The sequence below is a fragment of the Ursus arctos genome, unplaced genomic scaffold, assembly GCF_023065955.2.
Source record: "Ursus arctos isolate Adak ecotype North America unplaced genomic scaffold, UrsArc2.0 scaffold_28, whole genome shotgun sequence".
Lineage (NCBI taxonomy): Eukaryota > Metazoa > Chordata > Mammalia > Carnivora > Ursidae > Ursus > Ursus arctos.
This window is the reverse complement of record NW_026622963.1, coordinates 7,808,701-7,879,168: the sequence shown is the minus strand read 5'-3', so window position 1 is coordinate 7,879,168 and position 70,468 is coordinate 7,808,701. Positions and strand designations below refer to the sequence as shown.

Sequence of the window (70,468 nt, the reverse complement as noted above, 5' to 3'; positions counted from 1 at the left end):
CCGCAGTCCCAACCTTAGCTCTACCTAGAGTCAGTCCAACACCAGTCCAATACCAGTCCCACTTCAGTCCGGTCTCCTCCCCAGATCACAGAACCCCCAACCCAGAATTTTCTTTCTGACATCCTCCCACTGATCATCACTCTGATCCCCTGACGTGTTCTCCACTCTAACCTCTAACTCCCTACCCTTCACCTCTCACATCCCAACAGTCCCGACATTTCAGTTGGACCTCCCTCCATCCGTCTCATCAGACATCCCAAATCCTGGAATTCGGAAACTTATTTGACCTTTGGGGTCTCTAATACCCTCAATCTCCCAAACCCTGGACCCAATCATTTCTGACCTCCTCCCCCAATCCAGTGCCACCCCACTCAGGCCTAACCACCCGTACACACGTCTTGGACTTGTACCCCTCATTCTGGCCTCCAAGCTCAGCCAACCCCCACAGAGCCTTCCTTTGATGCTAACTGTTAACCTGCCACCCCCCACCCCCCAAAAAACAACCACCCCAAAGTCCTCCCTTCTTCAGAATCCAGGCCTGGCTAACTCACAAAATCCAATTCCCCTCAAGGAGGCTCTCGGCTCCAAATTCTACCCTTATGTTTGACAATAACCCAATCTCTCCAACCCCCTGCCAGAATGCCAACACTCTGCCTCTTCTGAGTTGAGTCCAGAACCCTGACCTCAGCTGGGAAAATCTGCCACCTAGTGCCCCCTCATTTCAGGTTTCCTGTCAGCTGAACCCACACTTCTTTTATCCTCTAATCTCCCCCACTCTGGTGCATCTTTACCCCTCCCCAGTCCTCTTTATGGCCTCCCGCTTTCCCTCCTTCACAGGCTGGTCCTAGAGCAGAACCTGTGGACCAGAGCCTCAGGGTGGGTCAGGTTGAAGAGGCAGAAGGGATTTTCTCCCTGCCCTTGCTAGAGAGACAGGCACCACAGTCCTGTCCAGCCACACCCCTTTCTTCCTGTAGAGAGAGGGAGGAGGCTTGTTTACATGCAGAAAAGTCTGTCCAGGCTGGGCTGGAGTAAGAGAGCCAGAGTCACATGTCATACATGGGCAGGGGAAGGAAATTATTTGAGGAGAAATACCTCTACCTCTCCCCACCTTCATGATGCTTCAGTTTCAGGATTTGAGGGGGAAGGGTCACCAGCTATCCTCCAAGATTTTCCTGGGAGAAAAGTGGTGGGCCCTGGGTAACAGCTAACGATACTTTCCTAAGGGCTGAGAGCTGGAATCAGGCTGCCACCTCTTTTCAACTGGGAGGCCTTGGAAAGTTCCTAGGCACACTTACACATGGGCTTCACAAAAATGCCCAGAGACGATCTGGGACCAGCAAGGTAGCAATGTGTCTTTGACACTTTGGGGTGGGGCTACTTAAAAAGGGGCATGAAAGAATAAGACTATACCATCCAGATTCCTTCTAATGCAGTCCAACTGCCTGGCTGTCCATCCATCCATAGCAACTCGCTTTCTTATTTTCTAAACATTTATTTCAGTATGTAAGCACAAGCTAATCTTTCTGGGTCATCTGTACAATAAGGGAAGTGCATAAGATACCTTTAATTCTCACTCTTCTCATTCAAATACCATCAGAGTCTCTGAATTATTCCCTCATCCTTTTTCTTCCTCTCCATTTAGTTCTAATTCTTCCTGCTTTTTATTTTCATGTGTCTCTCCCTCAAGCCATGCTTCTTTGTTTATCCATCCCTCCTTCTTCTACCTCCTATCCCAGGTAGTCCACATGGGGCTCCTTTGGGCAGCAGTTGGCCCCCTGAGCCTTTCAGACAGGGCCCCGGCCCTGCCCAGTTCTGACGTCAGCTGATATGGCTGAGTGGCTGAAGATGGAGCAGAGATGTAAGCAAAATAAGGTGTTTGGTGATTTATCGCCAAACCAACCCGAAGTTCTCCAAGGCAGGGTTGCCTTGCAAGATGATTGGGGAGGGTCTCCAAGTCAACATCTTCCCCACTTTCTCCCCAGCAACAGCGATATCCAAAAGCCAGAGTGACTCATTTTCCTTTTGATGACTGGGTACTGAGGGAGGCAGCCACAGTGCTTTGAAAACAACGTCAGCGTAGGAGTTAGGAGATTCCAAACCCTATTCTGCCACTGACACACTCTCTGGGTTCAGTTTCCCTATTGATACAATAACAGTTTGTCTCAGGTGTTCTTAGATCTAAGGTCCCTTTAATTTAATGAACAGTAGATAGCCACCAACTTAAGGGGGCAGCCACATAGAAGGCATCAGAGAAAATGTTCCCATTTGCCTTCCTGGTCTGCTGAGGTGTAAGTGGAAAACTTCACGAAGCTCTTAATGGCTTCTTACATCCACTTTCTCTTCATTCAGTCTTTCTCCTTCCTATACTCAGAAGGCTCTTTTTGAAATCATAGATCTTATCATGTCAGATCCCCTTTTAAAATCCTTTAGTGGCTCTTCGTTGCTCTTAGGGAAAAGTTCAAAATCCAGACTGAGGCATACGAGGTTATAGATGACCTGATCCCTGCCACCTCACTGTCCACTCTGCCTCCTTTCACCAATCTCCAACCATACTAGTCTTCCATCCATTTCCCCAAGACACCAAATTCTTGCCTCAGTCTTCAGACACGCTATTTCCTCAGCCTGAAATAATCAACACCCTTCTTGTCACCTGGTTAAGCTCTATTTGTTATTGAGGATTCAATGTGTTCTTTGAAGCATTCCTCAACCCTTTAGACTCAGATTACATTCCCCTCATGATTCTTTACATAATCCCCATGAGAGTAGGGAATGTGTCTGTCTTGTTACCACTTCATCCCCAAGCCCGTTATAATGCCCTACCGTAATAAGTAAGTATTCAACAAATATTTTCTGAATGAGTGAGTGCTCAATGACTGTTGGAAAGGAGGAGATCCCTGCCTCAGTGCTTCCTAGCAGACTACAGTTTCTGAGGCTGAACCTAAAGAGGAATAGGATTGATCCTTTGGCTCAACCCAGTCTCCTTCTCTGTCCCATAACTACTGGCTATTTTAGAAAAGTAAGATTTGGGGCACACTAACCATTTAACAGGCCCTATCTTGAAGTACTGGGAGAGCTGACAGATCAAGCTTCTTGGATAAGCTTGGAGGTCCCTGAAAGCTCCTCTCTACAGAAAGTCCTTAAATTAGCCCCATCTTGCAAGCCTCGAATTAACCCATTCCTCAGCTTCAAATTTGGAGGAGGGAGGCATTAAGAAGAAGTTGTGGAGTCCTGGGTTTGGCTCCCAACCTTCCTCCTCCTTTTTGCCTCCTCCCATCTGAAACTGAGTTGGAAAGGAATTGAGGCTGATTCTGGGAGACTCATGAGTACGAATCCAAAAAGGAAGGGAGAGGCTGGGGTTAAAGCTGAAGGCAAAGCCGCTTAGGGAGGTTTAACCCCAACCGGACTTATGGCTGGAGTGGGGAGGGGAGATGTGGGATTGTATGACCATGTGGCTGGATGTGGGTACACATGTTCCCTAGGCAAGAAGCCAGGAGCAAATGAGAGGGAGCCAGAGTCTGGGACTCAGACACATGAAGCCCCTCCCTTCAGAGAAGGTGGGAGGCAGAGAAGGCTTCTCAGAGCAGTGCCCTTGTTAAAGGAGAGTGGCCTTGAGTTTGTCACTTAATGGGGTCTTTCCAGGAAGAGTATTTGGGGGTTTCAGGAAATCCCCTGAGCCAGCCTCTTCCTCCCCAGGCTGTGCCTTCCTCACCTACTGCGCCCGGGACTCTGCTCTCAAGGCCCAGAGTGCACTGCACGAGCAGAAGACCCTGCCAGGGGTAAGTCCACCAGGGCTGGGGGGTGGGGATCACCTCAGGCTGGGGACATGCCCTATGTGCATGCCAAAGTAGCATGTAGGGGCTGGGTTGGGACCAGGAACTAGAAGCAGAGTCACCTTCCTAGGAGTTGGCTTACCTGTGCCCTGAACAGGTATAGGTTCTTTGTTATATTTAGTCTTCTGGCTCAAGGAAATGGGCTTAATACTTGGGCCAAGTATTCCACCCTATCTTCTCAGAGAGGCGTCAGTGTTGTGGGCTATGCTAGAATTTGTCAGCCTTGGCTAAAATCATGGCTTAATGTGTCATTTGTCCCTGGTGTGAGAATAAATGCAGATACATGGGGTAAAGACTCTGCTGGGCTGGTATTCTGTTTTTTCCAGTTCTAGGGTCCTTTATAGCACTTCCCTCTGTCCTCTTCCTGCAATGCTTTTTTGGGTGCCTTGACTCACCAAGATTGCTTTCCCTCCTTTCCCCCAAACAGTTGGTTAAAGCTAAGAGGACCTGATTATATGTGTGCAGTTAGGCCATTATATATCAATGGCATCTGGTATGGCCTTAGCCAATGGCCAATCACTGGACAAAAAGCAAAGTGGGACCTACAGACCATGTGGCAGGAAGAGAATGGTGATTGTTAGGAACTAATGTGGGTTCACCAAGAGCAATCGTACAACAGAGCCTCATTTTCTCTTGTCAAAGGAGTGATGTGTCTACAACAAAAGCACTATTCAAATGCCCTGGGCAGGCCAAGCCTGGGACTATATCCATTTTTAAGCTTCAGACTGTAGAGGATCGTTAGCCTATCAGAAAGAGACTGGGATGGGATGGGGACATAAAATATGTCAGGGATGATAGTTTGAAGAAATTGGAGATATTTGGCTGGAGAAGATAGGGTTTAATGGGGGCTTTAATAGGGAGGCATCACAACATAATGATTAAAAATACTACTTTTTGAGCCTCATATCCTAGATTTGAATCCCAGCTTTGTCATTTAAATTCTATGTCTCCAGATACATTATTTAGACTCCCGAGCTTCAATTTCCTCATCTATAAGAAGTGGGTTATACTAACACTTAGCTCACTGGGTTATCATGAGGATTAACTGAGCCTTGTACCTGGCACAGAGTAAGATCTCAATAAATACCACTGTTTGGTTGGTGGCAACCACCTTCAGATTCTGAAGAGGGATTTGGTTTTCTACTGGTGGCTTTAGAGGGCAGGATCAGGATCAGTGGGTATAAAGAACAGACACTCTAATTTCAGCTCAATATAAAGAAATCACTTCTCTGAATTGGAGCTGTCCAGCAATGGGATAAGCTTTGCTTATAGCTGATCAAGCTGTTAGTGGACCATCAGCTCACAGGACCAATCCCAGTAATTGAAGCAACTTGACCCTCACTCTTGAAGACTCAGTGTCAAGTAACACAACGTATTACCCTCACCATGTCTCTGTGTGTACGCTCTGGAGTCAGACAGACCTGGGTGTGGATCCAGGCCCTACCACTCACTAACTCTGTGTGTGACCTTGGGCAAGTCTTTACTTCTAAGCCTAAGCATCCTTATATGTAAAACCGAATTCATAGAACTGTTATAATAATTAAGTGAACTAACTCATGTAAAGTACTTAGCACAGTTCTTGGTAGTCAATAAGCACTCAGTATAGGTTAGTTGGTGGTGGTAGTAGTAGTAATAGTAACAGCAGCGTTCGTAGGGGTAGTAGTAGAAGTTATTACTCATCCAACCATGGGAGTAAATGACTTCTGCTGCTAAAATTGAAAGTCACTGAGACAAACTGTAACATTCCATGTGGGAAACAGTATGGTAAAGGTGCAGAGACAGAAGGAACAAGATGGGTGTGAAATGGGATTGGGAGTGTGGAGGAGGGCCTGTGTGAGCATGGGCCAGGCCAGGGAGAAGATCCACCAGAGGGCAGTGGTGGAAGAGGAAGCTTTGGATGTCAGGATGAGGGATTTGGACTTTATCCTGAAAACAAATGGGAGCTCTGAAAAAATTAAGATGAACTTTGGAATTAAAAAACAACAACAACAGCAAATCCTCTTCAACCAGCCACAGGGCTCCACAAAGGGAGTATGAGGCTGAGGGCACCTGAGATAAGAGCTGTGAAGCTCTAGACTAGTGGAATAATTTCTGAAGGAGAAAAGAGGAACAATAGCATTTGTTGATTCCAGACAGCGTTCCTAGCATGTTGCATGTTCAAAGTCATTGAATTCTCTATGAAGAAGGTATTATTGGCCTTCCCATTTTACAGATGAGGAGACTCAGTAAATGGAAACAAATGACTTGCCCAAGGTTATGGGGCTACTAGTAGGAAGATCTGGGAAGATCCAGGTACTCTGGCTCCAGAACTCATTCACTTAACCACTACATTATTACCTGTGCCAAGCTGGTGGCACACAGGGGTCTAAGGTTCTGGAAGGGATGATGGCTGGGTACATCTTCCCTCTCCCACCCTTTCATCCGTGGGCTTCCAACACGGTCTGGCTCCGTACTGCCAGGATTGGCTTTATTCACCCTCTCCAGCTTAACAAAGTGAAAATTAATATTTAATTATTCTCCTAAATGAAAATCGATGGCTCTGTTGGCCAGCCCAAGCAATGTCCGTGCCATCAATCTTTCCTCTGGGCCTGCCAGGGGCAGCAGCAGCTTTAGTCACCTGGCCTCAGGCCCACCAGCATGAAGGGAGGAGGGTGGCCAGCTCTCTGTAGGCACTGGGTCCTGGGCACAGCTGCCATCTGCTGGAGAAGCAGGGAAAGACTTTAATCTGGGCTCCTGCTAGAGACAGGCAGGACTGTCACTCTGGGAGCAGGAAAGGTTGGGTCTCCCCAAAGAGAAAACCTGAACCCCTAGTGAAAATTGCACAGTATCTACTGGACTGTGACCTCCCTTTGGCTTCCCTCCACATGCCCCTGCTAATTTCTGTTACCTATCAAAACTTGGCTCCCTACTCAGGACTTCCTTTAAACCTCAATGGTCTGTTCCATCTTCTGTAGCTTCTTCTCCATAAAGCTGAAGCTACTTCTTGCAGCCTCATTTTAGGCTCCAGAATCTACCTAAAGAAGGTGGGCCCAATCTTAGCCCAGAAGGTGCCCCCCTATTTGTCTCTCTCCCTGCTCATGACCTCCTTTCCCTTGGGCATTCATCCCTCCAAACACTGTGAACGAGACAGACAACTGAGTGCATTTGCTTTTGCAGGTTGTGCCCTGCACAAAACAGCTTGTGTGGAAAAGGCAAGTGGGGGCTAAAATTCAGCCATGCTCTATTGACCAAGCCATGCACATTATCACAGGGCTGTGTCAGCCCAAAGGAAGAGGCACATTTTTTTCTAATTCATCCACAGAGTTGGGGGAGTGCCTCTTTGTAACTCACACAAAGGCACTGTATGTGCTAGCAGCTGCCTAGTGAGTAAATCAGCACCTTTGCCCTCAAGGAGCTTTTTCCAGCCCAGAAATAACTCACCGCATCTCAGCGCAGTTTACACCTGGGCACATAAAAGAAGCATCAGGAGTGGAGAGGGAGGAGATTCTTCACAGAGGAAAATCTACCTGAGCCCAATTATGACCATATTTTATCACATTTGAAGGTCTAGGAAGCTAAAAGACAAGGCAACTTCTGGAATTCTGGGTACAGTGTGAGAACTGGCAGGAAAGGTGTCCAATGAAGACAGCCAAGGCTCTATGTGAATGGAGAATATTGTGTATTTGGGGCAGCAAGGGAGGCAGGACTCACAAGTTTGGACTACCAGTCTTAGGATCTTGGGCTTTATTGGGAGGCTTGCAATGGGGAACCACGGGTGGATTTTAATCAGGGAAAAGTGAGGGACTGGTTTTAAAAGCTTACTCCAGCTATAGTATGATGGTTGGGGTAGAGAGGAAGGAAGACTGGAGGCAGATGATCTTTTAGGACACCGCTGCTTGGGTGCAACTGAATGATGATGCTGGCCTAGCGCTGGGGATAGGGCAGGAATGGGGAGGAGAGGATAGACATGAGAGCTATTTAGGATAACCATATAGATTCTAGAACTAGTGGGACTTGACAGTGGATTGGATTAGAAGAGGGGGTGAGGTAGAACAAAGAGCTGAAAATGGTGAAGTTTGCTTTTTCTCTGCCTCTCTCTTCCCTGAATCCATGACACCTCTTAGACCCACCAGTAATCCTGATAAATATTCTTCCCATGGTGGGGTAAGAGGTTGAGGGCACAAGTGCTCAGTGTAAGGAATAGTTGGCATCAAGACAGACGTGTCTGAAGGGGGGAAAGCTGAGCCCAAAGCACAAATTTTAAGCAAGTCAAGCAGGGAGAAGGGGTAGGGCCTTGCCTTCCCTTCTGCTCACTGGGGCCAAAGTACCAGGGCCTCATATATGTCTGTGCTGCCTCCAAATTTCTCCACTCCACTGCTTGGAATAGGTTCTTCTCTCCTCTTTCTGACGTTCTCTCCCTTGATTTCCCCGCCAGGGCTGGGCCCTGAAGCAGACGTGGGCCTGGATTCTACCTGGGAAACTCTCAAGGGAATAGGTACTCAGCCAAGGGCAGGAGCTCACCTGAGGTCCCATGACAAATTCTTGGCCAAGGATGCAATGCCCTCTTTTCCTCAAAGGGGAACTGGGATTACCTCACCCTACTTCCACATCCCTCCCCTGGCTGTGGCGAGAACCAGGCACGGTAAGATTGCTTAGGCAGCTCATGCAGACAGCTCTTTCTCCTCCAGTCACACAGAGCGTACCTAAATCCCAGGTGTCCTCCCTAACCACTTCCCAGTGGGGACCGAAGAAGAACCACTCTCCCCAACCGTGTCCTCATCCTCTTGGGCTCCTCCCCTGGGACTTCCCCTGCATTTCCAAACTCCCAAACTGCCAACTTCCTCAACACCTGAGCCATAAACCTAAAAGTCAGCCAATATTTCCTTCTCTCCCTCAGTTCCCACACCCAACAGAACTTTAATCCAGTTAATTCATCCTAAACATCCCTTGACTCTGTCCATTTTCTTCTGTCCTGGTCCAGGTCACCCTCACCCTTCACCTGTATCATTGATCTTCCCACCTCTAATCTTTCCCTTTCCAATCTTTTTTTCTGCATAGTGACAGCTCAGGGGATCTTTCCCCACTTAGTATCCTTCCCTGGATCCCTATTGTCTTTGAAATACAACAAAGCCAAAATTCCTTGTTGTGATTTTCACAGTCTGCCCCAATCTGGTCATTGGCTACCTTTTAGTTTCACACCCTTCCATTAAAAACAAACAAACATAACATAAAACATAACATAACATAACAACATAACATAACATAACATAACATAACATAACATAACATAACATAACATAACACTGCAAGGTAGGATCATGATTCCCCCTTCTACTAATGTGGACCCTGAGGCTCAAAGAACTTAGAGAAGTTGCCAGTGATGGAGCCACAATTTAAATCCACATCTATATGACTCAGAAGCAATTTGCTCTACCCTGACTACATCCGTGCCAGGTGCCTACCAGAATCCTTGCTCCTTCAGACTTGCAGCTCCCTTTCCATCCCCCCAGCCATCTGGAGTGCTCAGCCTCCAGCTCTATCTCTCCCATTATCTCCACATGGCCCAATGGCCCCAGTCCTGGAAGGCCCAGGTCAAACTTTGCCTCCTCTGTGAAGCTTTCCCTGTATCCAGCTGGAGTCAGCTTCTCCTACAGCACTCTACCTTGCACCGCTCCTAAGGCCCAGGTCACTCAGTGCCTCATTACTTGTGTTCACGTCTTAAGAATGGACATGAGCAGCACAATGCAAAAACATGGACTTCAGCGTCAGACAGACCTGGGGACAAATCTCAGCTCAGCCACTTACTCATTCTGTGATCTTGGACAAGTGATTTAACCTCCCTCAGCCTCAGCTTTCCCATCTATACTATGGGGACAATGGTATTACCTTGCATAGCAGTTGGAAGGAATTTAGAGACAATGTATGTGTAGTGTCCCAGAAAGGGCCTGGTGCATAGTGGGCTCTTAGGAAATGGTGGCATTATCTTCCCTCTATAAGTCATCAAGGACAGGGTCCCAAGGGTTATTGCTGTCTCCCATGAAGGGCCCAGACTGGGGCTTTTCATAGGGTTCAGGAAATGCTGGCAGCATGCCCGAGTGATGGAAAGCCTGAGTGCCCAGACTCTGAGGCTTGGACTCTGCCAGGTCTATGGAACAGGTATATACCACCTAATGCCCACTCTCCATTCAAGAGTGGGGGAGTGGAGGAGGGGGCAAGGGGCGTCCCCCAGAGCACTGATGAGCTCCATCTCTCCAGAAACCCAGACGGGGAGGCAGCTGCCATGGAAACCACTGCTGTCACATGTGCTTGTCACTCTAGGTTCCAGAGAGAAATTCTCAGGATCTATTTAAGAACTAATAAAATAATGATGGTCTTGCTCACCCTCACTGCACCCCACCCCAGGCTTCTACCCCTCTCTCCTTCTCCGCTGCCATAGTCCTCCCTGCCTTTCCTGTGTTCCCTTCCTGACCCCTTATCCCTTCATTTCCCTCCCATATCCACCAGCATTTCTCTCTTTCCTTGCCCCTTTCTGGGTCTGTCTCTTTCTCTCATCATTTCTGTCTTCTTGTGTCTCTTCATCTGTCCTTGTTTCTCTGCTCTCCATGGCTCTGTCTCTTGGTCTCTCCTCCACAATCACAGGTGGCCATGCCCAGGGACGGTTCCCGTTCCTCCTGGTCCCTGGTCCCGGCCAATCCAGACCTGTCCAGCTCGCCCTGATCTGCTTGGATTGATCTGTCATCCCCTCTAGACTGCAGCCTGAGTCCTGTCGGTGTCTCGGCCCCCACCCACAACCTGGTACACTGCAGGGGCTCCACCACCAGCGGGTGGGTGTGTCAGAGCGTAAAAGTACCTGAGTCCTGGGTGGGAGGGGGATTGTGCTGGTTCAGGCTTGGCCTGTTTTTCTTTCCTTTCCTTTCCTTTTTTTTTTTTTAAATAAGCCCTCCCCACTCCCCCACCCCCAAATTTGATCCAAAGGAAATTGCTCAACTGTGACTGCCAGGGCGTTACCATGGTTACTGGGTAGCACTTGTGGCTATGGTAACAGGAAGCTGCCTGTTGTCTCGGCAACGAGCACATTGGTAGAGGATGGAGTGGCCCTGATTGGTGCAGAAACAGTGCATTTCCTGAAGGGAGGGGGTCAGATCATCACCTTCTCAGGCCAGATGGGCATCAGTACCCCTTCCTCCATGAACGGGAAGGCCGCTGTTCTTTCCTCCCGGCACTCAGCTGTCTGCCCCCAACAATAATTCCTCACATCCTACGCACCCAGCTCTTGGCAGTTTACAAAGACCTTTTGCGTCCCCATTATCTCATGTGATCCCCACAACACCCATGAGAGGAAGGTGAGATGGGGATTCAATCATGAATTCTCTCAGGGTGGTTGGGGGATGGGAGTGTGTGGGGGTGTATGTTGAAGTCACCTAGGAGCTTTTGCAAATTATACAATCCCCAGCTTGAGAGTCTGGTATGGTTCCCAGGTGATTCTTATCCACCCCTGATCAGGGAAACCCTGAATTAGAAGGTGAAATCAGTTGGTGGGGGAGGGGAAGAGTCAAGCTGCTTTCCAGGTTTCTAGCTTGGATGACTGGAAGGATCAGGTCCGGGCAAAAAGATAAGTTCTGGTGTGGGTGTGTTGAGTGGAAGATGCCAGTGGGACTTTCTAGTCACGATGTCCAGCAAGTAGCTGGGTACATGGGTCTGAAGCCCAGGAGGGAGACTGGGCTGGGGATGCAGAGCTCTGAATCAGCCCTGTGGGGATGGTAGCTGAGGCTGTGGGTGTGGACGAGACTATCCAGGAAGAATGGGAACAGCGGCATGAGGAGGGCCGAAGACGGTGCGCTGGAGAATGCCAGCATCCTCAAGGGAAGGGGGGCCCAGGGAGGGAACTGAGGGGGTGAGTGTAGAAACTGTGGCAACACAGAAGCTGGGGAAGGTTTTCCCGCATTTAACAAGCTGACTCTCAGAGAGGGTGGCTTACCCGACGTCATAGAACCGTGAAAAGGCAGAGTTGGGGTAGACAGCACTAAATCTGATTCCCAGATTGTAAATCATATAGAATTAAATTCTCAGTTTTAGAACAAAACACAGATCTTCAGTATCAATTCAACCTTCCTACCCAAATCATCACCCTAAGCCTTTAAGGAGGTCCAGGAGCCAGATGGACAGGCCTCAGGTGGTCCCAGCCCAGAGCCCAAAGCAGAATCTCTTTAGCCACCACGGTCCATCCTGGCTTGCCACCAAGCTTCCTATCACCCCACCCTTCACGTTTCAGCACCTTCTGAATTCCCCAGTTTAAGGAAAAATCTTGGAGAAAATCTATATCCCATCGTGAGAGTGGTGGAGTACAAAGTTCAAAGGGGCCAGGGCTTAGATCCTGAGGCATCCAGGGGAGAGGAGAAGTTGGGTGCCAGGACCAGGCAGTCATGCTGACTGAGTGTGTTGGTCCAATGTCTTTCAGATGAATCGTCCGATCCAAGTGAAGCCGGCTGCCAGTGAGGGCCGAGGAGGTAACTTCCCTATGTGATAACCCTCAGGGTATCACCCATGTAGGGCATGGTGGGCCTACTCCTCGAGTCAGTCCTACCCACGGTTTATTACTAGAGCTTCCTTGGGTTGGGGAAAGGGGGTCCCAGAGTTGCTCAGCACCAGAAACAGCTCAGTCTTCCCAGCCCAGACTGAGGAGGGATAGGGTCCCAGGGTCCCTAGACTCAAAAAAGGCAGGAAGAGCCTAAGAAGATGCTGGAGTTAAAGGAAGGGGGCTCTCATCACCTTGCCCTGGAGAGAGTTCATTCCCATTTTTTCAGGTGGAGCTTCTAGATGTTTGAAAAACCAGGCTGGAATTATTCTCTTTTTTCATATTCTTCTGATCAGAGAGGACTCAGTCCACTCTGGGTTGGGGTCACTCATTTCTTCACTGAAATTGCCTGGTTACTTATGGTTAAAGATGAGTCTGGTAAGACAGACTTTGCAGGCCATATGAAAGAATTTGACTTCGTACTGAGGACAATGGCAAGTCTTCAAAGGTTTGTTTTTTTTTTAGCAGCGCTGTTTCCTGGTGCAGAAAGACCAATGCTCCTTCAGAACAGGAGGGGCAGAAAGCCTGTGCTTTTTGACAACCAGCGACATTCCAGCCAGCTTCCATACTGGAAAAGTGATGCTAGCTTCTGGTGTCAGTTCTTTGCTGTCTCTGTCACCCTTGGGTCTTATATCATTCCAGGATATCTGCCTATAGCCCTGGTGTCTGCTGACTCTCTCCCTTGGATAAGACTCTCTCCCTGCCTTACCCAGGATCAGTCATGGTGTTGTTAGGTGGAAGAAGCTGCCCACGATCAGGGAGAGAATGGAACCCAATTGACAGGCCTTTATTAACTCCTACTAATTCTGCACATCCTCTCAGACTTCATGCTCACTGTCTATACCCTCAAGGGGTTCTGGTAGCTTCATGGGTCCATCATGGAGTTCTTTCCTCCATGAAATCCTTCCTTTATCTTTTTAGATTATCTGACCTCTGGTTTCTGATTCTCAATTTGAGGTCAAGATGTTATCACTTCTACTTTGCCTTGAAGAGATATTTCCAAGTTTCCTCCTCCCCTTCACACAGGTATCCTCCTTTTCCACCTCATTCTTTCCAGACAGGTTTTTGAGAAGTTCCAGCCTTCATACAGAACCTCTGGTTCACTCATCCCAAGAATATCTGCTTTTTTGGGAAGCTCTGTTAGGCATCAGGTCCGTTACTGGCCATTGTTGGCCATCTTCTAAGCCTTGTCCACAAACATTAACTACTCCCACAGCTCAGAGGCCAGTTTAGAGTACCTGAATGAGCTAAGAAGCAGACAGGTTGAGCTGTAGTTTATTCAACCATCCAACCAACATCTTCTGGGTAACTTACTCCACATTAGGAATAGAGATGTGAGCAAAGCCGACCTGGCATCTGGCCTCATTGAACTCTGGAGCTGTGAGGTGATAGTAAACAAGGGGTTACTATTCAGTGTGATCAATGCTTTTCAAGTCCTGGAGGGATCGTGGGCACAATACCAAGGGAGCACCTATCTTATTCTGGGAGGTCAAAATGGACTCCCCGAGGTAGTAATACTCAAGCTGAGATCTCAAAGATGAACAAGGAGTCAAAGAGAAAGGAGGGGAGGGGGAGCATGAGCTTAGGCAAAGGAAAATGCATGCACAGAGTTCAGAACATGATGCAACTTGGATCTGGTTCAGGAACTAAGTCCACTGTGCTGGGGGCACTCTTGCTGTTTGGAGTCCAGCATATCTTGTTGGGGTGAGGGCAGCTGTACAAAGGAGGCCTCCGATGATGCTTCTGCTTGGCATAGTTCATATGTCCTCATCATCTGGGTCCCATGCAGTGGCATCAGCCACTGATGCCACATTATGAGTTTTATCATTCCCCCCCCTTTTTTGCACAGAGTTTTCAGGTGTCAGGTCATTGACAAATTCTGTACCTGCGGCAGCTCACTTATAGACACCTGTTCACATTCAGAGCAGCTCAAGAGAGCAGGAAAAGGAAATCTAGTTGAAAAGAGGTCTGCCTGGCAGTACGATTCATAATTTGAGTATTTATGTGTTGCACAGATATTTCTTGACAAGTGATGGCTCTTAATGAGTATATACTGCAAAGGCATCCATGAATAATCCTTCTTGCAGGTTTCGATGACCAGATCTCTCAATTCTTTCCTGCTCCCACTCAGAGTCACCAAATGTTCCCTGCCACATTTTCAGGAGAGAGGAGGCATATGTAATAAGTCTTGCAAAAACAGTTGGCCTTTACAATTTATAAGTATTTAACTACCAACCGATCTGTGTTAGATAATCTTGTTACTAATCAAAATGTGCTCCTTTTCTTCAATGTTATATATTTCTTCTAAAGTGAGTTCAGCTTTCTGCTGAATTTTATTTTATTTTATTTTTTAAAAAGATTTTATTTATTTATTTGACAGAGAGAGACAGCCAGCGAGAGAGGGAACACAAGCAGGGGGAGTGGGAGAGGAAGAAGCAGGCTCCCAGCGGAAGAGCCTGACATGGGGCTCGATTCCAGAACTCCAGGATCATGCCCTGAGCTGAAGGCAGACGCTTAACGACTGAGCCACCCAGGCGCCCCTCTGCTGAATTTTAACACAAACTAATGCTTTAGAAACTCAGCTTTTAAAATGGTATTGAATTTTGCTTTTTGAAATGTAACATTTGACACCAGTATGGAACAGCTTGCCCTAGTCAAGTCTTATCTCTATGATCCCAAACATTCAACAAACCTTCAGATTCAATGGTCACACCTGTCCTAGTATATTTAAGCCTATAAGCTTGCATGTGTTTTTATTATTCCTGAAATTAAATCCCTTAGTTTACAGTTGATTAATACTGATTCCTCTATCTTTTAAGAATACTGGTATCAATGCAGACATAATCTAAAGGGTATCAAGGCAAACAGTAGAATCTTCCAAGATTCCACCATTTTCTTCTGGAAGGGATTATTAGATTCCCCTTGCCCCCCATAAAACAGGGATCTCCAACTCAAATACTACAGGAGCCAACGAGGTAACTTTAAATGGATGAGACTGTCATGATTTAATTACAATTTATAATTTAATTAAATTAAATGTTGGCAACTGATTACACTTTTAAAAGCTGACCAGCGCCGCAAGAACTTAACCAAACTTATCAGTTATGCTTCTTTGGCCCAAGGACTTCCATTTCTTCCCATCTGCACAGAGGAGGAATCTATTGTGCACACGTGAGCTTTTTAATGACAATAGTTACTGTACATTCTCTCTCTTGAATTTTGATGCCAGTGCAACAGAGTAGTTTTTCTCTTATTTTTAATCAGTAGACATGAGGTTTAGGGTTGGAATAACCTATGTTTTAAACACGCTGTATGTTGTATTACTTTGAGAAGTTGTTGGTAACACTCGTACATTCAACGCTTACAATGCAATAATAGTAGCAACCCAACAGGATCTGCCTGATAGAAGGTGCTGGGTCCTCCTCTCCCGTGGCATCCTCTGCAACCTTAATGATACTCAGAGTGTTAGATGTGCATCCGCGTCTTCATGGACTATGTTATAGCAGCCTTTTCATGATCTCACTTATGTTCCCATAAATTCTGCAGCTAAGTTTCATGCTGTTCATGTCCTCTACACGCCATGCCTATATTTTACATTCCATGGGATTGAGCAGTATTCTTAAAGGAAAATGCACCTCGTTTTCCAAAAGAAAATAATATCCCAATTATAGTAAAGGCACCCATTTCTACGTCAAACCAACATAGTGCCAGAAACTTTTCTCCTCAGCATTTGGATTTATTTGCATGTAAACATTAAACTGTTTGCCTGGATAAAAATTCAAGGGTCGTGTAATTCAAAATGTTAACATCAAATTATATGAGGTCAGAGCTAGGGATCCCCAAATCCTTCAGACAGTGGTCACTAAATAAGTCCATTTTACTTGCTGTTCAGCATGGAGGCTGTGGTTGATTTTTCCTAACTTGCATGATCTCTACTATGGAAGCACAAAAAATAAGTTTAGTTGTAGGTACCAGGAAAAGTATTTTTTAGTCCTGAGGCAAAATTTTCAAAATCACTGAAACTCCTGTATATTTTTCCTCTCTTTCAAATTTCATAACATAAAATTAATAAATTCATAAATCACAATAGCCATTGCTCCCCTTGTTCTATTCTCCAACTTTGCTGGTATTTTTTTACCGAGCACATATTTATGTTTCCAGGGTGCCTGAGGTACAGATATTGGTTAAGTAATCAACCCATGCACTCTTTCCACTTTAGTTTTATTAAACTTAAAAAATATTCTGTGAAGTGAGGCATCTCTTTTTTAATCTTGAAGTTGGGCTTAACTGAAGAGACCAATTATCTGTTATCACATCAACCCTCCCTCCTATCACCATCCTATAATTAATTGTTCAGGTAATTTCTAACTGAATTTACATGGTTTCGTTTAAATATCAGCCCGGATTTTGAATAATAATAAATATATCTAATTATCGAACTAGGTGAGCCATGTTTTCCAAATTCCGGGATTCTACTTCATTCAGTGTTGAACAACTAAACTTTGAGTTAAAGTTAAATTTTGAGCTAGAATTGTCAGAATTTCATAATAGTGGGGCATATTCGCTGACCTAAATCAGACATGGATCTTAGCTACAACTGTTCTGCTGGTCCGTCGACACTCATATCTGTCTTCGATCCTTATATTTACTTAATTCTAAAAAGTATTCTTCCAGTGAAGAACTGACTGGGTAAGTTTCACAGTACTGCTTAGGACTACTCAAGTTAAGGTTTCACTTCCTGAAATTAATTCTACCTCCGAAGGTAAAGGGAGGTGCTTTCCTTCAGCTTGACTCAGAGCAGATTACCCAAAGATGATTGTTAACGCTTTTAGGTCATGGCAATGGATAATCCTCTAACAAGCCCTTCAGGTACAGGTCTACAGCCTGCAAACGGAAAATGAAATCTAGAGGCTGAGATTCTTTTCTCTCAGGGGAACCTGGAATCTCAGACTTGGTCTACCTTTCTTCCGTACTTCCTGGTTCTTCTGGATCAGGATGAAGGGACAATAGAGTCTCTGTTCTTCCTTGGTCTATGTACTTATTTTTCAGCCCTCCTTAAAGCCTCCTTCATTTTTAAAAATTATAGTAAAATAGGCATAACATAAACTTTATCACCTTTACCATTTTTAAGTGTACAGTTCAGTAGCGTTAAGTATATTTAGTGTTGTGCAACCTATCTCCAGAATTTCATCCTCTTACAAAGCTCAAAATCTGTACCCATTAAATAAACCCTTTTCCCCCACCAGCCCCTGGTAACCATCATTCTACTTTATTTTCTATGAATTTGACTTCTCTAGATACCGCATGTAAGTGAAATCATACATCTTTTTGTCACTGGCTGATTTCACTTAGCATGATGTCCTCAAGGTTCATCCATGTTGTAGCATGTGTCAGATTTTCCTGCCTTTTAAAGGCTGAATAATATCCCATTGATTGTATGTACCACATTTTGTTTATCCATTCATTGGTTGAAAGACATTAGAGTTGCAACCACGTTTTAACTATTGTGAATAATGCTACTGCGACATGAGTGTACAAATATCTCTTTGAGGCTCTGCTCTCAATTCTTTTGATTATAATACCCAGAACTGGTATTGCTAGATCATATGATAATCCTGTTTTTAATTTTGGAGGGAGCTGTCATACTGTTTTCCATAGTGGCTGGACATTCCCACCAGCAGTGCACAAAGGTTTCAATTTCTCCACATTCTTTCCAACACTTGCTATTTTCTTCTTCTTTTCCTTCAACTTCTCCTCCTCCTTCTACTCCTTCTTTTTCTTCCCCTTCTCTTCCATCATCTCCTTGTCCTCCTTCTTCCCTCCTCCTTCTACTTTTTCTTCTCCTTCTTCTTCTCTTTCTCCTCCTTCTCCTCCTCCTTCTTCTTCTTCCCCTCCTCCTCCGCCTCCATCTCCTCCTCCTCCTTTTCCTTCCTCTCGTCTTCTTTTTCTCCTTCTTCAACAGTCATCCTGATAGGTATAAAGTGATATTACATGGTGGTTTTAATTTATACTTCCTTAATGATTAGTAATGTTGAGCATCTTTGCATATGCTTCCTGGTCATTTGTATACCTTTCTTGGAGAAATGCTTATTTAAGCCCTTTGCTCACTTTTTAATGGGATTATTTGGGGTTTTTTTTTTTGTTTGTTTGAGTTGTAGGAGCTCTTTATTCTGGATATTACTCCCTTATCAGATACATGATTGGCAAATATTTTCTCCCATTCTGTAGGTTGTCTTTTCATTCTGAGTGTGTCCTTTGATGCAAGGAAGTTTTACATTTTGATGTAGTTCAATTTATCTATTTTTACTTTTGTTGCCTGTGAGTTTGGTGTCACATCTAAGAAATCACTGCCAAATGCAAGGTCATGAAGTTTTTCTCCTGTTTTCTTCTAAGAGTTTTATAGTTTCAGCACTCATGTTTAGGTCTTTGATTCATTTTGTTAATTTTTTTTTAAAGATTTTATTTATTTATTTGACAGAGATAGAGACAGCCAGCGAGAGAGGGAACACAAGCAGGGGGAGTGGGAGAGGAAGAAGCAGGCTCCTAGCGGAGGAGCCTGATGTGGGGCTCGATCCCAGAACGCCGGGATCACGCCCTGAGCCGAAGGCAGACACTTAACCGCTGTGCCACCCAGGCGCCCCCATTTTGTTAATTTTTGTATATTGTGCAAAGTAAGGGTCCAATTTCATTCTTCTGCATCCACTTTTCTCAGCACCATTTGTTGAAAAGACTGGCACTCTTGTCAAAAATCATTTGACCATATATGTAAGGGCTTATTTCTGGCCTCTCTATTCTATTCCATTGGTCTGCGTGTCTTTCTGCCAGGGTCACACTGCTTGATTACTGTAGCTTTGTAGTAAGTATTGAAATCAGAAAGTGTGAGATCTTCAATTTTCTTCTTTTTCAAGATTGTCTTGACAATGGTTTCTTGAGATTCCATATGAATTTTAGGATGGATTTCTCTATTTCTGAAAAAATGCCATTGGGATTTTAATAGAAATTGCATTAAATCTGTAGATTTCTTTGGGTAGTAGTGATACCTAACAATGTTAAGTCTTTCAATCCATGAACACAAGATGTCTTCCATTTGTGTCTTTAATTTCTTTCATCAGTGTTTTATAGTTTTCAGGATATCCGTCTTTTGCCCCCTTGTTTAAGCTTATTCCTAAGTATTTTATTCTTTTTGATGCTATTATAAGTGGAACTGCTTTCTTTTCTTTTTTTCCTTAAAGATTTATTTATTTATTCATGAGAGGCAGAGAGAGAGAGAGGCAAAGGAGGGAGAAGCAGGCTCCCTGCAGAGCAGGGAGCCTGATGCGGCACTCGATCCCAGGACCCTGGGATCATGACCTGAGCCGAAGGCAGACACTTAACTGAGTGAGCCACCCAGGCCCCCTGGAACTGCTTTCTTAATTTCCTTTTCGGATTGTTCCTTGCTAGTGTATAGAAACACAAGCAATTTTGTTTGTTGGTTTTGTATTCTGCAGCTTTGCTGGATTTATTATTTCTAACAGGTTTTGGGTTTTTTTGTTTGTTTTTGTTTGTTTGTTTGTTTGTTTTTTGGAATTAAAGCTCTTCTTGCTGCTTACCAGATCAGGCCAGAAGACTGTTTGCCCTGGATATTTCCTCACTGACTTTCCCAGGCTTCCTTGGCTCCTTATGTCGGAGTCATTACTAAGAACATCAGGGGAAAGATGCTTTGCTCCATATGCTGCCACCAGCAGGATCCCCTGGGTTGGTATTTGGACTGAAAGGTGGATGAGTATTTTTAGGATGTATTTGAAGGTTGGTACCCCAATGCAGAAACCTCATTCCTACACTGTCCCTACAATCATGACATCCCACCAACTGGAAGGTGAATGAGTGTGAAAGGCCTAGAAGCTAGAAACTCGGGCCCTTCAGGAATTCCTTTGGGCCGACTTGAGGCAGAGCCTCCTTCCTCAAGCAGCATCTTGGTGCCTTTCCTGAGGAAGAAGGAATGGACTGACTCTGACTCTGGGCTCTCAATGCCATCATTTGCTGCATTAGAATCCCTAACCTATATGACCAGCTAGCTGCACAAGGCAGCTTTATGGAGCTGGGCCTCTGGGGCTCAAACGACTTGGTTTGGGTTCAAAAAGCGTTTGGTAGAAGGGCAACGCATACACATTAGTTGACTAAAGGAGAGTGCAGTTATACCATTCACATGTGCTTCTATCCAACTATGTCCAATTCCTTCCAGTCCGGGAAGGCTGAGCCTCCTTATTTGATATTCCCGTCTTTCCAGGGGATGACTGTATTCAGACATTTCTGACCCACCTCTTATAGAATCCTCTCTTTACCGAACTGGTAGAGTTTGAACTAGAGGAAACTGAATTACGTGGGCTTAAATCCCATCATCATGTCTCTCTGGGGGAATTGATCAGCTCTTAGCACCTTCAGGGCTGTATATTTAGGGACTACCCTTAGGAGGTCTAGCCTGTACTTATCTTAGACAGGTCTCCTGAGAAACTTATCCCACCATTTCAGGATCACCTGAAACTCATGGTCATTGTGACCTTGATCATCCTGCTGTCAAACATCATCAAGCTCCTGCAAAGTAGCAAAGAGAATACCAGCATTCAAGGCAATACCTGTGAAACAGGCAGTACGGAGCCCAGCCTATAACCTAGCCTCATTTCAGTTTCAAATTCTGTATAACCCAGTAGTCCAGGACCATAGGGTCAGTAACTTCTCATGGAGATTAAAATTCTTGACTTGGCACTGGAAAAGAAGGATCAGGGAATTTCATGGTCTGTGGCATGAGCTTGACCTAACCACCATCAGTGGGAAAGAGCAACAAGAGGAAGGGCAGATAAAGGATCAGACCACTGTCCACACAATCCTATTTCCTGTCTTGGGGGCTCCACCTCAGTCTTGACATTTCTCTTCCTACCTAGGGCTACCTGGATGCTGGTCCCTGTGGCGTGATATCTTCCCTAGGTGCCATCATCATCTTGCTGCACTATTAATTAGGGCATTATGAAGCCCTCTTTAAGCCTTGGGACTCTGGAGGCCACAGGATCTTCTCTAGCCCCTCTTGGGCCTCTGACAGACACATTTAGTGTCATAGCTCAGAACAATGACACAGTCTTCTGACGTTTGATTCCCTGACCAAATGCAGCCTGTCTTTCAATGTCAAGGCAAAGCCACTAGCAGACTGATCAAGCAATTTTTTCTTTATCTTCTTGGTTTCCTGAAGAGGGTGATCTCTGATCCCTCTTCCTATTCCATGTGGAACCCTATTCACTATCTTTTAGGTCAGTGGTTTTTAAAGGACTTTCCTTGCAACCCGTTTTAGGGGGTACTAGGAGAAGATGAAGCAAAAGGAATTTCAGCCCCACCCCCACTTCCCACCTTTCTGGTTTCAGTCAGAGCGGTTCTCTTTGTCTCTCATTTTTTAGCTTCATCCTAATATTTTTGTTAGAACAACAGATTCCACAGCCTTTTTAAAAGCTTGGGAAACCAGTGATCTGTCCAAAAGCACTCTTCTGTGGCTAACACTCCCAGAAATGAAGCACATCCACCCATTATACTGTCACCACATCAGGTCGGCACTTCCTCTAGGATTCCAGCCACAAGTACATTACCCATCCCTTCCCCCTTGGGATCACTGGGCAGTAATCCTCTGGAGAGGGGGCAGGATTCTGCTGAAACATATTCTGCCTGTCCCATTTAACCACAGCCCCCACCCTCCACAGACGTAGCATTGATAGATGCTTTGGGGTCCCTAGGCAGCCTAGACTGAACCCGACACCATCCGGGTAAAATACGGACACACACATAACCCTACTGGAACATCCCTCCTCTGCTAACTCCAGGCAGTCTGTTCTTCCGTTTCTTTGCCGCCCAGGCTTCAGTCTATGACCCTCACCAGCCTTGTCTCCCTTGCACTCAAGATCCAAGGATCCCCACTAGCCTAGCCAAACTTGTCAAGGAGTAAAGGAGTCGGGGATGGGTTTTCTTGGGCTCCAGGATCTGAAGGTGAAGCCTGAAGCCAGATTCTCACCCGCTCCTTCTCTCCCCACTTATGTTACCTACATGAAGCCACACCCTATTTCCGAGATGTATGTAGGTGCAGAAAGGAGGGCTTTGACAGCCAGCCATGTGACCTGGGCCCCTCTACCTGGGTTCCTGGACAGTGCTCCTGAGGCCTGACTTCCTAGATGTGCAGCTAAGCCCTGGTTTCTAGCCCCAGCTCTCCAGCTTTCTCCAAGGAACATACTTCCAGAGGAAGATGGAAAACAGGGAGGGATCAAACTTGTTCTCAGGTGGCCATCCAACTCTACAGGTAGAACTTGTCCTTCTGGAGTGTGAACACCCGGGGGAACAGAGCGGGAACACAAGGGAAGGCAGAAAGGAGGCAGTAGGGCTCAGTGAGGGCCCTGGAAGCTCAGTGAGGGAATGAGGTGGTGAAGGTGGGGGTTAAGGAAAGGAGTCAAGGGCTTAGCAAATGTGTGTGGGGGGGAATGCTAATGTTGGAGGCTCAGGAACCCAAGCTTCCTGCCCTCTTTAGGCCTTTGGGAGGGACACCAAAGTTGAGTTTGTTGCTAGGCTTAGAGATTCATCACTCCAGTACTCAACATCTGGAAATGAAGCAGTATGATGAGACAACTGTTTTCTGTGGTGTTTTTTGGCCCAGAGCCCTCCTTGATTTGGGCAGGAAGGGGCATTGATGGCACTGCCATCAGCCTGACTAGCAAAGGTGTGCTTCTTTTCTCCTAATCCAGTCTGAATACAAAGGACCCTCTCCCTGAATCGGGCTAAAATGGTCCAAAATTGCCTTTGCCAAACTTTCAGAACAGAAAGCTCAAACATATAAAAGATGCATATAGGGCTGTACCCAACCAAAGATATCAACTGAATCACTTTCCACAAGAGCAGCAATCAGTCTTTCTTGTTTTTTCCCGGGACCCAGGTTTTCATGGTGGATCTGGGTATGAGTTCTTTTCCTCCAGATCTGTCTGTAGATTATCGTGCTCCTCAAAGAAACCCAACCTTGTAGCCCCAGGGCCTTCTCACTCCCTATACCTCTTCCCAGAGCTGGACTGTGGTCAGCTACCTTCTTAAGCTCCTCTGGCTACTCTGGGTAGTCCAAGAGGACTTAGGGTCTCCAGGTCACTCCTGGATTTGTCCCCAGAGGACCGAAAGCTGTTTGTGGGGATGCTGGGGAAGCAGCAGGGTGAGGAGGACGTCAGGCGCCTGTTCCAGCCATTTGGCCATATCGAGGAGTGCACCGTCTTGCGGAGCCCTGATGGCACCAGTAAAGGTGACTTGAGCTGACCCTGGGATTTCCTGCCTCATTCTGGGCCGCATGACCCTTTGACCCCTATGGCCTGAGCCACCCAATCCTTCTATTCTGCCCCAGGCTGTGCCTTTGTGAAGTTCGGGAGTCAGGGGGAAGCTCAGGCAGCTATCCAGAGTCTGCATGGCAGCCGGACCATGGCGGTGAGGGCGGGCACCCGGGGCCCAGGGTGAGGCCAGTGGGGTGGGGACGGGCTTCTCCCCACGTGCGATCGGTGCCCCAGCAAAGGGCCTGATGGGCAAAGCGCTTGGCCTAGGGCCAGGGCTGGGGTCTGGACTGGTCACGGCGGCCTCCCCTGCCCTACCCAGGGCGCCTCGTCCAGCCTCGTGGTCAAACTGGCGGACACCGACCGGGAGCGCGCGCTGCGGCGGATGCAGCAGATGGCCGGCCAGCTGGGCGCCTTCCACCCGGCCCCGCTGCCGCTGGGGGCGTGCGGAGCCTACACCACCGCGGTAGGTGCCTGGACGCAGGGGACAGGGGCGCACACGGGCCTGTGGGCCCCGCCCGAGGTCGGGAGCCGGGGCAGCTGCCCGCTGCTGGGTCCTACACACCCGCCCTTCTTCCCTCCCAAAGATCCTGCAGCACCAGGCGGCCCTGCTGGCGGCGGCACAGGGCCCAGGCCTAGGCCCGGTGGCCGCAGTGGCGGCCCAGATGCAGCACGTGGCGGCCTTCAGCCTGGTAGCCGCGCCTCTGTTGCCCGCCACAGGTACTGCGCTCAGGGGCGGGGCTGGCGGCTGGGACCCCGCCGCGCAGGGCTGCGGCCTGACTCTCCGACTTCCTCCGCCTCCAGCAGCCAGCTCCCCGCCGGGCGGGGGCCCCGGCTCGCTTCCGGGTCTACCAGCGCCCATCGGGGTCAATGGATTCGGCCCCCTGACTCCCCAGACCAACGGACAGCCGGGCTCTGACACTCTCTACAATAACGGGCTCTCCCCTTACCCAGGTGGGCCCTCCGCTCCGCCCCGATCTCCCCGAAATGGAGTGGGGAGCGGGGGGATGGGGGGGAGGCGGCAACCGCCTTGGGAAGGGATTCCTCTTTCCCTGCCGCGTCTCACAACGTCGCTCCACCTCCCTGCCCGCCCGCCTTCACCGTGGGCCTCGCGCCCCTCTCTCCCCAGCCCAGAGCCCCGGCGTGGCTGACCCCCTGCAACAGGCCTACGCTGGGATGCACCACTACGCAGGTCTCACTTGGCGCTACGCGGCCTGGGGGGTTTGAAGGGCCCCAGAAAGGAATAGGGAGATTTGGGGGGGCGAGGGTGTTTAGGCTCTCTTCTGAGGAGTCGACCCTCCCATCCCCCCACCCCTGGGCCCAGAATGACCTAAGGGGTGAGGGTTACTTGGACTGGGCCGAATTGGTCAAAGGTGGCCAGGCAGATGGGGCCGTGCTTGGGGGATGGCTTTTGGGGGGTCACTGCCCACTCCCACCTCTGTCTCCAGCAGCCTACCCGTCGGCCTATGCCCCAGTGAGCACAGCTTTTCCCCAGCAGTCTTCAGCCCTGCCCCAGCAGCAAAGAGAAGGTGAGAGACAGGGGGCTGGAGATCAGGGCCTGGTGGGGCTCAACTCAGGGTCCCTCCCCTGAACCAGCCTGCTGCTGTTCCTGCAGGCCCGGAAGGCTGTAACCTCTTCATCTATCACCTGCCTCAGGAGTTTGGTGATGCAGAACTCATACAGACATTCCTGCCCTTTGGAGCTGTTGTCTCTGCCAAAGTCTTTGTGGACCGAGCCACCAACCAGAGCAAATGTTTCGGTGAGCTGAGTCCCATCCATGGGCCTCTCCCACTCCTAACTTTGAGATTTACGGCAGACCCTAAGCTTGTCCGTCCATAAGTCAATGGCTCTCAGAGACTGAGGGTATGGTGCAATGCAGGCTCACAGGCCCAGCCCTAGAACAAGTCTATTTCAGGTTCACCTGGGAAAGTCAGGTGTCTGGAAGATGTTCAGCCAGGTCAGGCTTAAGATCCTAGCAGGGCAGGAAGAATATAGATCTGAGGCCAGAGATCCCCTCTAACCCCAGCTGCAGTTTAGAGGACCAGAATGACAGCTGTAGAGGGAGGGAATCAACCCCTGCCAGGGAAAGACAGGGAAACACCCCAACTAGCACACTCCCCACCCCCAACACACTCTCAGAATTGCCTCTGTCCTTCCAAGAATGACACTTTAGGACACTTAGGCTGTCTGCCTATGTAAGTATGAGTGTGTGTTTGTGTGTGCGTGTGCACGTACAAACAATGGAGGTTGGAGGGGTATATGTTTGTAACTGGCCTGAGAAGACAGGGACGGAAGAGGCTGGTCAGAGAGAAGGGAGGCCCTGCCAGGCAGAGTTCCCAGCTGACCTCTCTGCCCGCACCCCCTAGGGTTTGTTAGCTTTGACAATCCAACCAGTGCCCAGACAGCTATCCAAGCCATGAATGGCTTTCAAATTGGCATGAAGAGGCTCAAGGTCCAGCTAAAGAGGCCCAAGGATGCCAATCGGCCTTACTGATCTTCTCTCACTGACCAGCCACAGAAAGGTAAGTCCATGGGGGACCCCAGGCAGATGGGGCTGGAGGGATGGAGGCCCCATCAGCTTCGATGTTCCTTTTGAGATGTTAGGAGCACCCACCTCTGAAAAAGTCTGGGAGAGAAGAGCCAGAAGTTAAGGAGGAATCCTCAGTTGGAGACTTCGTGTTTCTCCTTCGGTCCTAGAATGGAGAGAAATTAGACTACGTCCTGCCCCCACAGTCTGGGAGAGACAGTCACGGCAAGATCTAACCAGTTAGTTCTCCTCCAGAGATAGCCACAGCGGACCGTGGGAGTAGAAGAGCTGTGGGCACGGGGGGACAAGGGGGTGGAGGATGAGGCTAGAAAAGTTGTGAAGTCTCATGAGTTTGGGCTTTATCCTGAAGATGGTAGGGAACCATCGGGGAGTGTAAGCAAAGAGGGGAGAAGATTGCAGGGGCTGGGCCGATGGCAGGGAACCTGGAGATGAGACAAGCAAATAAACTAAAGAAGCAGGATCTGCAGGGCCTGGTGGGTGATTGGGAGAGAGACGACGAGCTCCCTTAGGTTTCTGGCAGGGCCAGCTGCCTGCACCTTCTAGAGATCTGCTGTCTCTGGAGGTCCATGTGGCCCGGCTTCACTGGCACTACCCCAAGGAGCCTTTGGAGGAGGGTGTGGGGCTGGAGTCATCTTCCCAAGAGACCCCGAGGTCACTTCAGTGGACCAGGCTGCTGCCTTGCCCCTGCGGCGGCTCTGCTCCTCAGGAAGAGGGGTCCAGCCACTCACCTGAGAGGTCACTGCTGGGGCAAGCCGCTCTTCCTGTCTTGCCCTCCAGAGTGACTTTTGCTTTTTTACATTTTCTCTTTCCTCTCTCCTTATCAACAAATACCCAACACCAGAAACTGAAGAGTGAGAAGAAAGGAAAAGAAAAGCACAGAAATGCTTGAGCAGCCCTTCCCGAAGGAGACGAGCCACAGACTGAGGTGGATCGGACCCCAGGCCGGCGTCTGGGGCTCAGGCCACATTATGGATTGTTTTCATCAAGTGGGTTGTCCTGTGCCTGTGGCATAGAGCGCAGGCTGGCAAGGCAGCTGGGGCTGGCTGAGGACTGACTGTCTAGGGGAACCAGCAGAGGGCCTTGGGGGTGCCAAGGGCTTCTCCACAAGGGAAGCCCAGATTTCCTTCTTTCAAAATCCTATCATTCCTTAGAGTTTAGGGACCAAAGGACTATTGCTTTTTTAAGAATATAAATATATCTATATAAATTAAAAGAAAGAAACAGAAAACAAAAACAAAAGAAAAGGGAAAAAAACCCACAAGAGAAACAGAAAGACAGTATAGAGTCTCATACAAGCTGCCTTTAATAACCCTAGGAGACAGGGTGAGGGAGACCCGTAAAAGCCCCAGACTAGGCAGAGGGAGGCTGTGGAAAGTGTTCTGTGTCTCATTCCCTCTTAAATTGTCCCCCCTTCCTGCCTTTTTTAAATAATTAAGGACTTAAGGTCTAGGCTCCCATGCAGGCCACAAAGAGAGGTATGGAAGCAGGGAACCCACAATCCCCAAACTCAGAGAACATCCCTGAAGCCAGGAGGAGCTCCGGCCTGCCCTGGCCTTTGCCATCCTGAGGGGCCCACTAGCCAGCAGGAGTGTCCTTCGTGACAGCCTTTCCCGTGGAACCACTGCTTCCCCAGACAGGAAGAAAGAGGGAGTTTTAACCACCCCAGCCTTTCCCCTCCCCATCCGGATAGACAGAGGCCCTGCCTTTGGCTGAGCCGAGACATCTCCTGTTTCCCCTCACCTTGAGCCAGCCCCAGTGTCCCCTTGCTCCAGGCCACCTTCTGTCTCCAAGTCTATGTTTGCCCACCTGTAAAGTAGATTCAGGATATACGTAGAGGGCTGTGACAACAGACTCGGAAGGTTTGCTACTGTATATACTGCCATTGAGAAGGGGATCATTTTCAATATGTAGAAGCTTCAGAATTTAGAGGTCCCTCTTTACCCAGGACCCGGGAGGGAAGTAGATGTTTTGCCAAAATACTTCTTCATTCCTTTAAAAAGTACATCTTTCCTATGCAAGAGTGTCTCACATGTGCTTATCCAAGGTGCTTCTAGATGGTGAGCAGTGTTCAGCTTAGAAGTGGTGTGTGCTCTGTCTGTCTGTCTTTGTCTATCTGTTGTATTCAGTGGGTGCCATATAAAGCTGATCAATGGTGGTGCTTCCTGCCTGCTTCTGTGAGATGGGCAAAAGATTCAGCTTAGAACACCATGACTCACCTTGCCTTGGTCAGCCTGTCCTGGGCCTGCAGGGCCTTGCACATATTTTTCCTAGGAGGCGAATTTCCCCTCCACCTCATAGACATGGATCAAAGTAGTATGGGACCCCAGCTGCGTGGAGGGCACTCTGATCCCCAGATGTCACTGAGGCTGGAGGCCTCTGATCTGCTATCACATCAGACAGTAAATGAAAGGATGGGGGTGGGGTTGGAGGGCTCCTCCTTCATAACAGTTTCTAAGAAAACTTGTTCCCACCTGTTCCTTTGTCTTTGACTCATTTTTGGAGGGAATGGGATGAAAAATAGATATGGTAATGACATTACCAGGTAAGGTGTAATGTATATCAACAAAATATTTCCAATCGAGAGAGGAAACAGGGTTGAGGGCATCATCGCACCAGCAGAACACTGACATGTAGACTGATCACTCTGGACACAGGTGGACGTGTGGAGCACACCTTCAAACAGATATTCACATGGTGGCAGAGAGGCCCTTCACCGCTAGGTGCTAAGCACTGTGCTAGGAGCTAGGGCTCAGGCACGTTATACGTGCTCAAAGTTAGTGGGAAAGACAGACCAATTAGGTAGTCATGATGGAAGGCCACATGGGGTCTATGATCACAAGCAGAAGAGTATCTAATTCAGACTTGATTGGGAAGGGAGGTCGGAGAAAGATTTCGTAAAGGAGTTGAAAGAAGGGTCTTGAAGGGTGCACTGGGACTTTGAACAAAGCCGTTTGGACAGCTGCACCATATTGATAAGTTATCTTTATCACCAAGAAATAATAATGATTACTGTGTATTCAGTGCCAGTTATGTGGGAGACAGTGGGCACGAGACAAGACCCTTTTCCCATTCCTATCTCTACCCTGAACCTTAACTCATTACCAAGTCATATCAAGACATTTGAACCAAAATAGCACTTCAAGTATTTTGCTTCATGCTTAGGGACTGACAGACTGTGTGTCAATGCTGCAGAGGGTAGCAGGGTCTAGAACAAGGGTTGGCAAACTGTGGCCTGTGGGCAAATCTGGCCTGCAACCTGTTTTTGTATGGCCTACAAACTAAGAATGGTTTTACATTTTTTAAAGGGTTGTAAAAATAAAGAAACAATGAGTATGAGACAAAGACCATATGTGCTCCCCCAAAACTAAAATATTTATCTGGTCCTTTAGACAAAAAGTTTGCTGACCCCTATAAGATCATGCAAGACTTGTATAATATCCAATGAGTTTGAACAACATGGTGTTTGTGTCTCTATTGTGTGTGTATGTATTAGTCTGGACTCTCTCAGTTGCAAGTATCTAAACCCCAACTCAAACATGTAATCCGGTAGGAAATTAACTGGCTTACACAACTGATAAACCAAAGGATGGGTAAAAACAAAAACAACAAAGGATGGGTCTGCCCTCATGCATGGCTGGATCTAGGGGTTCAGTTGATGATGTCTCCCTTCTCGGCTCGGATTCTTTCTATATGTTGGCATCACTAGCTCTAATGTCCTAGAGAGGACTTTGGCCACAATGGACGTGTGTCTACCTCTAGGGTGGAAGAGTAGGCCACCATAATTGACAACCTCACCAGCACTGTGTGAAGGGGAGAATGGGTCCCCAAAGGAAGGGATGATGGGTAGATAAACAATACACATCTACTGTATCCCACCCCTTTATTGCTCAGCAGCTACCTGTATTTTTCTTGCCCAACATACAATTTCAAAAATGTGCCTGCCCAACAATGAAATGATCCTAAACCCAACAAAAATGGGAGACAAAACAGAATCGTGTCCAATTGCTTTATGGAACTCTCAGTGCAGGGTCCGTTTGTGATGTGCAATTCTTGAGCAGGCCTAGATGTAACTTATGATTTTACAGTCTATGCCTAAAAGATCGATTTAGCTATCCCTGCATAGCCAATATGAAATGGGAGAGGAAAATTAGATAAGTTTTTTTTTGTTTTTTTTTTTTAAAGAAAGAAACCTTCCATTTGGAATAGGGAAGAAGAAAGAACAATGGTCACTAATCTACAGCATATAGTACATCTTTCTGGGCAGTGGAACAAGTTTCTTGGTTAACAAAACTAATTGCTCTTAGTCCTTTCCACTGGGAAGTATCTTCTTTGATCCATAGTCCTTTAAGGAAATTCCCCGGAGGATGCTTCCTCTGGAACTGAAGCATTCCTCTTCCCTTTGGACATGGTTTCAGACCTAAATATTGCCTTACAGATTATGCATTCCCAGATACCTATATGCCAGGGATGAGGATTCTCTGGTGATACAACTCCTTTCAAACCAGTCGATTTGATTCCTGTGCCCTCTGTGACCTAGTAACCATCATCAAGAATCTTGCTGAGTCCTTGTCCTTGAACCTGGATCAGGCCCTTATGGTTTCTGTTTCTTAGCAAGGGGTCACACTTTGCCTATTTCCCTCCCCTTCAGCTTCATGGCTTCCACAGTGGTCTGTCTACAGTGATAAGTCAATCTTAATCTGCTCAGTGCCCCCCTCCCAAAACATTATCTATTCAACACTGGGCTGGCTCATGCTCCAGTGGCCCTGACCAGATAGTCAAAATTCCTGAGTGGTACTGGCGCTTACACCTCAGCCCCAAGGAGATGCTTAGGACAGGAGGGAGGCAGCCAGACAAGCACTCATTTTGGCCAACCTGCAGCTTGCTCTATTCCCCACCCCCTGGCCATGGTCCATTATTACACTGAGGCCACATCACCAGAGCATCCCAAAGAGGAGTCTGTCCATGGACACTGAATTTACTGGCCCTCTAAGAACTGTTATCAGTTGGGGACTGTGGGCAGGCTTGAGCCTTCAGCAGGGCCTCTGGAATTTCCTTCTCCCTGGGTGTCTTAGACATAGGAAGAAAAGACCTCTAGTCTCAGATGGGATGAATGACCTCGACACTGGAAGCAGCTCTGGAACTGCTATGTCCTCTGACCAGAACTGGAGTCTCACCTCTGCCTCAGGGGAGCATAACACGCATAGAATACCCCTCCCCCGCCCCGCCAAAGAAGGTGCTAAGGACAAGGAGATCACAGGATCTCTCTTGATCATTTCCAGCTTCAGTTGCGATCTTTGGGTGTCCACTGTTCTGACCACACCTGTCTGCACTGTGACACAGCCGAATCCAGCAGGGACTCAGTGGCTGTTTTTGGCCTCTGGGCATCCCCTTACGGCCAGTACACGTATACAATGATGCCACACAACCTTATGTTTTTGGGAGAACCAGTGAAGGAAGAAACCTCCTAGGCTCAGGGAGTTCAGAGCCAACGCAGTCTAAGTAGCTGCCCTTCTAGGCTCAGCCATGTAGGGTCCACAAAGAGGGGACCAGATCTGTGCCAAGTGCAAACTTGGAAAGGGTGGAGAGCCACCCTTTCTCTCCCTAGCCCCAGTTTTACACACTGCTATCCGTGTTCACCCTCCAGCAGCCTGGGCTGATCGGAGCCTTTGACTGCCCGGCCATCTGTAGAGGAGACTTTGAACTTCCAGGTTCTGGCCTCCTGCCTTCGAGATGCTTAAGAGCAGAGACCCAGAAGGCAGAGCAGTCTGCAAGCCTTGGGTCTGACTTTTCCCAAGAGAAGTATTAGATGCCCAGGAGAAAATGCAGTGAAGCATGAAGACAGACTGTGAAATGAGCCTTAGCGTCCCCTATGGAGTAGGCTAGAAATGGCCCGACCTCCCTTTCCCCATCCCCCCCACCTTGGCCCTGGGCTCCTGGTAAGAAGCCAGCAGTCTGGGCTAGATTCTCTGCATCTGAGCAGGAAATCTGCTGTGTCCACAGGACCTTCTTGCTATCTCATTAATGTTGGGATGGGGGCTTTGATTGTGACTGACTCCACGTCTTAACCAAAGTACTCTAGAAACAGGCTCTGAGGCAAGGGTTATGGTGCTCGCACTGTTTGGGGAGACAGAAGCCCAGGATGATGAGAGGGGAGGAGGGACACGAGTCAGGAAAGAGGGGGAGCAATGCAAGACAATGCATTACTGTGTTGGTGATGTCCTCACATGAGCCACAAGGACAGAATAGGTCACGTGACAGTGTTGTTTGCTAAGCACATGGTGTTTGCAAGGAGAAACCACCTTGGAACAGTTCACCAAGAGGAGAATTGAGAGGAAGTTTATCCATCTGTTCCCCCCTCATTTCCAAGGGGCATCCCCTAGAGAGCTACCTCCACTTCTGAGTTGCATCATTTATCCCAAGGTGGCTGCTTGGGAAGTCAGATCCCATGGCCTGCCATGTGGCATTTCTACCACGGATGCAGAAGTGGAGGGGCTATTTGGCATAGGTGGGGATTTGAGTTCAAGAAGGCACACGAGGTTTGTGACCAATATATCCTACATTTTCCGTAGGCACCAGAATCCCCAGAACTGTCTGAATTCTAAATGAAATAAATATATATATATTTTTTGGGGGGGCGCCTGGGTGGCTCAGTCATTAAGCATCTGCCTTCGGCTCAGGGCTTGATCCCAGAGTCCTAGGATCGAGCCCCGCATCAGGCTCCCTGCTCCGCTGGGAGCCTGTGTCTTCCTCTCCCACTCCCCTTGCTTGTGTTCCTTTCTCGCTGACGGTCTCTCTCTCTGTCAAATAAATAAACAAAATCTAAAAAAAAAAAAAAAAAGTAAAAGCAGCAGCAGCTAGGAGAATCCAGCTTTAATATACATACATATATATATATATATATATATATATATACACATTAATATATATATATTAATTTGGGAGAAAAAAAAAGATGCATTCAGGTGTGGCGTGGAGGATCAGACTTTTTCTCTGGAATTTCTCAGGCCGTAAACTCCAGTATCTCCTGTTGGATGTCCCATGTCTATGCTTTTGTTTTCACTCACTTAAGCTTGAGGCAGAAGGTCTGGCTTTTATAATCGCTAAGACACGTGATAACCTTGGCAGCCTGGCTTGCTGGCCACAGGCAGAAAAGCCAACTCTGAACCAAACTGGGTATAATTCTGGTTCTGCCAGCATGGACGCGAGTGGAACTGCAGACCTTAATGAAAATCTGAAGAGGCCAGCACAATTCAACATTCAGACATTTTTCCAGTGTGTCCCCAAGATCTCCATCTAGGATGGATGCATGGCCCAAATCTCAAGATACAATAGGGGACCATTTAGCCAGCTGATTTGATATCACATAACAGGGATTTCCAACTCCCCAGCCAAGGACTGTCAGATCCCCACTGCCCCCATTTCACTTTGGTTCCACCATTCTAGAGTCTGCACACCCCATTCCATTTTTGTATTAGAACGGATTGGGTGACAGGTGATAGAAACCAACACAAACCAGCTTAAGCAAGAAGGAATTGAGAGGTGTAGTGGTATTATTGACTTTAGGCAGGGCTGAATTCAAGGGTTCAAATAAATGTCACTCCATCTCTCAGAGCTCTGCTTCTCTTTGTGCCTTGGTCCCATTCTCTTTCCTGCCACAGACACACTTTCTCCCTGTGGCAGAGACAGCCGGATACCAGCAGCTTCAATCTCATATGCTCCTAGCACCATGGCCTCAAAAGCAAGAGAGCTTTGAGGAGAAAACTGATTGGCTCTACTAAGGTCACGAACTCATGCCTGAACTAATCACTTTGGGCAGGGTGATGGAGTCCCCTGCCTGGCCCAAAGGGTCATGTATCCATCTCTGTGGGGTGAAAGGGGGAGGTGGCATCGTGACTCTCAGCCCCATCGAGGACTTATGGAGTGTAAAGACATGTCCTGCAGGGTCTGTAAGAATGTGTCATTTGACTTGGCTGGAGTTTAGGATGCAGATGAAGGAGTAGTGAGAGTCAGATGGGAGCCAGGTCCATAGAAAGGGTATCAGTTTCATCATGGGGGCAGGAAGGAGCCATTTTAGGGCTTTAATAGAGGAGTGACCTGATCAGATTTGTGTTTTAAAAAGATTCTGCTGGACAGCTAAGTGGAGAATAGACCAGAGGAGTAGATACTGGGATAGAGGGTCTAGTTAGGAGAACAGTGCAATGGTTCTGGTGAGGAAGAGTAGGAATATAAAGGAGAGACTGATTTAAGATGTATTCAGAGGTAAAATGTAAGATGTTTACAAGATACAATTGGTTTTGTTTAGATGAGGGTGGGAGAAGTCCAAGCTGCTTCTCTCGCAGACTGAACAAGTCATAGATGCTATTTACGAAGTAGGAACACGGAAGAGATGCAGACGAGAAGATGTGTTTGCCTACGAGACGTACAAATGGAGTTGTCTAAAAGGCAGCGTATCCAAAAGACAACTTGAAGTTCGAGAAGGAAAGGAGGGAGATATACATTTAAGAGTCCTAGTCACCTGCAGTCAGGGTGCCACACAGGATGATTTAAACAGAAAAGCCATTTGCTGAAGGGCACTGGGTGGGTCACAGTATTGCCAAGCAGGACATGCAAATTTGGGAAATGAGTGGGAACAATGGGAGGGCAGTCCACCAGAGCACAAGCCAAAGTCAGATGTCAGAACCAGACAGTGAGGATACTGTGGATTTCATCATCAGTGGGTGCCTGATGTCCCCGCCACCAGTACCCTAGCACTACAGCCCCCCAAGCACGGGGGAGAGCTGACCCTGCTCTGACCGCTGCCAGGATGAATTCTCCACGGTTCTATTTCTCTGAATCAGTTACTCCAGAATCTACATTTCTGGAGGCTACTTGGCCAGGCCTAGGTCACATGCCTCTGTCTTAGCTGCCGACCTTTTCAATGTCTGTCATGGAATGTAGGCTCTGCTTATCTCCAAGACTTGTAAGAAGGAAGGGGAATCAGATTCTGAGAGGCCCCAAATTACCAAGGTCTGCTTTGGGTCGGTGCTGTGGAGGTCACTGGGAAGGGTGAGAAGATGAGGAATAGTGTGGACTAAACTGTTTTCTCATTTTGGGGGAAGATTTTTATTTATTTTTATTTTTTTAAAGATTTTATTTATTCGACAGAGATAGAGACAGCCAGCGAGAGAGGTAACACAAGCAGGGGGAGTGGGAGAGGAAGAAGCAGGCTCATAGTGGAGGAGCCTGATGTGGAGCTCGACCCCATAACGCCGGGATCACGCCCTGAGCCGAAGGCAGACGCTTAACCGCTGTGCCACCCAGGCGCCCTGGAAGATTTTTATTTTTAAGTAATCTCTACACCCAATGTGGGGCTCGAACTCATAACCCCGAGATCAAGAGTCACATGCTCTACTGCCTGAGCCAGTCAGGTGCCCTGTTTTCTCATTTAAATAGTGAATGACACAAAAGGAGTCCATGAAGGATACTGTGGAGTGTAGTGAGTGTAGGAAGAAACCGGAATTGTGTAGCCCATAAGAGCTAAGAGAAAAAAGGGGTACAGGGTCAGGGTGATCAACAGGCTAAATGACATCAAGTGGTCAAATAAGTTAAGCCTGAACATTTCCAGTGGATTAAGTCATTTGCAACTTCAGTGAAAGTATTTTCAGTAGAGATTTTGGGAAGAGGTCACTAGATCTAAGCACTAGATTTGGAGCACCTGGGTGGCTCAGTCGTTCAAGAGTCTGCCTTCGGTTCAGGTCATGATCCCAGGGTCCTGGGACCCAGCCCTGGGCTCCCTGTTCAGCGGGAAGCCTGCTTCTCCCTCTCCCGCTCCCCCTGCTTGGGTTCCCTCTCTTGCTGTCTCTCTCTCTGTCAAATAAATAAATAAAATCTTTTAAAAAGATAGATTTAAGCAACTGATTGAAAGAGTACATTGGAGGTGAGGAAGTGGAGACGGAGAGTCACACTACTCCCTAGAAGCTTGTTGAGGGCAAGAAAAAATGTGCAACAGTCAATAGCATGCGGGATTAAAATTGGATTTTTTTTTTTTAGGTTGGGTCAGTTGATCAAGTTTATGTGCTGAGATAAAAAGGTAGGGGAGAGGGAAAAGTTGAATATCCGTGAAGGAGAGGCATAAGTGAAAGAGCAAAGTTCCTGAAGAGATAGAAGGGAATGAAATCCACATCACAGTGAAAGAACTAACCATGGATTTGAAGGGAGACCTCTCTTCTGAGAAAGAAAGGGTGGGAGAGATTCAGATGCTTGGAGGGGACTGGAAACTAAGGCAGTTTCTTCCCTCTTGCCTTCATTTTTTCTGGGAAGCAGAATAGGGGATGGTGGCAGAAGCTGCCATGTGTAAGGATTGCTGAGTACACTATGGACCCAACTGAAGAGACTGAATTTGTAGTAGCTCTGCCCTGGATCCATGCTAAGTTAGCTTAAAAGATTTATTCTAGATAAATGTGACTCACAGACCCCAAGGTCAGAGGGCCTCACAAAGGGCCGGGGAAGCTTTCAGGAACCAGGGACCAAACCCGCCATTCCTGGTCTCTGCCTCTAGATGGATCATTTTCTCCCTGCAGGCAGTCTTTCTCCATCTCTCATTCCTCATAGTAGCTGGGAGGGAGATGACCATAGCTCCTGAGTTTTTATCTCTTCTCTTCAGGAAACCAGTTCAGTCAGAATCATAATCTCTAGTCCCTAATCCAAAAGTCCCAGGAGAGAACATTTGCTCAGCACAGCTTGGATTAGGAATCCACTCACAGTTCAAAAAAGCTCAGCCACAGTGCCAGGGGTCACAAAACAAACATGGCCCTGGGGCCTACAGATCTGGAGGGCGAGTATAGAAAATATAATTTCCGGGGTGCCTGGGTGGCTTAGATGGTTAAGCGTCTGCCTTCAGCTCAGGTCATGACACCAGGGTCCTGGGGTCGAGCCCCATATCAGGCTCTCAACTCAGTAGGGATCCTGCTTCTTCTTCTCCCTCTGCTGCTCCCCTGCTTGTGCTCGCTCCCAAATGAATAAATAAAATCTTTAAAAAAAAAGAAAATATAATTTCTGAAGAATAGGGTTCATGGGCTGGACTAACTCAAAACAGTGTCCATTCACAAGCTCAGCTCTGCAGGATTGGGTGATTTCCCTTATCTTGGTTTAGGATGGGAGAGGAGAGGAGGTAAATGGCTGGAATGACCCAAGATTTTGATTTTAAGGGCAAACATATTAACAAAAATGTGATAAAAGTAACTGACCATAGGATCTGGACTGGTTAGGAAAAGAAGTGAAGTCAGGAAGATACTGATAAACCATGAGGTAGTCAAGACTCACGTGATTCATGAGTAGAAGAGCCGGTGGCGTGAGATGGGCGGGGGTGAAGAGGGGAAATCCTGGAAGGTTGTATAATACTGGATTTTAACATTTTACTCATGGGGACAGACCCCCTCTGCTTACCCAAAGTGCTTGTGTTCAAACACTGCCAGGCATGTACGGCTTTTAAATGCTGTTATGAGGCCCTTGCTGGGGAGCTGTTTTAGGGAACAGAGTCAACTCCTTCCCCAACTACTCTGAACTTCTACATTCTGAGACTAAGGCCATAAGCCCTGTTATTTATATTGCTCTGGCTTTTTTCAGTTATTTTGAGCAATGGGCGTAACAAACTGATGCTAAGACAGTGTTGTGGTACAGGCTGAGAGCAAGGTGAAAAGATGGGTGGTGGGGAGAGGCATCAAAAGGAGGGAATCTGAAATGAGATGCTGAGGATATCCAAATGTAAAAACCACCACCAGGAAAATCCTGACTGCAAGGCTGCTCACGAGGGATAGATATGACATGCCTATATTACTCAGGGCAAAGAGGGAGCGAGGAAGGACAGTAGATCTAAGATAAACCTTTCCCCGTTAGTGCTGATGGAAAAGAGGGGCATATGGGAGTCCTGACACCCAATTCTAAGGATGAAGGGAGATGTGGCCATGTCTGAGATTAATAACCATAATAGCCACAATTATAGCTTCCATTTATGGACTACTTCCTAGTCGCAGGTTCTTACATACATTATGTTGAACTGTATGACATTCCAAGTATTTGACTCTTTATAGCCTACAAAATGGCAATTTCATAAGGTTCAAGCTATTACCTTATTTCATTCTCACCACAACAACCCCATTAAAAGGTATTACTGCCCCCACTTTACAGATGAGAAAACTAAGACTCAGAAAGTGAAAGTCGTGGTTTGAGGCTGAACAGTCCGCAAGTGCTGAAACCAAGCTCTGAACCCAGATTGTTTAAATAGAAAGTCAGTGCTTTCCGGCATGCCACAGCTACCAGAGGAGCAAATGAGTTAATCTTAAGAAAAGAACCGGAGATGTTTGACTCCCCCATTGCAAACCAGAGATTTTTGGAACCCGCGAGGTGTCAGGAAGCCCTTCTCAATCTCTACCTGCGGCCCGGCCTCCAACGCGGAGAAGCAGCCGGGACGGTCCTCCCTGTTCATTCCTCCCAACCACACGGGGCGCCAAGTGCCGTCAGTCTCTTTCTGAAGGCTCTCCGCGCACCCCCAGAGCCCCTCGTTTTTCCACTCACCCGCCCCAGCCGAAGGCGCAGGCGCCACCTTCGCCCGCACCGCACCCCTCCCAACCAGTGACCACCGCGCAAGCGTCGGAAGCCTGGCGACCGGGGCGGTGGCGCGCCCAGAAACAGGCCGCATGGCGATTGGGCAGGAGCCGGTCACGTGACTACGGTGTAGCCGCGCGAGCGTGCGCAGAGTGGCTCTGCGCGCCCGTGACGGAACGACGAGGCGTGGGGGTGCGCGACCTCGCCCGCCCGGCCCGGCCCCCGCCCCTTGGCCTGCCGCTCCGCCCCCGCGGGGCGTCCCGGGCCGCTCGTCCCCTCAGCGGCGGCCGCACGCGGCCCGGGGTCGCCGTGAGTACTCGCGAGGCCGGCCTGTGGGGCGGCGGCCACGGGGACGGGGCGGGGCGGCCGGGCCGCGGGAAGGGTGCGGGGCCCGCCCCGCCTCGGCCGGGGTGGATGAAGTAAGGGGCTTGGACCGGGTGGCTCTGAGGGGCCTCCTAGGCTTGACAGGCTTCGCTCAAGGCCGGGCGGCTGGCGACACCGATCGGGCACAGAGCTTCTTCCCCGGGAGGCAGGTGTTGGGTGTCTTTGGGGTCTCCGGAGGCAAGCGGAGAAGAGCTATCGCTGCTCCCCCCGGGGAGGCCTTAGGGCCTGCCCTGGAAGCGCGGATGGCAGCCAGTGTTTTGGGGGCTGACCTCGTCCTCTCTCTCCACCGGGTGTACCGGAGATAGCGCCAGCCTTTGAGAATCTCCCCTCCGTGGGTTCTCCCCCGCACTCTTTGTTCAGTGACTTAGTCTTTCTGAGAAAGGAGCACTCGGTATAGAGCGGAGTAACACCCTTTCCCGGGACTACAAAGCTGGGAGTCAAACCGAGAGTTAAACGTTGGGGTCGGAAGCTTTTTTGGCTAGATGAAAAGTTGTCACACCGAGAAGTGCCGGTGGACCTAGAAAAGGACCTTTGTGATCCAGACTTGAGGTTTATTTACATTTGGCCTTTTCCCATACAAATCCGTAAAGCCTTCTGTGTTAGCTGCCATCATCCAAACTTAACACTGAGCTGAACAACACCCTTGTTTTGGGTACTCTTCACACAGTGTATACTTGGCCCAGCTTCTCTTGAAAGCTTCCCTCCTTCACCTCATTCAGATAAATCAGATAGGTCTTTCTTGCTTAATTCATTAAACAACTCCTTTAATTAGTTATAACCACATTACAAGAAAATTGGATGTAATTAGGACCTGTCAAATGTGCTTAAGTCCCAATTCCACTATACTGATGCTAAGCTACTTGCTTGGCCTTCCTGCACCTGAGTATTCTAAGTATAACATGAAAGCATTGAGATAGATCATCGTTTAGGCTTGCTCCTCTTTATGTCTGTGAGTCTGTGAATTTCATGACCCACCACTACCCATTTCCCACTCTTTTTAAACCCATTCTCTACCTCCAGAGGAATGGGCTTTGAGAGTAGAAGATGGGGGTCCCTTTCACTGAAACAGCCTGGTTTGGAGAAGATGGTAGTCTCTGAATTGTTTCTTCCCTGGACAAGAAAAATTCCCTCTGAACTGCCTTTTTCTCCTTGTGATAACAGCAGAAACCAAGCAGCAACAGCCCTTGGAGAGAGGCTAAGTTTTTCTTGACTTCTACGGTGACAAAGACCTTGAGAAAGTTGGTACTTCTGGCCTACGCTGCCAACGTCCTACCACCCAGCCCAAGACAGCCCAAGCTGGACATTAGTGCCTCCCTCTTTATTCCTCATCCTGATCAGCACCTGACTGTTTATTTTCAAACCTCACAAACCCAGCTCAGCCCTCAGATCTTCATAATTTTGGTTCTCAGCTGCTCTGGAAGGTGAATGGAGTCTTGCTTTTTAAAATCATTTTTGTGTGATTTTGTCTATGTGTAGACACATTTAGGTTCTTGTATGTATCTCTCTTTTGGTTTAGGTATTTAGCAGACAGTTCATTCATTTATTAATTCAATAAGTGTGAGTTGAAGGACTGACAACATAGTAGAGTCAAAGCCTCTGCCACCACAGAGCTTATATTCTGGTGGAAGATAAATAAACATTTTGTATGTCAGAGCGTGATGCTGTGGGAAACTGTAAAGCAGGTGAGGGGGATAGAGAGTGCTAGTGTGTGTGTGTTGAGGTTCTGCTGTTCTATAGAGGATGGTCAAGATAACCTTTGAGCAGAAATCTGAAAGTAAGGAGCAAGCCATATGGATATCTGAAAAGCATTCCAAGAAGAGGCAACAGCAGGGACAAAGGTGGGAATATACTTGTGGCGGGAATATACTTGATATGTTTGAAGAACAGCAAGGAGGCAGTTGTGGAGTTTCAGGGATAATTTTCCTGTTCACATTTAGAGTTGACTTTTTAGGGCCCCTGAAAAAGTCCAAGAGTAGCCTATGATTTTTTTTTAACTTGTTAGGAAATTTTCCAGCTATACACAAGAGTACAAGGAACTCTCATGAACCCATCACTCAGATTGATCATTACTATTTGCTGTATTTATTTCATCCCCCCCCCCCCCCCCCCGCACACCCTACCTCCCTTTTGGGGCTGCAGTAGTATTTACAAGTAAATCTCGGATATCAGGCCATTTCATCTCTAAGAACTTCAATTGAAATTTCCCTTTGCATATTGTTTTTGATGAGTCAGGCACTGCTATCAGCTCGAGGACAGCTATGGTGTTTGCCCTGGCTTTGTGCCATATGCCCCACCCTAGGTCAGTTACCAGGCTTAAGTTAGTATCTGGGGAACAGACCACAGGCCGCTGGAGCACGCAAGGATTTAGAACAGTGGTTCTCAAATTTTATCGTGCATCAGCATAACTTGGAGGGCTTGTTAAAACACAGATTACTGGACCCCAGCTCTGGAGTTTCTAGTTCAGTAGGTCTCAGTAGGGGTCTGAGAATTTACATTTTAAATAAGTTCCCAGGTGATGCTGATGTTGCAGATCCATAGACCCCTCTCTGATCTATAAACCTAAGGTTCAGTAGAACCATATTAGAGACCAAGAACACCTCTGTTTAAGGTTGAAGTGGCTGAGACAGATATGTGCAGAACCAGGAAGGCCTAGATAGTGGTTCTTAATTTTGTGTTAGGGATTAGTGTTTTTCTGACTATTTATTAGGATCAGTATTGCATTTTTATTTGGGGAGTAAGTTCCAAGATTAGTCCAGGGTGTTATTTTGGCCGTGACAACTCAGACCATGTCTACCAGGAGATGTTCAGTGTTGTTGAGGATTTTTTAAGTTAGCTATGATTGTCATATAAAGGCTCCTAATGATACTGATATTTAATAAGACATGATGATTCAATTTGAGTAAATAACTAGGAGTAGAGATTCCCAAAAAAATCTGATTCTGACGAGGGTTGGTACTGTAAAGAATGTTCCTAAATGAACTGACTAGACAGAGTAGCATATCATCTGGTCCTGCCACCCTCACTTTTGGCTTAGGGTCTGATACAGCATTATAATCTAGAGCAGGGACTTGCTTTAGTCCCAACTCTTGATCTCAAATGGAACAGTAGTGTCTTATGTTTGTATAGTGCTTTCATGGTTCATTATCTTTAAAGAACTATGTGTACAAGTGTGTGTACATGCATGCAAGTATGTCTCTATGTGCAAGTGTCTGTAATATGTCCAATAAAAGTGTATCCATAAACATGTGTGCCTGTGTAAATACCATCTAGCTGTTAAGTGGTGATGAAACCAATTGTTGTCTGCTTTCCACAGGACAGTGACTTGTTACCACCACCACAGCAGAGCCTGACATCCCCAGCAGATCTCCAGTCAGCCCCTGACATCACCCCCTCCCTTGTCTCCCTCTGTGGCCTCCTAAATGCCCATCCCGTTGGCCTGGGTTCAGCTGGTGGTATGGAGGGGTGCTGCCTAGCACTGACCTGGGAGTGTGTGTGACCCACTGACCCAATGGTGAGAACTGACTGCCCACCTCTCCATAGATGGGACAAAGTGCAAAACCTTTCCCTGGTTTTTTTCCCTCCCACCCTTTTGAAAGGTAGAGTGGGTATCTGAAGTTAAAGGAAGAAGGAGCATGGAGACTGTATTACTTGGGGTGTATACAAGTAGATTTTCTTGGGAAGGAAGGAGAGAGTTAAATAAGGGTTACGAAGGGAGTGATAAGACGAGAGAGCTTGCTTATGTGTGGTAGCTGCTTTGCAGTAATCCTAGAAGAGGCCAGCTTGCACTAGGATCTAGATATGCTTAGGAATCAACATTGATATTGAAGTCTGCATCCCTCCCCCACTGGCTACCAGAGCCTTAGTCATCATACTTAACACTCAAGAAGGCCAAAATTCCCTATTTTCTTCCATCCCTCACAAGTCAGAGGTAGGCCATGGATATGACCAGATTCAGGAAGAGACAGGTGTTCCCAAAGGGTGAGGTGAAGGGAGAAAAGGGAATAGGGCCTCAGTTTTTCTGTCCCAAGGGACCTCCCATTCTTTGTGGGAATCTGTTCCCTATCACCCCACTCTGTTCCATGGGATGATAGGGATCCAACAAGGGTTGTATCCTTATTTCTCATCACTAGGACATCAAAGGCCAGTTCTGGAATGATGATGATTCGGAGGGAGATAATGAATCAGAGGAATTTCTCTATGGAGTTCAGGTGAGATTACAGCCCCTAAAACCCATATTGGATAGTCTAAATGTGTGCTTCTCTGAATACAACAAGTAGTGAGAAATTATTCTGGAGCAGAGGTAAGATGAGGATACAATACAATGTTGGTGTGGTCTGAGCTCTGTCTTATCAGAGCTGATCTCATATCCTTGCTCTTGCCTGGGACTCATACCTTTCCCAGACTAAACATCCTTTGTATGTGGAAGCTACCAATGTGTTCTTGGTCAGAAATAATTAGTTTTTGACTCTTCCTTCACTAGCTAGTGGGTGTCATTTCATTCATTAGGGTCAGTTTTTTAAAAGATTATCCTGCCAGTGATTGCTTTATATTCTGACTACCCAGGGCACAATCCTGAGGAGGAATGTTGGACTCTTCACACAGAACCATCTGAGTTAAATTCTGTGCTCTTCAGTCTGTCCTGAGTTCTCATAGAAGGGATACCTAAGTATCCCTGGTCAGGGTCAGAAGAAAGCTGCAGACTTAAGGCTGTGTACTTCTCGAGCAAGGCCTACATTTGGTCCACTGAAAGTTCTTAGAGTGGAGATGGTGGGAGACTTGTGTGCCAATGGTGGGTGGCTAGGGCCACCATCAAGAGCCCCTTCACAGAAGTAGTCTTTTACTTATATGTACTGCTGCCATTTGATTTTCTTGTTCCTGGTGTTTGTTCATGTTCTTTTTATTTTGCATCTCTCTTTCCCCTCCCCCCAAACTCCCTCGCTGTTTTGCTGCTGACTCAGGGGAGCTGTGCAGCTGACCTGTATCGACACCCACAGCTTGATGCAGACATTGAAGCCGTGAAGGAGATCTACAGTGAGAACTCTGTATCCATCAGGTGGGGCTCCACTTCAGGAGCAAGCCACTTCTTTCTGAGCTGTAGAAGGCTAGAGGTTTTTCTTTTTATGGTATGATAGGGGGTCTGTGGACATTGATAAATTATGAGCTCAATAATAGATAGTGGGAATTGCTCAGAATACTTAAGCTTGGCTGATGGGAGTGTTGAAGGAAGTATAGCCACTTTTCTTAGAAGTTTCCTCTTTAGGCTGATAGTTTGACCTTTGAGGTCAGAAGGGCTTCTGGAGAAAGCCCTGATCATGTAAGTGGCTTGAGGCTGTAGCTAAGTCTAGATACAGAGCTGCCTTCCACTCTTTCCTCTCCCCTGGCCCCACGCTCAGTTCTCCCTCCACCTCAGTCTCTGTTCCCTTCTTTCTCCCTTAATGAGTCTCCCCTGTATCTCTGTAGAGAATATGGAACTATCGATGACGTGGACATTGACCTCCACATCAACATCAGCTTCCTCGATGTAAGTGGTGCTAGTACCCACCAACAACATGTCTAGCTGGACTTGTGGATTTTGTCATGTAGGCCAGGAGTCTTGTTCCTGAGTGCTGTATTTGGAGCACATATTCTTCATCCCTGTCTTACCTAGACCATCAGCAGACAGTGGTGTGTACTGTCATGTGCACGTGTGCGTCATATAGGGAAAACTTCCAAGTCCGTTCCTCTCTGTTGCTAAACTAGAACCTGTTTCCCTTACTCTTTTTAGGAGGAAGTCTCTACAGCCTGGAAAGTCCTCCGAACAGAACCTATTGTGTTGAGGCTGCGATTTTCTCTCTCCCAGTACCTTGATGGACCAGGTAAGGCAGTGACTTTTGGCAAGTAGGTGCCTTGAGTGTGGTCTAATCCAAAGTCCTAAGTTAACTAAGCCAGAGAAAAGGTAGGAATAAGGCCCTTGGGTGTAATTTGCAGGCCATTGGTAGGGGCTTTTCGGTTTTCTGTCATTGGTGTCTTCATTTCCTATCACCTGATAGCCATCCCCTAAAGCCTTCTTGGTTAATGAAATTGTTTTCTCTGGTCCCCAGATATTATTTATTCTTTCCATTCCCCTCAACTTCTTTGCAGAAGCGAAATGATTTGTAGAATCTGAGGAAGCTTGACCACTGAACTGGGGCTTTGGACTCCCACAAAAATAGAGACATGTACATACTTAGGAGCTTTTTCTTCTCTTTGCAGAACCATCAATTGAGGTTTTCCAGCCATCGAATAAGGAAGGGTTTGGGCTGGGTCTTCAGTTGAAAAAGTAAGAACTTTGATCTTTCTGGTTATGGACATATGAGGGGAAGAGATGAACATATGAATGGACAGGCAGACCGTTGGATGGAATGTTTCTTCCCACAAATATCTTTCTGAGATGTGCCCAAGAAAGACTAAGTTAATTTGGAAAGCCAAATTTATGATTAGGTAGGAGATCCTCTGGTTCTGGGTTGTCTGGCCTTGAGACTTCCTAGAGATGAGGTGGGCTCATCAGTACTTACCATTTAAGGATAAGTACAACCCTAGAATTAGGATCATGCTTTTCACATTTTCTCTGTGGTTTTCTCAGTGGGGCTCCAGATGCTCAGTTTTAGTTTATGGAATGTGTCGAGCATCTTGCTAATGTTTGGTATACAAAGAGAAATAAGTGAATGATAGATTCTACCCTCAGTGAAGAGAGTCCAGTGGATACATGTTCCAATACAAGTGAACATGTAAGGGTTAGAAAGAATATAGAGGAAGGGGTGACTCAGTCTGGTGGTGGGTGGAGGGCTATGAGTGAATGAAAGGGAGATGATTCATGTTTTCAAGGATGGGTAAGAGTTGTCCATGCAGACAGACACTGAGAATGAATAACATTTGCAAGGACACAGTCAGGTGAAGCAGCCTGTGTGTAGGAAGCTCAAGTAGTTAAATATTGCTAGTAAAATACAGGGGGAGAGTGGTGGGAATTGAAGCCAGAGAAGTAGGAAGGGGTCCAAATCAGAGAAGATCTTGGGCTTTTATCTTGTAGGCAGCGGGAGCATTGAAGGGTTTTAAGCAAAGAAAGGACGTGGTCAGATTTCGTTTTAGAGAAATGATTCTGGTAGCACTGTGTAAAATAGGCAGGAGGGGGTGAGACAAGAGACCAGAACTAGTTTAGTAGGAGCCTTTTGTAGAATTCCAGACATGAGATGATGAGGGCCTGAGCCAATGTGTTAATGTAGGTGAGAATAGAGATGAAAGATGGACTAGAGAGATTTGTGGAATATAAAATCAAGAAGGCTTGAAGACTGATTTGGATATGTCGTATGTGGTCATAAGAACCAAGGAATAGTGGAAAATTACTCTTAGGTTTCCAGCCTAGATGTCTGGGTAAATTGTAATACCACCAATTTAAATAGGAATATAAGAAGAGGAGCAGGTTTATGGGATAAGGATAGATAATTAGTTCCATTTTAAACATGTTGTTTAAAGATAACCTTGCCAGGGAGGGAGCGGAGGACACCTGGGTGGCTCAGTCAAGTAAATATCCAACTCTTGGTCTTGGCGCAGGTCTAGATCTCAGGGTCGTGAGTTTAAGCCCATGGAGTTGGGCTCCATGCTGGGGATGGAGCCTACTTTTAAAAAAAAAAGTGATGGTAACCTTGGGTTATTCACGTGGAGGTACTCAGTACATAGTTAGATATGTAACAGAAGTTAGGGTTGAAATATATTCAGTGAATGGGTAGAGATTACATCCGGTGTAGAGTATAAGATTGCTAAGGGAAGACATGATAAAATGAAAAGAAAATAGGATCAAGGGCAAAACACCCTTTGACATCCAGACAAAATACCCAAGAAAACCAGCAGGATGGGCAGAGAAAGAACATTGAAGGTAGGTCAGAGAAGGTGGAGAAGAATAGGAAGCGAATGGTGTCACAGAACGCAAGGGAGAGAGTTTGTGCAGGGAGGGCAAGATGCCAGAGATATAAGTAAGAGGAGAACTTAAAAGAGTTTTTGTTGGATTTAGCGTTAAGGTAAGAGCAATCATAGTGGAGGGGCGAAGGTAGAAACTAGACTACAGTTGAGTTGAGAAGTGAGTGGTTAGCAATGAAGTAGAAACAATAAGTGCGGACTGAGATACTTGGATGAGGATAGGAAGGGAAGAGGGAGAGGTGGCTAGACTGAGGTGCAGAAACTTGAAACTTTTTTTGACTTTGGGAAAGGAACTGACAGGAAAGGGGGATGATTGACGGAACAAGATCGCTAAAGAGGCCAGAAGGGGCTGAAATCTAGAGAACAAATAGAGGAATTAATAGAAGGGTCACCTTGTCTTCAGAGAATGGAGGAATCAAGGTAGAGTGGAAATGGAAATAGATTTTGTAGTAGGGTTGGAAAATTAAGGGAGCTGGTAACTGATGGCTTCAGTTTTCTTTGTTAAGAAGGAAGAGGTTATTGGCTATAGGTGAAGTTAAAAGCTTAGAGAAGGCGGTAAGATTTAAAATAATAACTTAGAGTAATGCCAGAGAAGACTGATCAAAGACAAATGAAAGGATTGACAGGACTAGCTGAGGGCCCAGCTCAAGCTGGAAGCCATAAGTTTGGGGATATAATTTTTTGCCTAACAATGTCAGTACCCCTAATGTCCCTACTCCTTTTCTTCACTGTTTACAAAGTAGAGGGTGGTACTCAGTTCCAGCCCACTACTTCTGTTCCACTGTCAGTATAGTCATTCTTGGCAATAAATTCCCAGGTTTAAGACCATTGAAGGCTCACCTTTGAGATCTTCCATTAAGGGCAAATCATCTCAGAATTGTTCTGGTCCATTAGACCAGGTAATGGGAGTAGATATTTGCCCCTTAAGATAAAGAGGTACTTTAGGACAGTACATTTCCATGTGCTAAGGTCATTATCAGGGTGTCTTCAGACATACATTTTCCCACCACAATTAGCTTTATAGCCCCTGGGTCTGAATTTTGGATTAATTGCTTTCCATTGTTCTATTTCTTGACCTACTCCCCTGCCTGAGTTTTCATAAGCCTGTTCTCTTTGATTCCTTAGGATCCTGGGTATGTTCACTTCCCAACAATGGAAACATCTCAGCAACGATTTCTTGAAGACCCAGCAGGAAAAGAGGCACAGTTGGTTCAAGGCAAGCGGTACCATCAAGAAGTTCCGAGCTGGCCTCAGCATCTTCTCACCCATCCCCAAGTAAGTGCTCCCCAGGAGCAGATCATCTCTAATGATCGTGGTCTTGTCTGAGCTCCCACCCCACTTTCTTGATTACCTAAACTTATCTATTTTGCCCTCTCCCAAGGTCCTCTAAATTCTGCACCTTTAACTATTAACACCACCCACACAGTCCTGTCCCCTAGGTGTCTTTATCCTTGTACTTCTGACACCAGTATTCATACCTTGTTCTTTATGTAAAACACAATACCTAGCTCATGGTATGTATTTGAAGAATTGTATGCTAATATTTTCCATCTTCTCTCTTTGAACTTCATCCATTACTCCCTCTCCTAAGAAGGCAAAGTCTGAGAATAGGCATCAACTCCTTATTCTCATGAAAGGGTGCACTGATTTATTATTTAGGTTTTAGAAATAAATATTATCTCATTCTCTGCCCCCAGGCCTACATTTTGTCCCCCTGGGGTCTCTGACTTTCCCAAAAGCTAATATAAACCCAGATTTGTAGCTTCCCAGGCAGTATTATTGACAGACAGAGATTGGGCTCTTTGGGTTGCAACTACTTCTTGCTTAGTACAGTAGTTAGCAGTTAATCATATGTATATAAACACCACACACACACACACACACACACACACACACACACACACACACACACACACAAACACTGAGTAAATGTAACAGGCATCCTGTGCAAGGGATCATTCCATACCTGGCCTAGATGCCATAGAGATTGACTGAGACTTTGCCTCTGCTTGTTCTCCGTGTTCCAATCTGAAGAACACACAAGTAATGACATAAAAATCAATCCAGGTTTGTGATCTACTTGTTTCAAAAATGTTTAAGATCCAATGAAACTTTACTCAGGTAGAAGTTCTTCTTTGGCTTAAGTCACTTCACCCATCCAGGCCTAGGACCTGCTTATCTCCAGTGTTCTTCTAGGGCTCATTCTGAATCCCCAGTTTCATCACCTCTCTTTGTTCTCTCTCCAGGTCTCCCAGTTTCCCTATCATACAGGACTCCATGCTGAAAGGCAAACTGGGTGTACCAGAGCTTCGAGTTGGACGCCTCATGAACCGTTCCATCTCATGCACCATGAAGAACCCCAAAGTGGAGGTGTTTGGCTACCCTCCCAGCCCCCAGGCAGGTCTCCTGTGCCCCCAGCACGTGGGCCTCCCTCCCCCAGCACGGACCTCTCCTTTGGTACATGGGCTGGGGAGGGTTTGACTTGGGTGTCAGGAGGGTGGGAATGGAAATGTGGGAGTATAGCTTCCAAAAATGAGGTGGGAGTATGGTTTTTCAGGTGCCCTAAATCAGACTTGGGCATGAATGGGTAGAATGGAGCACATTTTTTAATGGCTGAAAACCTATCTAAACTGTTTGGCACACTTCTCTGATAGCAGGCCATGAAGCAGGGAGTCTGAGCTTGGGCATCCTAAGATGTCATGTATGATTTTATTAGGTTGTGGTTAGGACTTGGTCATCATCTTCTGTATTAACGTATCCATCTTCCTTGAAGAAGGTTAAGGACAGGTGAGCCTTTTTCAGAAACCTTTGGCAAAAATGTCTAAAGGTCTTCTCTCCAGCTTTGGGATTATTTAGGCTAATCGGAGCTAGGGCGTAGCTGCTTCAGTAGAATCCTAGGTGGTGAGTGTGAGGTCTCTCTAGGCACCAGGTTCATAGGAGGCTGATGATGTCTGTCTTTCTACTCTCATCAGGTCAGTGGTCACTGCAAGAACATCCCCACTCTGGAATTTGGATTCCTTGTTCAGGTAATTGAGTTCAAAGCTTCATTCCTAAGCCTTCCCCCTGTTGTCTGACGCATCTGATCTTACATCTCCCAGCTCCTCAGTCAGTTAACAAATATATCCTGAGTTGCTCTGCTCTCAGACCTGTACTAAGCATTGTGTGGCTAGGAGAAAAGAAGGCATAGTTCCCATCCTCAAGAAGCTTATAGCATTACTGGGAAGACACTAACAGATCATGTCTGATCAAGTGCCAAACGATGCAGTGCAAATTTTAAGTGCATAGGTGTCAAGATACGAGAGGGATTGACATGCTTTCCTTATGATCCCCAACATCCTCACGCAAGTGGTCTTCAGTTTTCCCTATACCTCTTTCATTGCTCAGCTAGTACTGCGTCATCTCTTTTTCATATCTCTTTATTCCCTGGACATGCTTTTTTTTCACTTTTGCATCTCTGTTATCTTTGTTCACATCATTCCCTCCACTGGCCTTCCTCCCCATATCTGCCTGTTGCAGTCAAGGCTCAATGCTACCTGTGCCATAAAATTCTTCTTCATTACTCCAACTATTTTAGGTGGGAGTGATCTCTCCTCTCATTGAACTCTTAAGATGCTTTCTGTTTTGTATGGCACCTGTGTGTCACATGTCATATGCTGCTCTGAGTTGTAATTAATTTGTATACATGCCACATCTCCCTTGTTGGTTTTGAGGGTCTGAGAAAACAATCCTTTATGTTACTGGATAATCAACGAGACCATTTGCCGATACTGGGTACATAGCGGGCATTCAGTACATCTGAGTTAATAAAAGCTGTTCCATGTCCCTTTACCAGCCCAAAAGTCTATGAAATGGGAACAACTTGATTTATGCAAAACCTGGTACCTGGTAGAAAGAGTCATGTTAAGACAGAGTGTGGCTTTATTTCATTATTGTTGTTCTTTAGGTTTTGTTTTTGTTTTTAAGTAAGCTCTACACCCAGTGTGGGGCTTGAGCTCATGACCCCGAGATCAAAAGTTGTGTGGTCCACTGACTGAGCCAGCCAGGTGCCCCTAGACAGAGCGTTTTAAAAAAACTCTTTAGTAATGAGCACTGGGTGTTATGTGCTGCTGATGAATCACTAAATTCTACCCCTGAAACTAATAATACGCTATATGTTAACTTAAAAAAACATTCTTTAGGATATTGCCAAATGGCTCTGGATTTGTGCTGTCTTCCCAACAATTGTTTCTGTGCTTTTGACCAGTGAACAGACTGATTGTTCTGGGTAGCTGAAATGGCTTCTCAGGCCCCCTACCATGTAATCATGGACTGAATATTCACCTGTCTCAGAGAGATAATCTGTAATTACTACAACTAAGGTTAATAGTTTGGTTAGTACCTGTTAATGTTTATAAAATACTTTCATGAAAATTATCTCATTAATCTCCATTCTTCTGTGGGGTGAATAATACCCACTTTATAAATGAAGAAACCAAGGCTCAGGTTAACTGATTTGCCCAAAGTTATATGTGTTATTAAGTAGTGGCGGGGGGGAGGATTTTAACTCCGGTCTTCTGCCATGGCTGGTCCTGTGTTTACTATATATAGTTGTAGCTCTAGAGTTGGGCCATCAGTTTAACTAAGCACAGGGCCCAAGAATAGATTCTGCCTTAGGCACAAGGCTGGCACAAGGCACAAGGCTCAAATAATTTCCCATATCTGTGCCTGTTCTTCCAAAAGACTTGGTACAATCTCTTCTCTCCCCAGATCATGAAGTATGCAGAGCAGAGGATTCCAACGTTGAATGAGTACTGTGTTGTGTGTGATGAGCAGCACGTCTTCCAGAATGGGTCCATGCTCAAGGTATATGCCCTAATCTGTGACCCTCTTCCTTGGACCCTTAGCCAAGGCTGCTTCACTCCTCATCTCGCCTTCCTTTCTTCCTGGGTCTATGGTAAAGGTAGAATTCTGTCCATATTCCCTGAGACTCTAGAAATAATTGTTTTTCTCAGAAAACAAATCTCAGCAGTCCTGTTTGGAAAGATGAGGATATATGAATATTTTTTGAAGCTATAACCCCCACCCAACATTTGAAAATAGGGATCAGGTATTGATCAAGATGATTGCATATGATGCTGTTCTCAAGGGCGCCCAAGTCTAGGTGGGTGGACAGATATTGCACTATAAGTATGGAGAGGAAAGATGAGCAATGTTGTGGAAACGCACAAGAGAGAGCATCTAACACCTAGGGAAGTCATGGAAGGCTTCATAGAGGAGACAGCATTAACTCTCAAACTTATATATAAGGTGTTTTAATTAAGGCTATTCTATAGTTTTCTCATGACATAGAGGGCCCCAAATTCCTACCTCATTCTAGAGTTGTCTGAGGTCAGATTTGTCCTTCTGTCTATAACACCTTCTTACTGCACGCCCTGTGCCACTACTGTCTGTTTACTATGTCCATTCAGCCAGCCGTCTGTACTCGTGAGCTGTGTGTTTTCTCCTTCTATACGCTGGGAGTCATGTCCGGAGCTGCAGAGGAGGTCGCCACTGGAGCAGAGGTATGGGAGAGGGAAAAGCTGCTGGGGAATTGGAACAAGAAAGGCCAGGCAACCTAGCAGTTTCACTCCTTGCAGTTTAACCTCCAGAAATGCTTACATATGTAAGGATGTTCACGATACTCTTGTTTGTAATAGTGGAGAAAAAACCACATGGATACAATTCCATCTGTGGGATTCTGTTAAAGAAACCATGGTATGTCCTTCCAGTGGAAATGCTGTACAGGTATTACTTATGGGTAGAACATTACATATAAAAAAGAAAATACAACAGTATGTGTAGTACAGTTCTTTCTTTTTCAATGGTCTATATAATAAAATAACTATTTCCATAGTAAGGATAATCTGAAAGGATAGACAGCAGACTTAACAGTAGTACCTGTGATGTATGAGATTTTTGGGGGGCAGGGGATAATTTTTATCTTTTCTTTAGTCACTTTTTAATTAACTGTTACTTGAGTTTTTATAAACAGCCTGTATTTTCTAATGAAGAAACCATAAGCATGTTTGCTTTTAAAAAGAAAAGCAGAGAGAAGTTCTGAGAGCCTCCGAAATGTAGATCTGTGCTGGATACTGTGTGACTGCCAGCTCTGGGAGATCCTTTAGCTTCTGCCCTCTTTGTCTCTTTTCCCCTAAGGTGGTGGATCTGCTGGTGGCCATGTGTAGGGCAGCTTTGGAGTCCCCTAGAAAGAGCATCATCTTTGAGCCTTATCCCTCTGTGGTGGACCCCACTGATCCCAAGACTCTGGCCTTTAACCCCAAGGTATCGTTGCTTGGGAAGAAAGTCAGGGCTAAGGAATAGAAATGATAAGAGATAGTGGGAGTCTTTGGGCATCATTCTAGTGTATCTGGCAGCTTGGAATGCAGGACAGAAGGAATGGAACACTTGGTTCTTGGGAACTCTTAAACCCTAAGCTTTAGCTATTTTAGTGAATAAATAACAGTTTGTTAGAAGGAGGAGAGAAGAATTAACCCTGTTGGGGTTTGCTAGTGAAGAATATTGACTTTGGAGCCAGACAGACCTGGATTCCATTTGAGGTTCTATTCCCTAGCTGAATGGTGTAAGAAAAGTTGCTTAACCTTTGTGAATCTTGATTTCCTTATCTATAAAAAGGGGATAATACCTACCTTGTGGATTGTTATAAAAATGAGAGATAATATATGTAAAGTACTGTATTAGGGTTCTCCAGAGAAACAGAACTGATAGGAGCTAATATGTAGAAAGAGATTTATTAGAAGGAAGTGGCTCATGCAGTTATGAAGGCTGAGAGGTCCCAGGATCTGCATTTAGCAAGCTGGAGACCCAGGAGAGCCAGTGGTATAAATTCCAATCCAAAAGCTGGCAGTCTTTTTGGAAAAAGAACAGATTTTTCAATTCCAGTCCAAAGGTAGAAAAAGACCAGTGAGTGTCCTAGCTTCAGCAGACAGGAAGGAAGAGTTCCTTGGCCTTTTTGTTCTCCTCAGACCTTCAACTGATTGTGCGAGGCCCACCCAAATGAGGGCAGGCAATCTGCTTTACTCAGTCTGCTGATTCAGAGGTTAATCTCATCTAGAAACACCCTCACAGACACACCAAGAGTAACTGTGTGACAAAATGTTCAGGCACTCCATGACCCAATCGGATCAACTCAACGCAATTAACCATTGATGAAATTAACTACCACAAGTACCCAGCAGAGTGCCTCACTATTACCCTTCTTGCTATATATCAGGCACTATATAGGTTCTGTGAGTGTAGCGGGAATTTTTATCTTCATTTACATACAGGGATACTGAGGTTCTAAGAGGTTAAGTAACTCCCCCTATCACTTCCAGCTGGTAAAAGAACTAGCATGTGATTCTAGAATTGTCTGCCATTAAATCTGTATTCTTTCCATGACATGCTATACTGTTTCCCTGGGTCCTAGAGTTCTTTTGTACACTGGCCCTCCTTTTCATCATATCTTACTCTCCTCCACTTTTCTTCATCTGGGTCTTGTCTTCCCATTGATTCCCCACAGAAGAAGAATTATGAGCGACTTCAGAAAGCTCTGGATAGTGTGATGTCCATCCGGGAGATGACCCAGGTATTCTGCCCTCTGCCTGTCCTGCTTAAGTGCCCTGTTGTGCTTGGAATCCGTGGGAGTGGAGTGAAGATTTAGAAATGCTACTCAGATTCCTCACTGTATTTTCTTTAGTTTTCCCTCTTCAGCCTTCCCAATCCTTGTTCTCTGTTACTCCTTTTTCTCACTCCTGCTGTCTCTCTCAACCTTTACCTTTGCTGCCAGTTCTTTCACAAGTTGTTCATATTTAATGTTTTCCCCATAATTCTTAAGGGATTAGAGAAGTGAGGGAAAGACTTCTGCCCAGGGTGGGGAGGGTGAGGAGGGGGCTTTGACATAAGGAACTAGCCCCAGGGGCCTACATCTTCTGTCCTTCTAGGGGTGGGGCAGCAACATGGAGCAGTGACCATCCTTTGACTCAAGGCTGCCCCTCACCAGACTTCCCCACCCCTCGTCTGCAATCTCTGCATGAATAGACATTCATTTGTACTCACATTTACAGGTGGGCCTCTTCTCAGCAAATCCTATATATCACAGTTCAGAGTAACACATAAGATATACCTAGGAGGGATGATTTGTCAGAAGGACTCTGCTTTATGTAAAGTTTTACCACAGGATTCCTTAGTCTGATCTTTCTGGGACATTGATTTTATTTATTTTTGATTTAAAGTCAACTTTTTAGGGTTGTAGGAATTGCATAAAATGAGGGAGACCCACCTGCATGTTGTTTTGTAAGCATTTTCAGTCATTTTCATATTTATTTATGAGTCTTCCCAATCTGACTGGGCTCCTTGAGGGTGGGAACCCCATCTCCTCTTGCCTCTGTGTGGCCTTTGGTGCCGCCTTCCTTGCCCTGGGCCCTGAGAGTTAGTCTGTCATAAGTGGGAGGGCTCCCACCTCTCCTGGGACATAACTTTATGGCCTTTGTCTTACAGGGCTCATATCTAGAAATCAAGAAGCAGATGGACAAGCTGGATCCCTTGGCCCATCCTCTCTTGCAGTGGTAAGTAGGATGGATAGAATGGGACATCCTTCGGGGGATTGTAAGGGGGGCGTGAGGGTGTATGGTATTGGACATGGAACCTACACCTTCTTTTAGAGGCAGTTTTAGCACACACACCCCCCCCCCCCCCCGAGGTTATAGATGTTCTGGCTGCTTTTTCTTGGGATTTTATTGATATCCTTGCTTTGCAAAGAACTCAGAGCCTACCAAGAACTCACAAATTCTGACGCCATGTTTCAGGTTCTCTTTAGGTGTGGCTTCCCAATAGGTTTTTAAGTATTCTCTGCATGTAAGCATTAGCACTGTTTCAGCTAAGTTTTCTGTGCATCCAGAGAGGTCTGTCTCCCTCTTCTATTCCCTTTCCCTGTCTCAAGTCCATCCCTGTTGATGTACACTGTCCAGAGCCTTGAGGCACTATTATTATTCCCTTCTAACAAAGATTCTGAGCATTCTCCACTGCATTCCACCGCCTGCCCTCCTTCCCTGATCTTGATTTCTGTTGTTTTCCTGACATAGCTTTCCCCTCTTTTCCTAGTCAGCTTTTGACATCAGTACTTTCTCAATCAACATGCTCCCTCATAGCATGAGGAGTGACCAGGCATGGGCTATCCAGGATGGCACCACAAGTAAACGGGTGAAGCCTAAAGAACCACACTGTATCCACTACATGAGATAACATTGCCTTGTTGAGCCCTCACTGTTTTATGCCTTTGTTCTCTCCTGCACTCTGAGTTCAGCCTACACACAGCCCAGTCTGTCCTTGAATCCTCAGGAAGATTGTCGTAGTTTCTTCTGTTCTTTCTCCAGGCCAAACAGTAACTTTCTTCCATTCCTCCCCATCCTCGAGAGCCCTGAAGGCTTCCTCTGAACTCACATGGGATGGTTCTTGAGCCCTAGTTTTATGTGCCTAAATCCCAAGTACAAGTTGTCACCTTGCTAATAGAGATCCCTGCTTTCTGGGGTTTTTTTTCTCTTTTTTTTTTGTAGCTGATCTTATGTACTCTTCCTTTTGTGTTATCCTCCTCTCTTCCTAGATGTAGCGATCTCCCTTCCACTTCTCTCTTTCTTTCATCCATCATTTACTCACTAACTAGCTGATCTCTGGTCAGTAGCTTCCCTTTTGTGTTTTTCTACATGAGCGTTACCACCCATGGGAATACCCAGGTAGTGATCTGAACCTTTCACACAATGCAGACAGCCCTGGAATCCTTGCGTGTTCTCCCAGGGGTTCAGCAAGGCTGCTGCTTTGTTCTGGATGGTCTAGCCACACACTCATTCTTTCCATTCCTTTTTTTTTTTTTTTTCTGTTTTATGCTAGGATCATCTCTAGCAACAGGTCACACATTGTCAAACTACCTCTCAGCAGGGTAAGTGACCATTCTCCTTCTAAGCTCTTTAAATTTCTGGTGCGGGGCAGGGAGGGGCTCCAAACCAGCTACCACATTGGTCCTAGACTTGCCTCATTGGCTCTGTCCATCAACAGTAGTCTTCGGACCTAAGCATATTCTCTTTATTTGGGGTCAGTGCAAGCCTGATTTGCTCCCTATCCCCAACCCTTCCTTCCCTGATCTCCATTTCTTCTTTGTTTTCCTGACCCGACCCCCACCCTGGGCAGCAGCTGAAGTTCATGCACACCTCACACCAGTTCCTCCTGCTGAGCAGCCCTCCTGCCAAGGAGGCTCGGTTCCGGACCGCCAAGAAGCTCTATGGCAGCACCTTTGCCTTCCAGTGAGGAGGGTGGGGACTGGGGGTGGTGGGGGTTGGGGGGGACAACAGATAATTTAGGGGGATGGGAGGGCAACTTTGCTTGAGGTATATGAGTGTGTGTTACCTATATCCATCAACTGATGAGTCAGATGTTTATTATTATTATTGTGGTAGATGATGTAGAAGGTAAAAAGACGTATGTGGTCTGGTCTTTATTCTCAAGCTACTTATATTGTAGCTGAGGAGAATTACATTTACATATGAGAAGATGTGGTTGAAGAGAACAGATTGAAGGAGATAGATTTGAAAGCCGTTTTGAAGGAAATCAGCGATTTATGCCTAATTGTGGGAGGGGAGAGAGAGATTAAGAAGGGAGTAGTGGTACCCTTTTCTTTAAATAGATGTCAAGTCGGGACTGGCAGCCATATTTGGAATCAGTGAAAGTTTGTTGAGTGTGAGATGAATCTGTTTAACTTGAAATATCAGGAAAATAGGCAAATGAAAATGTAGAACCAGCATTTGGGGATTTAGGATGGGACTAGCCGAAGCACAGAAAAAAGGATGGGACTGGAAATTAAGATGGAGGGTTCTCCACACACACATATCTTGCATGCCTGTGACTGTGTCCATGTGCATGTCCATCACTAGGTGTCTCTGTGTCTATCATCATGTCCTGTGTGGGTGAGGATGGGTGGGAGTGGCAGTCTTGGAAGTGCTTCTGGGAACCTCCTACTGTGAGGAGACCTGTATTCTACCCTGCCTTACAGTGGGTCCCACATTGAGAACTGGCATTCGATCCTGCGCAATGGGCTGGTCAATGCATCCTACACCAAACTGCAGGTGAGGCTGTGCCCCTTTCCCTTTCTCTCCACCCCGCCTCCCTGCCCCACTCAGGTATGGGGAAGGCTGCTCTAGAGTACTCAGCTGTTTTTGCCTCAGCATCCTCAAATCTAGCCTGCTGTGGGGCTTCCCTAGGAAAGAGGTTGGAGTTGTTTGTGTAGAATGAATGTGGCTGTTGTATAATTGACCCCAGGCTGTGGTTTTGGGTGGTTTGGGGCATGGGATTGTAGCAATAGGCACAAATATGAATTGCTGACTGCAGCCACTGTGATAAATTAACCTGTTAGAGCTTTTTAATTTATTTGACTGTTCATTCAGAGAATTGACATTAAAGACTTATTTCTTTGCCCTTTGAGACTCCAAGGAATGGTTTTTGTCCTTCCTCTTGGCTACCTGTTCTATAGTTCCTTTTTTGGAATCTGCATATGTACCAAGGCCTGGGGACAGGAGTATGGATTCTGAGGGACTGACTCAGTGGCTCTGCCACTCCTCAATTTCCAAGACATCAGTATCTAGTACGGCAGAGGGGTTAACCTGCATCCACTTTTCAGCCAATCAACTTTTTAAGAGTAGGTTCCTAGCATTATCTGAATAAGTGAGAAAGGTAATTGGAGGGACAGAGGGCTGGATAAGCCTTGCGGCTGCCTAATATACAGCCCCGGGAGGGCCCAGGCTCATATTGCTCATCCTGGTGTTTCCCTGCAAGCTGCATGGAGCAGCCTATGGCAAAGGCATCTACCTGAGCCCCATCTCCAGTATTTCCTTTGGATACTCAGGTAAGAAATACTCTCTGGCCACCTTGACTCTATTTACGTCGCATTCATTTTGTAAATACATAGTCTATGCTGTCTCCTCGTTCGTCACGGATACTTGGTCTGTGTCAGCTCTTTCCCCAGCCCTAGATACATAGTCTGTCTCTCTACCTCCTCTTATTAAAAATCTATATTCTTTACAAGGTGAGGCCAGTTGTCTCCCTTTCTCTTAAGTAGTCCTCTTTCCATAGGGATGGTTTTATTCATTGTAGAGGCTTGGCTCTGAGATTGAGTTAGGGAATAACTGGGAGATTGAAAGAAATGAAGCTTTTCGTAGGCCACATTTTTAGTGTTAGCGGTAGCCTGTCGTTATTAGGGATGGCGTATGTGCCCACGGGCATGTGAGTTTATATATGAATACACTTGAAGGCTTGAGTATCTTCCATAGGCTTACATGTTTGGAGACATTGTTCTCCCTGTCAACTACCTTTTAAAATTTAAACTGTCTATAATTACATAATATAATAGTTACATTGAATGGAAGAGAAAGCCTTTTATTCCAAAAATAAGGCATGACTGAAGCCCATATTCCAGTCAGGAGATAAGTCCCGCTTTGTTCTGTTCAGAAAACGAATCTGACTTGAAACTCTCTCAGTGTTCCAGGGTTATGTCTTAGTTCCTCTTCAGTTTTCTTTAGTTCTTGTTCTGTATAGTCTCTGTATTAAGGATAACCACCATATATTGCACGTCTGCCATATAAGGGGACAGTATGAGATTCTTTATAGATTATTATTTAGTATTCTCCAGTAATTGTAACTGTTATAAAGAAAACTTAGATCCAGAATCATAGAACTTAAAAGAGTCTCTAAATTTTAAACTACTCTAACAACAACAAAAAACAAACCAAAAAACGCACTGAGCCCAGATAGTTTTATAAGTGAGTCTTTTTTTTTTTTTTAAAGATTTTATTTATTTATTTGACAGAGATAGAGACAGCCAGTGAGAGAGGGAACACAAGCAGGGGGAGTGGGAGAGGAAGAAGCAGGCTCATAGCAGAGGAGCCTGATGTGGGGCTCGATCCCATAACGCTGGGATCACGCCCTGAGAGGAAGGCAGACGCTTAACCGCTGTGCCACCCAGGCGCCCCTATAAGTGAGTCTTAAACCAAACTTTAACCAAACGAAACCAATTATTAGTCTTATATAAAATTACTCTGAGAATGGAAAAAAATTATAAATCATAAAAAATCAGTAAATTTGAAAACTAAAAACTTGTGTTTATCAGAAGACATCTTAAGAAAGTGAAAAGCTACAAACCAGAAGACATTTAGCAACACATTTAACTACAAAAGATTAGTAATAAAGTATTTTTAAAATACTTAAAAATCGGGGCACTTGGGTGGTTCACTTGGTCAAGCGTCTGCCTTCAGCTCAGATCATGATCCTAGGGTCCTGAGATCGAGCCTCGTATCAGGCTGCCTGCTCAGCATGGAGTCTGCTTTCCCTCTGCCCCTCCCTCCTGCTTGTGCTCGCTCTCTCTCTCTCTGTCACTCTCAAGTAAGTAAATAAAATATTTTTAAAAAATAAAATGCTTAAAAATCAATAAGAAAAAGACAACCCAATAGAAAAATAGGCAAATGATATGAACAGGTATTTCACTGAAGAGATGGCCAAAAAATATGTAAAGTTGCTTAACTGCTATTAATCAAGGAAATAAAATAAAGACCAAAAAGACTTACTATTTAGCACCTGTGTGGATTGGCAAAAATTAAGAAATCTGGTAGTACCTCTAATGGTTCTAGAAATTGTAGATCAGCAGGATCTCTTTTATTGTTTATGGGACTATAAATTGGTACAACCACTTTGGAAAACAATTTTGTGTTAAATTTCATAGAGCTAAGAAATTTTATCCCAGTGACCCAGCATTTTCATTGCTGCATACATACACCCAAGGGTGTCCATGAATGGTCAAAGCAATACCATTTGTAACAGCAAATCGTGGGAACAACCCAAGTGCTCATTATCAGATTATCAGGAGGATGGATAAATACATTTTAGTATATTCTTAGAGTGGATTATTACTTAGCAATGCAAATGGATAAACAGTGGCTCTCAACCATGTGGCAAAATTTTAGTAATTAGTTGAATTTAAAAAAGGCAAGCTCAGGGGCACTTGGGTGGCTCAGTTGGTTAAGCCTTCAACTCTTGGTTTCAGCTCAGGTCATGATCTCAGGATTGTGAGATCAAGCCCCATGTCAGACTCTGCACTCACCGTGGAGTCTGCTTGTCTCTCTCCCTCTGCTCCTCCCCCCCCACCCCCACACACACTCTCAAAATCTTAAAAAGAAAAAAAAAAAAGCAAGCCCAGAAGACTACTGTATGATGTCTTTTTTATATTGTTCAAAAGCAAATAAAATTAAACATTAGGTGCATGTGTGTGTGTACGTATGATAAAACTAAGAAATTTCAGGACAGTGGTTACCTCCCAGTGAGCGGCAGATAGATATGTCACTAGTGATGTTTTAGTTCTTCGATTTAGTTTGTAGATTGGGTCTATAGGTATAAGAGATAATAAATAAATAAATGATAGTGTGTCATAAACCAAACCTGATGATGAATCCACACAGCGTAAGTGCCCAAAAATATTTACTGAATGTGTGAATGGATCTTACTCTGTGTGCCTGGGGTGCAAAGTAGGGGTTGTGTTGGGGTAGTCTTTTTGGCTTCTTTGTCCAGGTTTCTCAGTTTTTATCTTTGTCCAAGCCTGAGCTTCCCTCATTAAGCTCTTATTTTCTGAGTTAGTGAGATTCTCCTGGTTCTTGGTACCTAGAAAATTCTTGCTTCCTGTCTGTTCTCTCCCTCTTTCCCCTCTCACTGGCTTCTGTTTACTGCTAAGTACCTGAGCCCCTGTAGTTATCATATGGAGCCAGGAATCTCTGTTGACTCTTTGTCTTTCCTCATTACTTTCCTGATTACATAAAACATCATTATGACACCATCCTTTTCCCTCTTGCAAATGTCCATTGATTATGGATACAAAATGGAGCAGAATTTTACTCTTCTAGATCATCTCATCCAGTTCTTTATTACTTTATAGTCAGGAAGGCTCTTACAGAGAAGTTAAATGACTTTCCTTGGGGTTCACAGCTGTGAGTAGCAGATCTAGGATTGGAATCTAGGCCTCCTAACTTGTAGGCCACTTTTCTTATCACTATATTGGATTGACTGGGTAGGCTTTACTTGAGTGAGTCTTTGAGGGCCCACAGATATGTGAGAGTCTCCATAATATGAGATGTGTATAAATGTCCAGTTTATTGTAGTTACTCTAGCATTAAGCCAACTCTGTATTCTTATATGTTTCCGTCTACCCTATTCTGCTCTGGTTTTTCTCTGTTCTTCCTCAGGGTATCCTTAGTTTTGTGGCATTCGGTACCCTCTGGGAGCTGGTATAAATGGAGAATATCCATTTGGCTAGTGGAGCCTCCATTCCAATGACTAATGATAATGGCCATTATGTGCAGGTTATAATGAGGGCCAATGAGGAAGGAGATGGTAAACATCTGTTTGTTTAGTTCTGTTTAGAGACTTCTGATATGCGTATACTCTGGACACAAAGCATCCAGGGATTATTCTAGCCACCGTGTTCTCAGGTTCTGGTCTTGGTAAACTGACAGAAGATCATTGGGTCAATATGGACAGGACAGTGTGCAACAGGAATGGGATGAGACAGGATTTGGATTGTATCATAAGGGCCATCTCTGAGACCAGTCATAGAAATCAGATTGTTCTTTCATGTCCTTGGGTAGAATTTGAGTGGGAATTTCACTCAGAATCTCGCACTGAAATACCCCGGATGAGAAGGTCATGACGTTTGGATTCAGAGCTAAACCTAGTTAAGGCTAATGGAGAAGTGGAAATAGAGGGGTGGTAAGTGTCCTGTAGGAGAAAGAAATTAACAGTTTAAGTCTTGCCCTCAGTTTTGTTCAGGCCATAAATCTGTCCTGGGACTTCAGTATAAGTGCATGATGAATTGACAGCCTGAGCAGTGAAGAATGTCCATCCGGTCATCACCAGTCATGCACCATGGCTGTCACAAAACCAAGAATTGAAGCAGAGTGGGAGTAGTAATAGAAAGTTCCAGGGTGGAGTGGTGAGATAGGGGCCCTGCTTATGGTCTGTTATGATAGCATCATTTCCTATCTTCATCTCTCTCCCTCTCTGACAGAAGGGGACACACACACACACACACGACTGTGATAAGGCTGAGCCTATGAGAAAGCTTAGTACGAAGACTGAAGTCCTAGTCACGAGCCAAAAACAGTTGAGAGTAGGGGCACATAAGCAGTGTTTTGTATCTAAATAAGAAAAATATAGAATGAGTCTAAAAATGTTACAAATAGGGCTATTCACTGGGAGATAAGGATGGTGGAGGATTTATGAATTTAGGTAGGGGGGAACTGGAGGGAATTGGCACCACTTCCTCAAGTCTGGGAAGACTTGAGGAAGGAAGCAGGATTCTTAAGGTTGTTGCCATTGTGGTTACTTGTGGAAAATTATTCATCACTTACCTGCTATGCTTTCTGCCTTTTCTCTTAAGCGACTCTGGTCATAGTTTTCTACGTAACTTTGAGACTAGAGCAGATCTGACTTGCTCTGCTTGCTTCCTCTTCACTCATTTTACTCAACCTGGCGTTGATCCAAAGTGTTGATACCACTTGCCTGGGCCCCTCATTACTGGCTCATTTCATGTGTTCCTCCCTGCTGAGGGCCTTTTAGTGATTCTCTGATGTTTTCAGGATAAACTCCAGTTGCCTTAACATGGTCTGTAAGGCCCGCCTGTTCTGATCCTAGCTTAAAGCTTCCGCATCGTCTGTTGTCACTCTCCTTCCACTGATTATGCTCCATAAAAACTAAGGCACATTGCTTTTTTCCTCCAGGCTGTCCATGTCCTGTTGCCTCTGCCAGAATACTTTCCTCCTCTTCATTTAACTAATTCTTCCTAGCTGTCACTGGGAAGCCTTCTTCAAACCCCTAGCGTAGGCTAGTTCCCCTCCTCTCGCAGCTCACACATTGTTCTAGAGTCTCCCCATCACACCTCTTACCATACTGTGTTGTAATTACTTGTTCTTTGCCTCTGGTCTCCATCAGACTAAATTGTGTCAGGGCAGATACCTTGTTTGTTTTATTCGCTACATGTCTAGCTCAGTGCCTGGCACATAGTATGCACTGTAGTAAACATTTGATTGAGGAATGGGTGAGTGAACTGGATTTGTTGTTCTGTGACAGGAATGGGAAAAGGACAGCACAGGATGCCCTCCAAGGATGAGCTGGTCCAGAGATATAACAGGATGAATACCATCCCCCAGGTATTATTGGTTGGCACTGCTCTAGTGAGGCAGAACCCCTCCCCTGGGATAAGTTCAGGCTACAGAGATGGATGGGGAAGCAGATGGTGGGGGAGGTGGGTAGTTTACAGATCATTTAAGGAATCAGATGCATTCTAAGGTGAACACACTTCCAGAGTCATATGTGGCCTTAGTCATAAGTATGAATGCAGAGACTGAGTCTAAATGCAGTGACATGAAAATGTAAAGATGGAAGCTATGGACTCATCCAGACTGATTATGGGAAAGCAAATTTGGGGAGATGGTGACTGGGGAGTCCCAGATATCCCTGATCTGCACCGCTAGCCATCAGTAGCTAACCGTCCTGTCTAGGGAAAGCTGTAACAGTCCACCTGGCTCTGCTCTCCTTCTCTTCCAGACCCGATCCATTCAGTCGAGGTTCCTGCAGAGTCGGAATCTAAACTGTATAGCACTTTGTGAAGGTAGGTAGCTCACCCAGTCCCTGCTTTTCTGTGTCCCCAACCTTACAATTCAGCCAAGGGTGGTGTTGACACATCATGTCTTCCCTCCCCTCCCTGGACTTTGTGACTTAAGCATCATGTCTATAACTTCTGGCCCCTTCTTCCTAGTGATTACATCTAAGGACCTCCAGAAGCATGGGAACATCTGGGTGTGCCCTGTGTCTGACCATGTCTGCACACGGTTCTTCTTTGTGTAAGTCTAGGAGGGTACCTTGGGGCTCACTCTGAGGAATGAGGGTGGGGGTGCAATGGTGTGACTACTGGGAAAGTCTGTTTCCGTCATCCAAGACTTGGCTCTGGCTACCTGAGTGGAGCTGATACTGGAACTTTCCCTGTGGAAGATGGGGTTGGGTGTAGGTCAAGGTCTGTTTAAAGGAAACCAGATAAGCTGAATCTTTTCCACCCAGAAGAGTAGCAAGAAAGGGTTTTGACTTCTGGGATGGGATGGCCACACCTCCAAATATAGTTCCACTGGTTGACATTATTCTGGTATTGTTCTCCCTCTTATGCTCACACTTGCCCTATCTTTGGCAGATATGAGGATGGTCAGGTGGGCGATGCCAACATTAATACTCAGGACCCCAAGATACAGAAGGAAATCATGCGTGTGATCGGAACTCAGGTTTACACAAACTGAGGGGGCCCCAGCCCTCGTACCACCCCTGTTCCCCCAGGATCCATCTGCCCTCATTCAAGGGCTCAGGAGCAGCATGCGAGGCTGCCCTGAGGAATCAAGGGGCCATTACCAAGGGGCAGGAAAAGGATAGAAGAGGCGGCCTTCATGGTGGAGACTGACCCAGGAACCACTCCACATTTGGATGGCCCAGACTGACTCCCTACTCCTGATTTTCCCAGTTGACTTCACCCTGTTTGTAAATAAAACAATAAAATGGAAGGTGCTGTGGACTGGATATGATCACTGTGGTCTGACTAGCCTTGGCCCAGCACCTGCCCCAAGCCCCCAGATGGGGTGTTGGGTGGGGAGAGTGGAATATCCTCAGGGTTGGAACTAATTATGTTGGGTGGAGTCAAAGCTGAGTCCATCTAGGGTAGCGTCCTACAGATCTGGCAACATTTTTTTCAGTGGACTGGATAAAGAAGGGAAACTTACCAGTTGTGCAGATGACACAAACTCAGAAGGATAGAGAATACCACTGATGCCTGTTCCTCAAGACTTAAAAGGACTGTTGAGGCCAAAGCAGCTCAGATTTGCTACCCTTAGGACCTCTCTCTGCTTTCTGCATTTAACCTAGCCACTCTCCCTTTCTCTCTCAGGGGTTGGGCCCCTACTCTCTTCCTCCCAGCTATTTCTTTAGGAAAAGGGAGGTGGGGGGGAAATAGCTGACAGGCGCAGGAAGTTGGCTTGGTCTCGAATTTGACATCTAGAGAAATGCAGCCTCCCTTAATAAAACAAAATCCAGATTCTCCAAGGAAAGACAGCTATTTCTGGGAGACCTAACTGTTTCAGTGAAGTGCATCTCCCTATTGAAATTCCCACTGCCAACCTTCTGCTGCCTTTTCAGGCTGTGTTTCATGTGCCTATAACCCTAAGTTGGTTCTCTGACAGGTTGGGCATTGCCAAATATTTTATGAAATATTAATGAAGAAAAATAGGAATATAAGCACAGAGGATACAAAAAACATTAAGCCTGGCTTTTCACGTATTGGCTTTTTATTCTGTTATAGCTTCTTGATTTACAGTGTCTGCCCAACACCACCTAAGGTAGCCTTCTTTGCCTGAGCACCTTACCTGTGTTGTAGTCCCTGACCTGCCTTACATAGAAGTACCATTCTTAAGGTCCATCCCCCAGGAGCTTTTTCGTAAACTTCCTCTCCCGTTCTTAAGACTGTTGCACTCTGACTCTACAAGTTTCCTAAGGCGTCTGTCCCATTCTGTTTTCAGGTCTAGGAGAAATACCCTTCCACTAAGTAAATGACCCCATCAGGAAGCCTACCCTGACTGAGATTCCTGTCTCCTAGGAGAAGCTCATCTGTATGGTGTTAGAGATAGCTAACATGTTTTAGTTCTTACTAGGTAGGTGCCAGGCATTATGCTAGTAAGCACTTTAATAATTTGCCAACACTTTGGTTTACTGTGTGCTTGGCATTGTTGGAAGTGCTCTACGTGTACGGACTACAAGCCTATGAAGTAGGGGCCAACATTCTGATTTTATAGGTGAGAAAGCGGAGGCATAGAGGATAAGTGATTTGCTCATATTCCACAGCTAGTGACTAACAGGTGACCTGACTCCAGAACTGTTGTTCTGTTGCTATGCTAGATAGCCTTTCAGACTTTACAAATCACTTTTTCATTAAGTCCTGATAACAGGAAGATAGATTTTCTTTAAAGATCTTAAATAACGTGCCTAAGGTCGCATAGCTGGTTAGTGGCAGTGCTGGGTTGTTAACCAGAACCGCCCAGCTCCAGAACCTGAGCTCTTCACCATTGTTTTAATTCCTCAGAGGTTCTCAAACTGCACCTACAGGTGTTCCAGCAATTCAGCCTAGGTTCTTGGCCACTCCAGTGGTATAACAACATTTTGCTCAATTTTCAGAAATTGTTAATGGATTTTTCTCGGTTGTAAGCATTTCATATAATTTATCAGTGGCATCTGCTATAGCAAGTACTAGCAAATGATAGAATGAGAAGTGATGCACAGGTAGTATATACGACCAGGAAGAAAATTCAAATATCTGAGCTAGTGTCATGAGTGTTACTTTTTTTTTTTTTTTACAGCATATACATAATGTCTTTTTTATGCCAATAAAATTGTAATGACCTTAAATACACCATTTTATAGTGTTCCACATAAAAGCAACAGGACTCTGAATCTAAGCACTTTGAAAGCCATACATAATCATATCTGAAAAATTTTAAAACCTATATGGTATAAAACAAATCTAATTAAAACCTATGGCACTTCTCTAACAGCAATGCCTTCATTGCAGGGACCTTGCAGGGTGGGGCCCTGAGTTTCTGGAGAGGAATGCTCCCACAGCCTGGAGGAGGAGTGGAGGGAGGATTGCCTCTTTCCCTGACCCAGGCCTGCCTACCGGGGAGGTGTGGATTGGGGCCTGTGAAAGCCAGGTCTGAACCAGAGATCATCCTTCACAGAGGCCAAGGCTAGTACAAATACTGCACACAGGGTTGACAGTGGCCTCCTATCTTTCACATAGTCCTGGGCTCAAGGAGCCTTATTTCATTTAGACCTGGACATGCTGAGTTAGGGCTAGGGCCAGGGAAAGAACTATCTTCCTCAATTAGTTCCAGGTGGAGAGTGGCTATGATTTCTGGATTGAGAACTGGAAAACCCCTGGAGTTTAACTTTCCTCCTCCTTCTCGTGGTAATTTTCCATACAGGCAGGGTGTGGTCCTGACTCAGTTTGTGGTGAGGATGTGGCCATCCATAGAGGAGGAGCCTTCTGCTTGGTTCTGCCTTTCATTCTGGCCAGTGGGGAGAGGGAGGAAAGAGTCTGGTGCTGAGTCATAACTGGGTTACTTAACAGCTTCTCATAGGATGGATTCTGACGTGGAGGTTTGGGAGATGTCTCAGCTTCTGGGACCAATTTGAGAGTGGTGGGGAGGAAGCCTCATGGGTCACCCAATTCCCCCAAAGCACCCCTCCCCAGAAGAGTGAGAATAAAAGTCGACTCCAATTCATTTGAAGGGGCATCATTCTGTCTGGAGCATAGGACTTTCCGCAGAGATTTCAGACCCCCCCCCCCTTTGCAATGGGGCCAGTGATGCCATCCTTTAAGTTAGAGCATTACCTACAAAAATATTTTATCTAGGAGAGAGACCCAAGTGTCCTTAGTTCTAGCTGTCCTTTCTAGGCTAAGTGGGTCAGGTTATCTGGTAGCCAGTAAGCATGGAGATGAAGACCGGAGGTATGGTGCCAAGGAAAAAATTTGGCCGAATTGCAGCAGGAGGAATTCCTGGGGTGGGGGGTGGGGGTCACTTAATCCACTGCTCACTGATCCCTTTTTTGGTCTTCCAAATCTCGGTTACTTTTGGGGGATAGGGTCTGCTCACAATCCCACCTGCATCTTAGCGAGCCTAGCCGTGACTACACTTGAAGGGAAAAAGGGGAGAGCGCAGGGCATCCATGGGACTGGCTTGGTGGATAGGATTAAAGTACTTTCGGGAGACTTTGTCCTGTGAGCCCTAACAGTTACGGGCTAGAGAAAGACTTGCAGTGGGTCATGTAGGCTGATGGGGTCATTTTGGCTGAGGCAGTACTTCCACTGGAGTGAACAAGGACTTCTCAAGCCTCCCTCCTGCTTCTAAGTGCTGATGAAGCATTTCCTCAGGAGGGGGGACCTAGCTACACAGTTGCATTCAGAAAGCATTCTATACCTTTCCTATCCCCTGGAATGGCCTTCCTATACCCATCTCTATCCTAACCAACCCTCCATGTCTCTTCCTACATGAAGCCTTCCCCTTCCCAGACAACTTTTTTTCTCATCATCCCTAATTTGAAACGCCCAACTTTCTCTTCCAGGACTTTTCTGTGGGGGAACTCTGGAATTAAGATTTTGTGCCACCCTGGTGAGCCTGAAGAGCTCTTGGGAGTCTGAAGGAAGGCATAGAATAAATTACATCTACTTGTCTAGCTCTGGAAAGGGCATATAAAGTCCAAAGTGATAAGCACTTCTGCTTCAAATCTGACACTCAGGGCCAATGGACTGCCCTGGAAATCTGTATTGGCCTGAAAGGGAAATAATACTGCCATTTCAGGCGGAGGCCCAGAGGTCATGTAATGATAAAGCCTGTAAACCTCACCCTCTTCACCACAGCCAAAGCTTGTCTTTGGACCCTAGGGGTTTGGGTCCAGTACCATTTGCTGACACACTTACCCATCAGGGACTCCAAATGACATTCCTGAATTAGACCGTTTAATCCCAGATTCTGCGGTTCTGTGGCCATGAATCCAAACAAGTACCACAGCAATCTATACCCTCATTCTTACCCCAGTCCAGTGAATCTAGCAGCTTCCCCTCCCATCCTGCCAGGTCAGAGAACATAGTGGAAGGACTGGCTCTAGGGGAAGAGCCTCTGGTTGCGGGGAGGGGAGGGTCAGTATTCTGCCTCAGCTTCCCTCCAGCTTCATGTAGCGGGGGGGTTACTTGTTGCTGGGTCAAAGGAGTGGAGATTCAGGATGACCAAGAGAAGGCAAACAGTTACTTGAATTTAGAAGAATGTTCTGGCACTAGTCAAGAGGACCATCCTCCACAAGGTCAATTCCCAAAAGAGGGGAATCCTGCTGGGTACCATGCAGTACTCATTCACATACATCATCTGATCAAACCCATCCTATGAAGCAGGAATTGTCTTCAATGTACTTTTAAGGAACTGGTCATAGAGCTAGTGAGTAGAATTGGAACTAAGATGGAATCCTAACTTTCTTGTATATTATGCCACTTTTCAGCAGAACAATGACAATCACCTTAAACTTCATGACAAATTTTCACTATGCATCTAAATGTGAGCGAGCAAGGATACGCTGGATTAGTCTCTGCCAGAGTTTCATGGACAACATTTTTTTTAATGACTCTCCAGTTTAATACATGTGCATTTCAATCTTG

General features: G+C 46.2%; 2 protein-coding genes across 9 annotated transcripts in view; both read left to right on the top strand.

The window, feature by feature from the left end:
- Window positions 1-28,718, top strand: part of CELF6 (CUGBP Elav-like family member 6) — a 29,063-nt gene extending 345 nt beyond the window's left edge. Inside the window, exons 2-13 of the mRNA XM_026478455.3 lie at window positions 3,694-3,776; window positions 12,268-12,316; window positions 23,543-23,671; window positions 23,771-23,850; window positions 24,016-24,159; window positions 24,281-24,413; window positions 24,498-24,647; window positions 24,823-24,885; window positions 25,142-25,222; window positions 25,309-25,452; window positions 26,060-26,215; window positions 27,083-28,718. Of these exons, the coding sequence (XP_026334240.1) occupies window positions 3,694-3,776; window positions 12,268-12,316; window positions 23,543-23,671; window positions 23,771-23,850; window positions 24,016-24,159; window positions 24,281-24,413; window positions 24,498-24,647; window positions 24,823-24,885; window positions 25,142-25,222; window positions 25,309-25,452; window positions 26,060-26,187 (1,184 nt within the window). The 3' untranslated portion in view covers window positions 26,188-26,215; window positions 27,083-28,718. The remainder of the gene's footprint in view (window positions 1-3,693; window positions 3,777-12,267; window positions 12,317-23,542; window positions 23,672-23,770; window positions 23,851-24,015; window positions 24,160-24,280; window positions 24,414-24,497; window positions 24,648-24,822; window positions 24,886-25,141; window positions 25,223-25,308; window positions 25,453-26,059; window positions 26,216-27,082) is intronic.
- A 10,309-nt stretch (window positions 28,719-39,027) lies between these two features.
- On the top strand, window positions 39,028-65,793 carry PARP6 (poly(ADP-ribose) polymerase family member 6). Of its 8 annotated transcripts, none has more exons than XM_026478450.4 (24): window positions 39,028-39,132; window positions 40,369-40,628; window positions 42,521-42,718; window positions 43,338-43,415; window positions 44,166-44,260; window positions 44,668-44,728; window positions 44,972-45,062; window positions 45,439-45,505; window positions 48,262-48,411; window positions 49,383-49,593; window positions 50,109-50,162; window positions 51,883-51,978; window positions 52,584-52,676; window positions 53,311-53,436; window positions 54,674-54,739; window positions 55,651-55,718; window positions 57,037-57,085; window positions 57,337-57,446; window positions 58,193-58,265; window positions 58,972-59,041; window positions 64,303-64,382; window positions 64,780-64,843; window positions 64,991-65,075; window positions 65,417-65,793. In XM_026478450.4, exons 3-24 carry the CDS (start codon window positions 42,716-42,718, stop codon window positions 65,517-65,519), a joined length of 1,893 nt encoding a protein of 630 aa, XP_026334235.1. In that variant the 5' UTR covers window positions 39,028-39,132; window positions 40,369-40,628; window positions 42,521-42,715; the 3' UTR covers window positions 65,520-65,793. The 8 variants fall into 8 exon arrangements, with proteins under 8 accessions (XP_026334235.1, XP_026334231.1, XP_057159763.1 ...); XM_026478446.4 differs by having other exon boundaries at window positions 57,334-57,446; XM_057303780.1 differs by having other exon boundaries at window positions 39,041-39,132; window positions 40,372-40,628.
- The last annotated feature ends 4,675 nt before the right edge of the window (window positions 65,794-70,468 follow it).

Excerpts from the sequence above, each read along its gene's own strand:
- PARP6 (XM_026478446.4), top strand. Across the intron at positions 52,677-53,310 it reads AGGTCGCCACTGGAGCAGAG|GTGGTGGATCTGCTGGTGGC; the intron begins GTATGGGAGAGG and ends TTTTCCCCTAAG. Across the intron at positions 55,719-57,036 it reads GCCCATCCTCTCTTGCAGTG|GATCATCTCTAGCAACAGGT; the intron begins GTAAGTAGGATG and ends GTTTTATGCTAG.